This window comes from Cibotium barometz, chromosome 49, assembly GCF_041138505.1.
Source record: "Cibotium barometz isolate CiBa-2024 chromosome 49, ASM4113850v1, whole genome shotgun sequence".
Taxonomy (NCBI): Eukaryota; Viridiplantae; Streptophyta; class Polypodiopsida; order Cyatheales; family Cibotiaceae; genus Cibotium; species Cibotium barometz.
This window is the reverse complement of record NC_141094.1, coordinates 28,568,475-28,638,079: the sequence shown is the minus strand read 5'-3', so window position 1 is coordinate 28,638,079 and position 69,605 is coordinate 28,568,475. Positions and strand designations below refer to the sequence as shown.

At 41.3% G+C, this 69,605-nt stretch overlaps 1 protein-coding gene and 2 long non-coding RNA genes across 6 annotated transcripts; 2 read left to right on the top strand and 1 right to left on the bottom strand.

Annotated features, from left to right (window-relative positions):
* Positions 1-12,295: 12,295 nt before the first annotated feature.
* On the top strand, positions 12,296-39,323 carry LOC147610464 (uncharacterized). Of its 4 annotated transcripts, none has more exons than XR_015264055.1 (5): positions 12,296-12,725; positions 12,957-13,107; positions 13,204-13,323; positions 13,493-13,558; positions 38,488-39,323. It is a non-coding gene; the product is annotated as an uncharacterized LOC147610464 (long non-coding RNA). The 4 variants fall into 4 exon arrangements; XR_015264056.1 differs by having other exon boundaries at positions 13,485-13,558; XR_015264054.1 differs by having other exon boundaries at positions 13,204-13,558.
* Positions 31,740-32,330, top strand: LOC147610465 (uncharacterized). Its single transcript, XM_086786401.1, is given in 1 exon segment — positions 31,740-32,330. A coding segment is annotated over 1 exon segment (591 nt).
* Positions 39,324-42,067: 2,744 nt separating the features above from the next.
* Positions 42,068-43,171, bottom strand: LOC147610463 (uncharacterized). The gene is made up of 3 exons (XR_015264083.1): positions 43,005-43,171; positions 42,624-42,697; positions 42,068-42,498 (listed from the first exon to the last, which is right to left on the bottom strand). It is a non-coding gene; the product is annotated as an uncharacterized LOC147610463 (long non-coding RNA).
* Between the last annotated feature and the right edge of the window lie 26,434 nt (positions 43,172-69,605).

Below are 69,605 nucleotides of genomic sequence, written 5' to 3'. Positions count from 1 at the left end.
CCACCTCAAAATGTAAAAAAATAAAAAATATTTTTTTTTTGCTTTTTGGGACCCACCTAAATACGAGAATGTTTTGCTAATGTGGAAGGGAGATATGGTGGGAGTTAATGAGAAAGGAAATTTCAAACTGACAAGAAAGATTTAATTTGTAGAGTGAAGAAAAAAATTCAAAAAGTAAGAGAGAAAGTATGAGAAAAGCCCAAAAGTAAGAGAGAGAGTATGAGAATATTCCCTTTAAAAAGTGAAACTAGGGGGGTATGGCTGATGTGGCAAGGCAAAAATTAGGGGTCATCATAGCCTTTGTCTCTCTTAAGCCCAGCTTTTTAAGCTCTAATCCCTTAAAATTAGGAATCCTAGGAGGCCCTTTTTGGGTCCAAAAAATTCCTAATGGAGGAGGACTCTCTAAGTCGTGGTGGTTAGAGATCACCAAAGAGAGAGAGGAGAGCATCAACTGTAGTGAAGTGGACTCCTGCAGATCTATTTTTCTGATTACAGTTCACAGGCTAGAGAACCTGTAGTTTGTAAAGATTTCAAAGAAGAGGATAAAAACAGTGTGAGAGATATGATTTGGATTAGAGAAGAGGAAGAGTGGGTGAAAGCATGATAAGGTGGTACACTTTCTACCAGTTGCTACCACACTTGAAGACAACCAATATTAGTGGATTTAATATCATCATAAGATGTATTTAGCAATTTATCTTGTGCCTTTTAGACATAATAGATGTGAAAAAATATTAAATAACCATGTTTTAATTCTCCAACTCTACAGAACAGTTTTTCACGATGACTTATAAACCATCATCCAGGACAGGTTTTCAATCCACCTTATCATGCTTTCACTTGAGTAGTAGTAGTCCAGAGGATTGGCTAGGAGGTGAGTTCCCTAGTGTCTCTGTGTTTCTCTTCTGTTAGAGACTTGGTTTGGATCAGAATTGCTTGACTGTGCTGCTTGTCACTCACAAGAAGCTGGTTGGTAGAGGATGAAGATGATGCTGTAGAAAGTTGTCGCCACAGTCTATCAGAGAAGGACCCCATAAGTTTTCTATGTTTTCATTTATTATCTTTGAGCCCAAAGTCTTAGGTATGTTAAGACTGTGTATTTTTGTTTGAATGAAGAGTATAGTGTGTAGAGCATGAGTTTTGTGTGGTTTGATGAATTTTAGTGCCATGGTGCTTTAATTGTGTTATCCAGATTGAGATGATGGAGGAGAATACCTATGAAGGCAAGCATGTAATATGCTATGACAGAATTCTGAGTCAGTGTCAATTGAGAGGCAAGAGTTAGAAAAGCATCAGATCTTATCAGCTATGTGTGTAGAGAGTGAGTATTAGTCTATCTAGGTTGAGTGGGACACTTTTGGAGTTTAGTTTGACAGTCAGGGCTATGTGTCAGCAGTCAGGTTAGAAGGGCTAGTGAGAGTAGGGTTTCAAGGTGAGTTGATGTTAGAGGACATTCTGGGATCCAAGCGGACAAGTTTTTGCCTAGAGTACGTCATCAGCTTTCAGAGGCAAACTCAAGCAATTTTGTGTCAGCAGAGCTAAGAGTTATTTTGATTAGCTGAATGTCAACACTGAGGTTAGGAGAGGCTTTTAGGAGAAAGGTTTGAGGTTTTGGAGGTCTGTGCTGACGTAGGAGGACAACTGGAAGAGGCATTTGGACCAAATAGGGAGGTTGGGAGGGTGTTAAAGTGTCCCTTTGAGACAGTCGATGGACTGAGGACAGTTGTAGGTCTTATTGGAGGCCTTGGAGCTAGGATTTTAGTGTCTCCTAGTTTTGATTCCACTGTGTCTTCCTCTTGTGTGCTTGCTAGTGGTGTAGTAGAGGCCATCCCCCAACCACCACACAATGGTTTAAGAGCTACGTTTCTCATTTTTATTTATTTATTTGCAATGGCCAATTTCCTTACAAAAACCACTATGCAAGAGTAAATATTTACGCTTTAAGAGGAAATTGCAAGTGAGCGTAAACTACTGTGTAAGTTAGAGCGACATATAAAGCGTAAACTACTGTGTAAGTTAGAGCGACATATAAAGCGTTCTAAGCACAAGCATGACTCTTCCGACTCTGACAAGGAGGAAAGTGATCATGTTAAGCACATTGTCGAAGCTACTTTGCGTGCCTAGAGTTTCGAAAAGATTCACAGATTAGCCAAAAGGTGTTCACTTTCCAGAACTATGATTGTAAGAAAGATGCACGAGTACTTATTGCATGGCTCAGTCAACTAGATGACTATTTTTCAGGTGAAAATTTCTTAGAAAAAGAAAAGATTAAATGTACTTGTAACCATTAAATTCTCATAAAAGGACGCGATTAAATGTAATGGTAACCATTTAATTGAAATTTCTACTTTGTGGTGGAATGTGATCTTGGGGAGTTCACTCATAAATATGTAAGCGTAGCACATGGGTTCAACAAAAGGAGTTTTTAAAATCCCTTTTTTACACATTTTTTACATATAGAAGGGTACTATTTAAAGGGGGTATTTATAGATTGAATAGAAAAAGGGTGTGTTTTATTTATGAAAAATTTATCAATAAGGGGTTTTTCAATTAGGCCTTGAATACACGTGATATAGAGAGTTTACATATAGTGAACCCCCCGAGAATGTGATCAAACATGGTAAACATCACCCTAGGACATGGAAAGTTCCAGAAACTTTTAAAGAAACATTTTCTTCCTTCTCAATACAAGGCTAAAGATCTTTAAGAAAGAGAAACATTTACTATATGCAAGGTCAAGAAAGAGAATGTCCAAGCTTACATTGACAAATTCTAGGATATTCTATTGCAGCTTCAAGTGATTGAGAAGGTCAAAGAAAGAGAGCAAAGAAGAAAATTCATTTTGGTCTCAAGCCTACTATTAGGGCCAATGTTAATATGTTTCATCCTCATTGTCTTAGTTTTGCTATGGATCTTGCTCTAAATTATGCAAAGCTCCTTATTGAGTTAACATGCTTAAGCAAAAAGAGATTCAGAGACAAGTAGAAGAATTGTTAAAAAAGGACTAATTAGACTCAACAATTCTCCATTTGGTGCTCTAATTATTCTCGCTAATGGGACATATCAAAAAATCTTTTTGTGCCTTTCCTGAGATCCTCTATTCTTTTTCAAAAAACCCGTAATTGAGGGCAATTGCAAACTCATGAAAGAGAAAATGCTATGAGAATATATTTTAAGCTCTCTTAAGAATATTATTCTACTCTCTTAGATAATTCGAGCATGATGCTTGGATTATCTTTGTGCCATGCCAAATCATGTTAATATCATAGATGATGCCATTATAAGAGCAAATTTGGCTAATGTGGATCAACCGAGAAGCCAAAAATGTCAAAAATTTATGAAGAAGCAGTAAAAGGTTGTAATTGTGTGATGAAATTCATACAAATTAATATTCAGACTAAAATTCATAAATTAGTAATTGAGTCTTCAGATGGAAGTACCGTAATTGCATGGAATCCTTGACTTGCTTGAGACCTAGACATGATGGTATTTACCTTATAATTCCAAGGACCGTGACTACTCGTATATACCGAGGGTATAACTGCAGCTCTTTACTAACAGTATATACAAGTAAATCTAAGACCTTGAAATTATAAGCATAAATGCTATCCAGATGATGAATTCGAATGTGGTTGATATGATTTTTAAATTCTGGTTAAGAACTGATGAGTTGATTTGGATTCTGATTGAAAAATGATGATTTCTGAATTTTGGTTGAAATGTAATAAGCTGAGCAAAACCACAGTGAGGATGAATGGAGTGAGTCCTTGTGATGACGTTCGTAAACTGGAATGACGTTAATGACTTCAGCAAATCACTATGAGATTAGTGGATTGTGCTGACATATTGACCCAGTGGATCAAGTTAAGGGATGCTAAATTAAAAATCTGTATAATTGAAAATTCCTATGGAGGACTGTTCAAATAGAAATTTTGGTCTAATGGACCATTATTGTGATAAGGATTTGAATGATATGATCTAAGTGAATTGTTATCTGATGATGAGTTCTATAAAGGGATCTTTATCCCAGGATTCTGTTGGGTTCACCAGACTATAAGGAATCCCAGAATCAGTTGGATCTTAAAGGAAAGAGTTCTCCTCTATTTTTGTGAGATGAGGACATCTTGCGTTTTTTAAGTGGGGTAGGATGTAAGATTCCTCCCTCCGGCTTTTAAGGTGTGCAGGTGTATTCAAAATTGAGATATTTTTGGATATAAAAATCCTCATAGTGTCTAAAATGGTTCCCCTAAAACAGAAATTCAAAAAGAACTTTCCAATGTGCAATTGGAATTAATTGAAAATAGGTAAAAAGGACCTTAGCCTAAGGGTCCAGATTTTCAGAAATTTTTGAATTATTCTCCAATTAAGGTTCCTATGGACCAATAAGATTAATCCAAATATAAGGAGGAGATAAATTGAAGAATAAAAGAAAATCCCTCAAAAATGAGTAAATGCTCACATAAGATGAGTTGTTGACTAAGGAGACAAGGTTTATTAGTTAAAAAAGAAGAGATATTTAGAGGAAATGATGCATTTTTGACACCTCAGTGTGGGGATCTCCCCTCATGAAAGAGGCACCTATTTTACGTGTGTGGAGGAGTTTAAAACTCATAAATAATGAGATACTTTCATCTCTCCTCTCTCCTATTTCAACTAGATCCAAAAAGTAAGCTAAACCTACCCAAAAATGGTCAAAAATTGACCAAATTGATCTGAAAAATTCTAGAATTAGTTTGCTTGGTTAGAGGCTCATTTTTTCCTATAAATAGAAGCCTCCCCCTCTCACACACACACCCATACACACTTTTCCTATTCCAATGACTAAAATATTTCTCTCTCTCTCTCTCTCTCTCTCTCTCTCTCTCTCTCTCTCTCTCTCTCTCACACACACACACACACACACACACTGTTTCAAATTAATAAATCATTTTAAAAAACAATCAACATTTAAAAAAAAATCTCTCAACTAACACAAAATTAAGACATGCAAATAATTCTCTCTTTCTCTCTCTTAAACACAAACCCACACACTTGCTTTTCAAATTAATAAAACATTTTAAAAACCAACACACACATACACATACACACCCACACCCACACACGTTATTCAAATCAAAAAAACATTTCCAAAAACTTTCGACATTAAAAAAAAATCTCTCAACTAACACACAAACTTAAGACACATACATAATTCTCTCTCTTTCTCTCTCACACATACACCAACACACACACACACACACACAAACACACACACACTTGCTATTCAAATTAATAAAACATTTAAAAAACTTTCAACATTTAAAAAAAATTCTCTCAAACACACACGACACACACACACATTCACACACACACACACACACACATACACACACACACACACACACACACACACACACACATACACACACACACAAAGTGAAATCAATCTCTCTCTCTCCCTCTCACTCACTCACACACACACCCACACACCCATACCCACACCCACAAAGTGAAATCGGTCTCTCTCTCTCTCTCTCTCTCTCTCTCTCTCTCTCTCTCTCTCTCTCTCTCTCTCACACACACACACACACACACACACACACACACACACACACAGAAACTGGGAGAAAGAATATTAAAGTTTCTTCAAAAGGAAAATAAAAGGTTGCACTCTCTCTCTCTCTCTCTCTCTCTCTCTCTCTCTCTCTCTCTCTCTCTGACTCACACGCTAGCCATTCACATTACTAAAACAATTCAAAATACTAAAACCACTACTAATACTAAAACCACACACACACTCAAATTAATAAAACATTTTAAAAAACTTTCAACATTTTTAAAAAACACGTGCAACCAACATACACACACACACGCACACCCACACACATTATTCAAATTATTAAAATATTTAAAAAACTTTCAGCTTCAATAAAAGAACTCTCTCAAACACACACGACACACACACACTTTTTTTTTTGTAATATCCAGTGCAGTATATTTATATGCTCTTAAATTTACAAGATGGGAAGTCTCCGAAGCGGAGAGTATCCCAAATGTCAGAAACATAAAGAGAAAAGCTCTAAACAAGAAGCATCCATATCACCCTCATGGTGGCAGGCATCATATAAGGATTGCCGCAATGAGGCTCTGAAGGATTCATATGACTGGTGATTCTACCGACCCAAGTATGCCAAATTATGCTCACTCTAGATTGTCCAAAGAGCCCAATATCTCACCCAAGAGAGAAATAGTGAGTATTGGGACAAGGACCGCATATATCCAGAAATGTTTCCCAAAATTGTGACTAGGGAAACAGAGCCGAAGAAAATGTGAAATTCTCCTGAGGAGGATCCTGGAACAAGGGCAGTGCCAGAGCAGATGAAGAACAGTCTCTGAGGGTGCCTGACATCTTAGACATGTGGAAGGTGCAATGTGACGTTTAGCAAGTATGACCCCCACTGACAATGTACCTGTCAAACATCTCCAAAGAAAAAGTCTTTGTTTCAATGGCATTTTACACTTCCACAACATCCGGAGATTCTTTCTCCACCATGAGAGGGGCTTCCTTATATGCCACAGAGAATTAGCATGTTGATGAATCCATGGGGCAGGCTGAAGAAGCCTGTAGGCTTTGATGGAGGTTAAGGCAGGAAGGGGAATAGGATGAATGCATGTAGCAAATGGTTGCAATTGCCAATCCAGAAGCCTGTCTGTGTCAGCCACCACGGGTGGAATAAGTAAAAAGGGATGCAATAAATCAGCAATTTTCTTCCATATCAACCTATGATGCATTCCCAATGCATAGGAAGCAGTGGCCCGGGGAAAGGATAAGACATATCCCCCATCATCTACCACATCATGTACGTACCTAATTCCCAATTTCATAAGATTGTATGCCCGAACAGGTTCCTGTAAAGCCAGTGGAGTGTCAAAGATGGCACTCCAATGAATACTTTCTTTCCTCATCGAGTTTATCTCCAAGCAATTATCAGGAGCCCATTTGACCTTAGAGAGAACTTGTTTCCAGTCAAGTATGAGGGCAGTAGAGAAAGGACAACCAGGTATCCTCCCTAGAAATCTCCCAATCACAACCTCCCAATGATTCGTAATCCAATGACCATAAGCAGAAGTCCTCATGTTGACACACATGGATGCTAACATACAAGTCCATGGCTGCTGTTGTTTGACGGAAAAAAGTATGCAACATTGTAGCCTTTCTTGCAAGTACATGATATTTTATATTGAGGACATTAAGTCCACCATGCATCCTTGGGGAGCACACCATTTCCATCTTCATCAGTCTTAATGCTTTCACAGCAGTTTTTGTCTTCCATAATATCTCCATAGCTTGAGACATAAAAGCTGAAATATCCCTGGAGGACCAATGCAGCAAGGGCAAATAGAACTGGACATAAGACATCACATGGATTGTACTATTCTGAGCCTAACATGAAGAGGCCAAGTAGAAATCTTCCAGTATTCCAGTTTATGTTGAAGTCTTTGGAAAATCCATTTTAACTGCTGCTTTCTGGTGATATGCCATCCTATGGGATATCCCAAACGCCTGACAATATCTCTGGAATGCACCACCTGACCTGGCCAAAGAATAGAATGCCAGTCACATTGTTTCAGGGGGAGTAATTTAGATTTTTCAAAAATTGACATGCAATCCCACTGCCAACCCATATAAAGAAAGAGTGGCCATAAGCATGCGAAGTTCTTGAGGAGAATTCTGTGGCATGAAGAAGGAATCATCAGCATATGCTTGTGCCAAAAAAGATGTAGCCCCTGGGATTTTGAGACCAGTCATCTGTCCTGTGTTTGTAAGATGATCAAGATACATCAAAAGAGGATGGGTCGCAATGGCATAGAAGAGAGCACGGAGAGGGCAGCCCTGTCTAACTGATCGACCCAATATCCATGACCGAGACAGATGGCACCCAAGAATGCATTGAGCAGTAGAGCCAGAATAAAGCCAGTAAACTGCATTTGCCATCTTGGGACCAAACCCCAACTTTGTCATGATCTGAGAGATGAAATCCCATTGAACATTGTCAAATGCCTTGGCAATATCCACCTGCAATATAAGCACATCTTGATGCGAATACTTAGCATATTCAATTGCAGTCAAGGCATTGGATATATTGTCATGGATTTGTCTTCGTGGCACAAAACCATACTGATGAGGATGAAGTCCTGCATGCAATATCCTGTGAAGCCTATGTACAATCATTTTGGCAATAAGTTTATAAAGTACAGGCATCAAAGTAATAGGCCTCCAATCTGATATATGATCACACAGATGTTTTTTGGGGACAAGCTTGACTATACCATGCTTCCAAGAGTGCGGCAACTGATTTTCTTCCCAGGCGACATTGATCATTTGCAAAAGGACCTCTTTCAAAGCATCCCAAAAAGAAATATAAAATTCCACTGTGAGGCCATCCCAGCCAAGGGACTTGTATTTGCTGAGGTGGAATAATGCATTATCAAGTTCTGTGTCAGTAAAAGGCCTTTCCAAGGTAAGAGCATCATCCATTTCAACTATTCCAGAAAAATATCGAAGAAATTCAGTCCTGGCATCAGTCACTTGATTAGATGGGGATCCAGGAGCAGAAAACAATTTCTGGAAATAATTGTGGCATTCGTCTTGGAGATCAGAGAAAGAGTGAGTCCAAGAGCCATCCAGTTTCCTAACCCTTAGACATGAATTTTTATTTCGAGTAGGATTTTGAAGAGCAGCCCTTATCCATGAGGAGCTTCATTCTTGCCCTAATTTGCCATTTGTGCAATTTCCTCTGATCGTTAACAGCAAGTTTAAATTGTGCATGTGAAAGGGAATCCTTTTCTGAATCAGAGAGTGGCCTCGACAGAGAAAATTCAGTCAAAAGTTGTGCTGTCCTTTTTGCCCATTTAACCTCATTCCTCCATTTTGTCATATGCCATTTGCCATACTCCCTAATGACATTCTGAATACGAGAGACAAAGCTGTCCCAAGCATAATTCATGTCCTCCTGGGCATGAACTGGCAAAGGATGAATGGCCAATTTGATCATTTGCTGAAAATTGTGATGTTGAAAATAAGCCCGATTAACATGCAATAGTCTACTGGAGAGAAATGGCAAATCATCCAGAGGCATGCCAAGCTGCAAATTCATCCATAATGGAGCATGATCTGACAAGCCCAATGAGAAATCTATAAGGAGATGAGGGCTAAAATCTACAAATTGTTGTGGATAAAACAGATACCATCTGTCAAGCCTTGCCCAATACGTAGTAAGTGCATTATGATGAAAAGTATATCCAGGGACTGACCCTTGGAGAAGTATCCATAAATCTTCAGCCTGCACAGAAAGAAGCATGTCATCCCATTTGTGCCTTTCCAATGATAGCATATGAGATCGTGAAGTGGTATTATCTCTAGGCAGAGGGGAATTATTAAAATCCCCACAGATGAATGCATTGGATCTCCATGGATATCTGCATAAAGAATCCCACAAAGAAGCCCTCATGGCAGAGGTCTGGGGGGCATAGACTGATGCAAACTCAAAAATATCACCATTAACATTGCATTGTATTACTATCCATCTGCCACTATTGTCATTGAAGGCCAACTGAGGCTGCAATTCATGTCTAACCAGTATGCATACACCTGAATAGGTAGCAGTACCAGCATAATATATATCATAACCGTGCAAAAACCATGTTGTCCAGTCATGGAGTGTTGATTATGCTCTTGCAAACAAACAATATCTGGCTGCATTTTATGTACATAAATCCAGAAAAGCCTCCACTTTGAGACATTGCAGAGGCTCTGTACATTGTATGTAAAGCACTTAAGTGTTTGGAGCATGAAAAGGTATGTACAGCAGAGTGTGAGGATAAGAACCATACATCAAAGAGGCTAGGCCTCTGCCTGCATAGGCTGCATGCCTTCATTGCCCATGAAAGACATAGCATTTTCCTCTTCTTCTGAATCACATATGGGGATGCCCTTCTTCAGTACGCCCACCCAATTTTGAAGGATAGGACCAGAGGCTGAAGTAGAAGTTTGTCCTGGTGAGGGAGAAGAAGCATCCCATTGACGAGATTGAAGGGGGCGTTGCTTCAATACAACCACCTTCTTGGGTTGTTTAAAACCGTCCTGATCAATCCCCACAGTTTCCTTCATCTTCTCTTTCCCTTTATCTTTTCCTTTTCCTGGAAGTGCGGGCATCTGATTGACTGATTTTGCATTCTTTGCTCCATTTGTATTTGCTATCTTGACTTGCAAATTCTCATTCTTTTCCTGTGTCTGGGGTGGCAAGGCATTTAGGGGGGGCTGATGCAGAACCATTGGGCATTCAGAGGCTAGATGCCCAAACTTGTGACATGCAAAACAAGCACCTGCAAACACACCCCACTTCAATTCAAAATACTTTTTGCCCAATTGCACTCCCTCAACTTCCACCGCAATAGGAGGAGGAGTAGGTATGTCAGTGTCCTAGAGAATGCAGAACCTGTTATTACGGTTTCCCATGGGGCGTGGTGGACAAATGACCTGTCCCAAGGAAGCAGCCAGGCCACGCAACTCTTCACGCATATAGTCTGGGAAGTTTGCAACCTCAACCCATACAGGGCAGTGCCGTATAAGACTTTGATAGTCCTTGCTTGGGGACCAGGGCATAGCATGTACCATTTGCCTTCCATAAAATAGGGGAGAGAACTCAAGAAGCCTCTGCTTGCATGAAGCATCTGATAAATGCACCTCATAAAAGCCTCTGGAAGCAAAATACACTCCCTCTACAAAGCATTCTCCAAGGATGGACTTAATCCACTGGCGACATCGCTGGCCGCCCCGCAGGGATTCTTCTTGGAAAGAATATTATAACCGCAGTTTGAGACTTTGTGAGAGGGTTTACCAAGGACGGCAACTTCAATTTGTAGGTGACCTCTGGAATCGGTTTGCCCCATTCCTGTTGTGACTGCTGAAAGTCATCCTTAAGGGTATCAAACACATACTGCGCTTCCAACATAAATGCATCATCTTGTAAAGCCGGCTCTGATAGGCGGCGCTTAGCATCTGCAGATCTTTCTTTTCGGGCATTTGTACAAACATCTAAGGCTGAAGCCATTGATAGTACCACGGAAAGGGAAAGGCTGTGAAAAGGAAAAGGCTGATATATTGACAGAAGGTGGCTGTGAGGTTACGAAGGCAAGAAGGAAAGTGGAATAGAACAGTAATGCAGAAAAAGTGCAAGAAAGCGGCAGAGAAAAACTGCAAAAAGGACACTATAGAGTTATGGGAGAAGTATGGCAGGGAAAGACTGAATCGTGCAGCCAGGGGCACGAGGCAGGATAGTCCCGGTGATAAAAACCAGGCGCGTGCACACACACTCACACACACACACATACACAGTCGCACCTGGAAGAAAGGAGGACACAACGCAAGAGGGCTGACAGTAGGCGCTTGAAATAGGAGAGACGTCAAGAGGCTGGATAGGCGAACAGAGACTGCAGGCAACCGGCGGCACACGGCTGGCGCTGCAGAGGCAGCAAAGGGCAGAAGGCGGCGCTGCACGGGCAGCTCTCAGACAGTCGCGATCTCTCTCGACACACACACACACACACACACACACACTCTTGCGCTCTCTCTCTCTCTCTCTCACTCACACACACACACACACACATTCACACACACCCACACCCACAAACACACACACACACACTATTCAAATAAAAAAAACAAACTCTCTCAACCAACACACACACACACACACACATGCACACATGCACACACACGCTATTCAATTTATTAAAACATTAAAAAAACTTTCAACTTCAATAAAAGAACTCTCTCTCACACACACCTTTCAACTTCAATAAAAGAACTCTCTCTCACACACATACACACACACACACAAAGTGAAATCGATATCTCTCTCTCTCTCTCTCTCTCTCCCTCTCTCTCTCTCACACACACACCCCCCCCTCACAAAGTGATATCTCTCTATCTCTCTCTCTCTCTCTCTCTCACTCACTCACACACACACACACACCTAAACAAAAGAGAAATAATATTAAAGTGTCTTTAAAAGACAATAAAAGGTTGCTCTCTCTCTCTCTCTCTCTCTCTCTCTCTCTCTCTCACACACACACACTTAAACAAAGAGAAAGAACAATTCAAAATAATAAAACCATTACTAATACTAAAACATGACACATTGGCAACCTTAGTCAACCACCACACCAAAGGGGAGCAGGGTGAACAACCAATAGAGGAGTTCTGCACGTCGACTGAGAGAAGTCGAGTGTGAACCACCAACAGGGGCCACGCTTCCAATAACTTGCACAGCCAACAAAAAAACATGACTTAAAAACAGAGAGAGAGAGAGATGCTCACCACCAGGGAGCAGAGGAGAGCTTGCGTGCGACGACGGCTGGACACTGCGTGGGTAGGAGGGGAGCTCGCTCGAAGGACCAAAATGTAAACGAAGGTGTGGCCGCTGCATGGGATTCAAACTCCCTCTCGCATTAACGAAGGCAGCGACCTGCAACCTGGGACTTGCAACCTCTGCAACTTGTGGCCTTGCAAGAGGGGCGGCCAAGCAGAGCCCTGCGCCCCTGCAAGAGAGGCGACCCATCATACAGTAGGGGCGGCACTGCAGTGTGGACGTGGTGGCCCAGTAATACAAGAGAAAGCCTGCACATGCAGTGTAGACGTGGACATGGAGGCAAGGAAAAAAAGGCGACACATGGAGGGTGAGGTAAGGGCTGTAAGATATAATAGAGAGTAGAGATAGAGATGTTTAATTATTTTTCTGATATTGTTTACGGCCAAAAACAGGTATTGCATGTTCATGTTATGGCATCCCTGCTTTTTCATGTTCAGCTTGCCTTGTCTCTATATTTAGGTTTTGTGGCTTGTCATTTTTCTTCTGTTGTGATGGTGCAAGTGAGGATCGTTCTGAATTAACATCGTGTTGTTCACTTGCAAGGCACCCTTTGCATCAAAATCCCATCAATTTCCATTGTGATTCTTCTCCTCTGAGCGAGTCATTTCCATGCGAAGGAGAGGAGAGAGAACCTCCCTAGGGTTCTGTTAGCATAGAGAACTTGAAAGCATCAAATGCAAGGGACAGTCCTCAGGTGATTTTCCCCACAATTTCTGTACGTTTTCTTCTTTCTCTTTGTGCTTTGTATTTTCTGTTAATCAACTAATATATATATACATATGTATTTTAGGCAATATTTTGCAATAACTTCTCTTTGGTCAAGCACGGATTACAATGGGAGTCGGGAACGCTAACATGGATGTTAATTTTTGGGAATCAATATATTCATTGAAGTCCTAGAAAATCACAGGTATCATCATGTTTAATTCTAGGAACTCGATCAGTAAGGAAGTCAACTAGCATTTGTTCAGTGGTGGGGGTAATACTCCAACTGCATGTGGCCGCTCTTTATCAGATCCCATATAAAGTGATAACAGAGATCTATGTGTTTTGGCTTTTCATGGTGGTTAGGGTTTCAGCCAAAAATGATGTATGACTGGTTGTGGGAGTAGAGATGCAACGACACTGGCCTGGCAATACTTCAAGTAAGTGGTGGATCCACATGCCTCCTTTAGCAGCTATAGAGGCCCGCCATATGTTCTACTTTTGTTGAGTAGAGAGCCACTGAATGTTTCTTCTTGCTTTACCAAGATACTATACCATCGTATAGAGTGTAAATGTATCCACTAGTGGATTCGCGGGTATCCATGTCATTGCCCCAATCTACATCCGACCAATCATGCAAGATTGGCTGAACTTTATCAGAGCGTTGGAAGCTGATGGTGAAGTTCTTCGAGTCTTGAGAACATTCCAATGAGGAGCTCCAGGATCCTGCATGAACCTTCGTAAAACAAAGATCGGGCCTACTACAAGCTACCAAGTAACGTATACTGCCTAATGCATTACATTATGGAACCCCTTGCATGTAACGTTTTTCTCCTTAGTTGATGGAGCCACTGCAGATGTTAGGTTGGAACTAGGAGCCAACTCCTTCCATGTGGGTGGTGGAAGGAAGAAGATCTGCAAGGGAAATTGGTAATCATAAGGACATGTGGCCTGGTAGAGTGTGCGTGCCGAAATAAGGTCGTAGTACTGTGAGTGTTGTGGGATGCACGGGCGGACATGCCTGTCTCCAGTTAGAACTAGATATATTATTAGAATACATAAAGGTGTGTGTTCTAAGGTGGAGTCTGATGTAGAAAGTCAGCAACGTGGAAGATTTTGTGCATGTAGGGGAGGGTCAGAGAGGTGCCCAAAATGAGACTGCTGATGTGGCAGGGTTTTTGGGCCTCCATATTGAAGAGCATGAGAGCGGATGGAGCACAACCGGGACCCGGTCATGTGCCTGGATGGAGGGCATGGTGACTCCATGATGGCTGTTGTGCAGATTGGTTGAGAGCCTGCTGTGGTGTGGCAGGGGGTGAAGTTGGGGCCTGTTGGCCTTGAGGCGGAGGATTTTGAGGGAGACATAAGACTGGAAAAACCGGAGCGGGAGGAGGTACAGTGGGTAGTGGTGCTACCTCTCATGCAAGAGTTAGAGGAGCGACTGAATTAGCCACATCATGGTAAGGGATCCGCTTTGGCCAGCAGCAGATGAAGCTCATGAAAGATACGCTTTTCGGCTGAAATGGAACCTACATCTGTTGGGTTTATAAAGGGCGTATGCTTTGATTCTGAATCAGTTGCCATAGCCAACAAACCAGGGTAAAAAATAAGACACCAGTAGAATAGTATAAGTATAGGTTGGTTAGCGAATATTTTTATATATGAACCTAAAACTTTAGAGACTTGGCAGAATCTTTGAAATTTTCTATCTTATATGGTAGTATATAGTGTACTTTTGGCGAATTTGTAGTATATAGTATATATTATATAGTGTACTTTTGGCGAATTTGTCTCGAGAACCCACTAAAAACTAGAAACTTTTGGACGATTTTTCTTAAAAAAGTTTCTATGGTGAAATAGCCCGATAATATCAACTACTCTAAAATAGCCTTGGGCTAAAAATAGCCCCTAATTTTTTCCTTACAACAAACACATTTTGAGTAGCTCTTAGATCCAGTTTGCTTTGGTGTTTGTCACGAGGGATTATGCATAGGTTGGGAAGCCAAAAATCTGCTAATGTGATAGGTGGAGAGACTGTCCATGCCATACTAATGAATAGAGTTGTTATACCCAAAGTGGTGGTGAAGAGCTTGTTCTATAGGTAGCGGGCGGTGGCAACAGAGTCTTCCTAGTAGAAGTGGTAGCATGGAGTGTGCCGAATTCCATTAGAGAGTGATTTTTGTGCTCGGGGGCTACGCTGACACTATATTTGTCACATGCACGCTAATCTTTGGCATGCATGAATCCCTGATTAAGTCAGCATTTAGCATCAGTATCAGCCTCATCATCATGACCATCATCAGAGTCATAATCAGTAGTAGCATCAGTTCATCAGCAGCACATCATCATCATCACCATCATTAGTATCAACATCATCATCTTCAGCAGCATAACCAGCAGCATGGGAACCTGTCGGCAGCAGCAGCAGCAGCAGCCAGCATGGGGACCTGTGCAGCCTGTCGACAGCAGCCTTGTGAAGGCCAGAAGAAAAGGGGACAAAAAGCGCAGCATTTGAGTCAAGCAAACATCCTGAATTTTTATCCAGTAGCTGGCCGACAGCAGCTCTGCTGGCCGACCAGCTTCCTAGCACATTTATATAGCACAAGTCATAATTCAAGTCAGTTCATTCATTCATTATCATTCTCAATCATCAGTAGAAGCTATGTAGGGCCAGAGGTCAACCCCTTTGGTTCTAACCAAGGGCATGACCATGTACATACATTAAGTCACCTTTTTTGTACCATATAAAATACAAGAAAACATGACCCCTACTCTCTCCATTCTTCTCTCTCCTCTTGTCTTAATCATGTTTAAATCAACATCTTGTTCTTAATTAGGCTTAGGGTTGTGGATTAGTACATCAAAGGCTTCTGCGCATGCAACATTGGTATCAAAGCATTCAGGCTCAACCCACTAAGCATAGTCCCAAGGAAGGTGCACAGATCCAGCAGAAGAATGCAAGAGGATAGTAGATGGAGTGGTTTGCAAGAGGTGAAGCTAGAGGAAGCATTCCCTGAGGGTATGTACGTAGAACCAGTACATCATTAAGCTCTCAGATTAGTTCCGAAGGCCTAGCAACAGGCATGATCACTTCCGGCAGGTGGCCCGCCGCTGTGTTAAGGGTAAGGGAAAAGTAGGCATGGAGACAACAGTGGAATAGATGCTCAGTTCTTCAACAAGACTTGGAAGTGGAAGTGTAGAAGATGTTCAGACAAAAAAAGTCAAACTTAAAGCAGAAGGTCAGTAGGATGACGGAGTGTCCACCCCGTCATCAAGTTTACCAGGAGGGGATGTCATGTACACGCCCGTGCCATGACTAATCTTCAGCATGAACAACATTAATCCCTAATTAAGTCAACATTTAGCATCAGTATTAGCCTCATCATCATGACCATCATCATAATCATAATCAGTAGTAACAATTACTTCCTCCTGTAAATCCCCATTTAAGAATGCAGTTTTGATATCCAATTGATGCACTTTCCATCCTTTATGGGCAGCCAATGCAATCACAGATCTTATTGTGGTCATTCTCGAAGTAGGAGCAAAAGTCTCTTCATAATCTATTCCCTTTTTCTGGGAGTAGCCTTTAGCCACAAGTCTTGCTTTGTACCTGTCAATAGTACCATCAGACTTTCTTTTGACTTTGTACACCCACTTTGTTCCAATTACATGCTTGCCTTTAGGCAATTCCACAAGATCCCATGTATTATTCTTCATGATAGAAGAAATTTCAGCTTGCATAGCTTGCAACCAATGCTCATTCTCATGTGCTTCTTCATAAGAAGAAGGCTCTTCTGAATCAAAGAGACCACCCATTGCGAATGTAGACTCCCCACGATGTACATTCAAAGCATGGCTGGAACTAGCCCTTGTTCTACCTGTGAGAGGAGCTGCAAGTTTGCTTTCTTGCAAAGTTTTCAGCAACCATCTTGGCACTGACTTGGCTGTGTCTATGGCTGTTTGCTCTTCCCTGACAAGATCTTCCACTTCTTCCATAGAAGGGGGCTGAATGGCTGGCTGGTCCACATGTTCTACATGTGGATTTTCTTGTGTAGGGGCTGGCTGATCTGAATCCCCCTTAATTGCAATGGGTAAAAGTCCATCAAACACGTCCTGTATGCCTGTATCATTGCTTTTATACAGGCTGTACATGGGCTGTTCTGAATTTTCAGCAAATACCACATCTCTACTTACAAAAATCCTTCGTGTAGTTGGATTATAAAGACGGTATCCTTTGCTTTCATTGCTGTAGCCCACAAAAATGCATTTAATTGCTTTGTCATCTAGCTTTGTTCGGAGTTGTTCTGGCACATGTGCATATGCCAAACACCCAAATGTACGCATATAATCCACTGTTGGCTTTCGGCTATACCAAGCCTCAAATGGTGTTATGGTTTTCAAAGCTTTTGTTGGACACCTGTTCAACACATGAGTTGCACACATTATAGCTTCCATTCAAAATTTGTGAGGTAACTTTTGTGCTTTCACCATGCATCTTGCCATCTCCATGAGAGATCTATTTTTCCTTTCAGCTACACCATTCTGCTGCGGTGTAGAAGGCACAGTACATTGGTGTTTGATGCCCTTTTGAAGCATATAATCATTGAATGCATTTGACATGTATTCTCCACCTCTATCTGAGCGGAGTGTTTGGACTTTACATCCACACATATTTTCAGCCATTGCTACAAAGTGTCGAAAGCATGTAAACACATCTGCTTTCGCTTTCAAAGGGTAAGCCCAAGCAAACCTGGAGTAGTTATCAATGAATGTGACAAAGTAAAGATGCCCCCATATGGATGGTGTCCGCATTGGACCACATACATCACTATGTATGAGCTGTAATTTACTTTCAGCTCTAACAGCTCCATCTTTGGGGAATGGTTTCCGTTGCATCTTTCCCAAAATACACCCCTCACATACATGTCTTGGTGGAGACTCAAGAGGCGGCATATTATCAACCATATGATGCTTCTGCAAAAGCATCAAACTCTGAAAATTTACATGCCCAAAATGAGCATGCCATAGCTCTGCATCATGCATAGCAGGAGTGTGGGCAGCCACTGTATTTGCATCATAAGTGCGCTTGTCATAGCTGTCCAGCTTATACAAGCCTTTGTATCGTGTTCCAGAAGTGACTATTTCATAACCCTTTGATGGGTCTTTTACCAAACACTTCCCGTCTTCAAATTCAACCTTTAAACCTTGGTCGTTTATGGCTGAGACGACGGAGAGCAGATTTTTCTTTATCCCTGGAACATACAATACATTTTTCATACATATATTGGCACCATTGGCTGCAATAAGTATGACATTACCAATTCCCTTTACTGGATATGTGGTATGATTTGCACATGATACAGTGCGGCCATTTGAAGCATAAACCAAGTGCTGAAATACATCTTTGCATGAAATGATGTGGCTCGAAGCACCACTATCAAAATACCATGATGCATTCTATCTGTCAGATGCAATGCAAGACATATTCGTGTCTGAAGCACTTGGTGTGTCACTAGTGCATGTGACCAAAAAAGTGTACTCTTCCTGGATTACATTAGCTGATTGTTGTGCTTTGTCATCAGAAGAGTCTGCTACTGCATTGCCTGCTTCTTTCCTTTTCTCTTTTGCAATCCGCTTCCTACATTCACTGATGTAGTGTCCAGGCTTATGGCAGTAGTGACATTTTCCCTTCTTTTTGGGCTTGTTTGCATCCCCTTTGTCAGACTTTTCACCACTAGAAGAGGGCTGTCCATGACCAGCCTTGCTAGACTGTTGTCCCCCATGTCCAAAGCTCTTTGCTTTACCCTTATCCTTGGCTGTAAATGCCTTTTCTCCACCACGGTTGCTCGATAAGTTTGCTCTTGTTTGCTCTTCCTGCAAGAGTAAACCCACGAGCTCTTCAAAAGTGACGGGATCACCACCTCCTCTCATTGAGAGGTTGAGAGAGGTGTGAAAGCCTAAGTAGGAAGGCGGTAAAGAATGAAGAGTGTTGGTGACCATGTGTCTGTCTGGGATAACCTCATCAATTGTTCCTGCAAATCTTTCACTTTGGTGAGATGATCTGCCATGGAGTCACCCTCAAAGAGGCTCAATTTGTTGATTTTGACCTCAATTTTGAAAACCCCCAAATTGCAGGCAAAGCAAAATGCCCAATTTTTTTAAATTTGTCCTGAAATTGGTAAATTCCCTAAATTGCACCTGTAATTTTCCTGTGAATTTGACTTGCACAGAAGTGTCTGCTAAATCTGCATATGACCTGCACTGTAATGGCTGCAAAATATTGTATTTGTATTTGACCCAAAATGTGTACAGAGAAATACCTTCCTGCTGCAAGGGCAGCAGGCTTGGAGCAGACAGTCGAATAGAGGGAGCCAGCAGGCTAGCCAAGTCGTTTCAGCTGAAGAATCAACGTTGAGGAACACAAGGAGCTGCAGGCTGGTGCGTGTAGTTGGCAGCCAGGAAGAACCAGGTGCGTGTAGCTGCAGGTGTCGAGGAGCGTGGGCGTTGAGCAGTCAAACAGGCAAAGCTGGAGCGCATTGAGATGCAGACGGGCAGGCAGGCAGCGTGGCGTAGGAGGGAGGCCGTGAGCACATGCACGCGTACGTCAACGGGCCGGTAGTCAAACAGGCAAAGCTGGAGCGCATTGAGATGCAGACGGGCAGGCAGCGTGGCGTAGGAGGGAGGCCGTGAGCACATGCACGCGTACGTCAACGGGCCGGTAGTGAGGCGCAAACTTTGGCGCTTGAGTGCAGGGTGGACTGTCGGGCAGGCAGAGTCGGGCACTCAGAGCAAGGCGAGCACGGCTCTGGGCGCAGTCAAGCCGGAAAGGGTGGGAGCCGGCATGGGAAGGTGCTGAAGTCGCTGGCGGCGAACATAGGCGACGAGCCAGGCGTGGGCTAGCACGCGCGGAGGTCGGAGCAGACGGTGCGAGTACTGACGCCGCGTGGACGGAACAGCGACGGGGGCCGGGTGCGGAGCAGGACGGACGGCATGTGGACGGAACACAATGGAGTAGCGCTGGCGGAACGGAACGGTGCTAACCGTCGGACGGCCCTGGGCAGCCGGCCAGGGGCGCTGACGGAAAAACGGCGGCTATAGATGGCGGCGCCGCCCGCGAGCTGGGCGGTGGGTGCCGCCCGATTCTGGTGGCCGGACGGTGGAGCATTTGGACGGACGTCGACGGAAAAACGCAGGCGACGGACGGAATGTCAGATTTCGATGGAATTTCGACGATGGAATTCCACAGCCAGCAGCAGTTTTCTCTGGGGCAGAAATCCACAAGCAGCTCCCTGCTCTGATACTAAAGGTTGGGTGTTGGACTCACATACTCACACACACAAATCTGCACATTAGGGTTAGGTGCAGGGTAGAGAAGCTCACACACAGAAATGAGAGAGAGAGAGAGAGAGAGCCAAAAGTGTGGTATCCACAAAATGCAAGTCAACCCTTGCATGTGTGCCACATCCATATAATATAGAAGTACAAAATATATTATGTGTCCTTTCACACTTGATGTCCAAGGGGAAAAACCACATGGGAAAAAGTGCCCTTGGTTAAGCCCTGTTCACACATAGCACTACCATAAGTGAGCATATGCCTACAATGAAATCATTTGAAACATATTCACCCCCATTGTTTGTACAAAGTACTTTGATCTTCATGTTCAACAGGTGTAGTGAGAGTAATCATCTACGATGGTGATGAAATACCTGCTTTGGGCCACATAGGTTTGACTGGACCAAGTGGGTGAGTTGTCATTGTTGAGGATCATGGGAAGCGTGCATGGTGTCACCAACCTAGACATTTCCCAGTATGAAAGGGGTCTGGTGGACTGTAGGACGTCTAAATATTCGGAAAGAACAAGCTTTGGGAATGGGAGATTATCCTGGAATACAAAGGATCACACTCCTAAAATTTAGGAGAGTTGCTATTTTTGGCCTAACTTCGATGGAAATTTTGTTCGTGTCATTATGTCTGGAATCGAGCATATACCAAGCGTTGCCAAAGTACCTTTGACAAATGGTTTACCAGTTGGGATATTTTTAGAGATGAAGATTATGGGAGAACCCATCTCTTAGATAGGGGCATGTGGCAAGAAAGTGGATCCAAGTGTGGCAAGAAAGTGGATCCAAGTGAGACAAGTGGCCTCACACTTGTCATTATAGCCTTGTCTTGCCATTTAGCTCATGGGCATTGGGAGGCCCAAATCTATAAATTGGAGCCCTCTCTCTTTGTTTGAAGGAGGCTCTCTTGCTACACACTAGCCTCTACCATCGTTGCAGGCTGCCCTAAATCAATGACTACTCTCGTTCTCTCTCTCTCAAGAGAATACCGGCTTTTGGAGACTGTTTTGGAGGCTTCCATCTCGAAGAAATACTGAAGGCAAGGGTATTCAATAATTTTATTATAATATCTAGCCATTGTACTTGTTGTACCAACCCTTGTACTTGTATCTATTGTACCAACCATTGTACTGGCTATACCAGCCATTGTACTTGTGGTGTCAGCCCTTGTACTTGCTATACCTATTGTACCAGTCACTATACTTGCTGTACCAACCATTGTACCTGTTGTACCGGCCCTTGTACTTGTTGTACCAACCATTGTACTTATTGTATCAACCATTGTACTTATTGTACCAGCTAAATGGAGAGTTGTACTTGTTGTACCAGCTCTATTGCAAGAAGACCCGCGGTTTTTGGAGAAGAATCAGTACCCACACGGAGGTATATGGATTATATTGTTTGCTCGACATTTCTACAGCTTGTGTACCGCCTGAATTTTATGGTTGCCTTGTGTTGGGCTGTGTTATGATTTGTATATGACTAATCCGGCATCTCCCATGGGGAGAGTAAGGCCCTCAAAGCTTGTACTTGATATTATTCTCCTTGGGTAATAAAATACTCCAGGGCGGGGGGGGGGTCGGCCCATCCCGGCCTCTATGCGGTGTCACACGTGCAAGTTCCACTTTCAGCATTTGTGGATGTTTTGTCCAGTTTTTATGTTTTATGCAAAGTGATGATGGATATGTGTTAAGGCTGTGGCTCCCTTTATTAGGATGGATTATGTTTTTGGCTTCCATTATTTGGGATGCATTGGACTTATGGAGCTCATGGTTATCTCATGAATCAAGGATTTCTATTGGTGGGCTGAAATGCCTATAAAACTATTGGTGGCCGAAATGCCTATGGAGCACCAGGATATCTATGCTTGTGTGACTGATTCTTATCTTCTGTTACGCACTTGAGCCCTCCTCTTGTCCAAGGTGTCTGGTCAAAGCACCAACATGGAGTGCAAATGGTAGAGTGGACATGACGCTTGGTTGTCAGGGGACTTGTGTCTATGCCAAGGGTCATGTGGACTGACATCTTGTTGGCATGGAACCTAGTGGAGAGTAGCATGCGTTTGACGTCACCGGGGATTGGGGAACGAGCCTTGGAGTTGGATTCGACTTGGGTCATTTTGGATTTTTGAGACCGTCTCGTCTTGCCCACTTGATGGGACATGCATATATCTTAGATATATGGCTTGAAAAAGTTGGTGGAGAAGCTAGGAAGGATGTCGACATGGGTTTAGATAAAACCCAAGATATTGTATCCTTTTTTAAATTTTACCTTCATCTAGTAGTCTAGAAAGTAGCTTTAATCTTTGGTTTTGGATAACCAATTGGTGTGACCAGTCAGTAACGAATAATCTTTTTGGCTATTTTCCTTGTGCATGTCTATGCAGGATTAATGTTATCACAAGGGCTTCAAGCCAAATCCTAAAGTATTATTCAATATGTCATGCATTGTTCTATTGGAAGAATGCTCCATCCAAATGAATTTTTAATATCAAGGATTCTCTATATAGCCAAGTGGAGCTGTTTCATGCAGTGTATTTGTTTTGACTCAGTTATCTTTCTCATACCTTGGCTATATCTGCAGTATTTGTTATACTATTTCCCTTGCGAAGTAGCTTGGGCGTATGGTTGTGAGACTGGATATTGACCTGAGAGTTCCACTCAAGCAAGGTTTGCGTGAGATTGGGTAATACTCCGAGAGGCTCCACAACCAATGTTATCCTTCACTGATGTGATCAGTGAGTATTGATATGATCAGTAACTTTGACATGTGTCTTGATCCCAGCTCTTTCTCTGCAGAGTGTGATAGATGTCCACCGAGTGATAGATGTGCACATGGGAGTTAACTGGTATATAGTCGCTGTTTATGGCTGGATGGTCTTCATTAAACATTTGAGGACTCTAGTATGACTAGATCCAGGCTCATCCTTTTGGATGAGAACAACCTTGCTTTCCCACAAGGGAGCTATCATAGTTGCGGTCAATTGTTTAAAAAGGTCGGGAAGATGTCACCTGCCTAGACATTTCCCTAGTATGAAAGGGGTCTCGTGGACTCCATGACGCCCATATATTCGGAAAGAACAAGCTTTGGGAATGGGGGATTATCCTGGAATTCAAAGGATCACACCTAAAATTTAGGAGACTTGCTATTTTTTTTTTCCAGAAAGAGACTTAATTTAAGTATGAGAAAAACATACAACAATCACAGCTAAAAGCCGGAAAAGAATAGAATCACCCCAATATGTAAGGTGATTTCAACTACCGAGGAGCATCATGATGACATGTAAGACCTGTGGTACAAGAGGAAAAGAAGATGCCATGGTCCCACTCCTGCATAAATATCACGGACTTTGCCTGCGCAGAACAAGAGGGCCCCTGAATGCGAGCCCAAGTAGCCATAAGAGTATGGATGATATCACTCCATATAGTACTAATGCATTGAGACCCAAAAATCTGGACACCCTTGATAGCCTCCGTGCATCTAGCTCTCCAGATCTGCCATGCTGTAATACTGGCAACAATCTCCCAACTGGTGTCAATCCTCTATTTGGGGGGGTGTATAATCAGAGTGAGGAACATCCTGCAATAAACCATGCTGGGCAATACCTCTTCGAATGAAAATACCAGAATCTGTACCACTGCCCTTATAAAAAAGCTGCGGACCGGATCGGGAGAGCCAAGCAATTGACCCCAAGTCACATGCATGGCTCGGCCACTCAATTTGCCCATAAGTTGGGCTACAGAACCCCAAATCTGTTGTGCAATGCTGCATCCCCATAAACAATGTTGTACAGTCTCAGAATTTGCCGCACACCTAGGACAGGAAGGTGCTACACCGAAAACCGATCTCCACTGATTGGTGGGGAGACCACCATGTAAGAATAACCAAAAGAAATGAGAGATCTGGCTCCTTCTGTATGAGTGCCAAAGTCTATGCCAATATCTGCACTGTATCACTGGAGAAATATCATAGCTCTCCCAATGAGGCCTGAGAGTAGGGATCCTATGCATCTGTCGAGTGAGGAGAAGCCTGGCATTCCGAACAGTGAAACTGAAAAAAGGAAGGCTTTTCAAAGGATTGAAGGCATCAATCCACTCCCTGTCACGTGCACACCAGTCAGGTGTACAGTGACATGGCATCATTTTAGCATCATAGACATCATCAGGCATTTTATGGGCATTTTACATCAGCCGACCAGTATTTATACTATTTTATGGTATTAAATATCCAGTCGTGGACATTCAGCATCTGGCCGACTGCAGCAACACTGGCCGACCAGCATCAGTACCCGCCTATAAATGGAAGCGCATCCTCATCTGGATCATCATGCGTTTTCAGCCTATCATCTCAGCATTCAGCATTCAAGGCTCATCATAGCAGCATTCAGCCCAGTGTGCTCCAACGCATCTCCTCCAGGAAGCTTTGGGAGCAGCATATCCAGCCAACGCATCAAGCATTCAGCAACGCATCCTCATCAGCATTCATCTTCAGCAAACGCAGCAACATTCAGCTCAGTTCAGCCCATCAGTTCTGTGTTTCATCATCAGGTCAGCATAGCATCTGTTCCAGAGCATCCCTTTAGCGTTTCCTTCCCAGGAGACAAGGGAAAGATAGTGGACAGCAGTTCATTCAGCATATTCAGCATATAGGCAGCATATTCAGTAGTATAGATCCATTTGGATCTCATTTTAACCGCATTCATTCATCTAATATAGCTGCATTGCATTGACACATATCTGTCTATCTTTTGAACATCATTAAGTGCAGTTTAGTCAGACTAAGGTTGTGATTACTACGGTCTTAACCTCTCACATGTCACATTGGTATCAGAGCGTTACAGGGTAACCAGCCTTAGAGCATGTTCAGTTCATCAGTCATCATTTTTATTGCTTCCGCACAGTTAAACCCAGTTCTCAAAATTTTGCAAGCCACCCTTAGGGATTTTCATTAAGTATGCATCAGTAACCCATCCATCTGCATTCTTGCACAGCATATAGGGTTGCACATGGCTTGCATAACAGATATCTTAGCAGTCATCCTAGCAGTTAGTCTTGCATACATGTTGCCCATGAACTCTCAGGGAAGAATTACATCCATCATCAAAGGAGGACATAAGTTTTGGACTTCAACTGGCAGCAGCAGGGGGTTTCTCTTCCACAGAAGACGGAAGTTTGCTCCAACATCGCCTCAGGAGGTTCAGAGCTTCAGGTACGACGGAGATGGTAGGTGAAAGGTTTCCAGAGGCAGGTCAAGGGTGACAGGTATTTGCCATTCAGTTCCTGCAGTACATGGAGTCTTGGCTCAAAGGATTTCACTCCTACGGACGGCCTCAGTCCCGGCAGCAGAAGACAGAAGGGGGCAGTGGTTCGGAGGAGAAGGATCATCAGAGGAGTCGAAGGTTGCCAGGTTTATCGCCCAGCAACAGTTTAGCAGCGGGGAATGTCACGTGCACACCAGTCTCAGGTGTACAGTGACATGGCATCATTTTAGCATCATAGACATCATCAGGCATTTTATGGGCATTTTACATCAGCCGACCAGTATTTATACTATTTTATGGTATTAAATATCCAGTCGTGGACATTCAGCATCTAGCCGATTGCAGCAACACTGGCCGACCAGCATCAGTACCCGCCTATAAATGGAAGCGCATCCTCATCTGGATCATCATGCGTTTTCAGCCTATCATCTCAGCATTCAGCATTCAAGGCTCATCATAGCAGCATTCAGCCCAGTGTGCTCCAACGCATCTCCTCCAGGAAGCTTTGGGAGCAGCATATCCAGCCAACGCATCAAGCATTCAGCAACGCATCCTCATCAGCATTCATCTTCAGCAAACGCAGCAACATTCAGCTCAGTTCAGCCCATCAGTTCTGCGTTTCATCATCAGGTCAGCATAGCATCTGCTCCAGAGCATCCCTTCAGCGTTTCCTTCCCAGGAGACAAGGGAAAGATAGTGGACAGCAGTTCATTCAGCATATTCAGCATATAGGCAGCATATTCAGTAGTATAGATCCATTTGGATCTCATTGTAACCGCATTCATTCATCTAATATAGCTGCATTGCATTGACACATATCTGTCTATCTCTTGAACATCATTAAGTGCAGTTTAGTCAGACTAAGGTTGTGATTACTACGGTCTTAACCTCTCACATGTCACACTCCCACTACTTTAGATCCCACTGAAGATATCTGATAGGACTGCCACCATATAACCACAAACGCCAAGAGCCATGAGGTCACTATCTGAGGAGAAGGGTCAATGAACCAATGCTTTCCCGAACGACCAACAATCCTCACTGGACTAAGCCTAGTATCTGGGATGATCTCCTCCATACTACATCTCCTCAATCTCCTTCCAGGCATGATAGAGTAAATGATGCAATCTGTAGCCTCCTGGCCCGGGAGAGCAATGACCTGCAGAGGTATGCCTATCCTCGAAAAAACTCCTAGCCAATTGAGGTGATAGTCTCCGTGAAAGGTCCCAGAAAGCCACTCATGCAGAATAGCTGCATCAATTTGATCAATACGAATGCGAGAGCCCCTAAGATGCTTAATGGATGCAGCTCTCCGATCCTCCGGAAGACTCTTAAAGGTCTTCCAAGCAAGAACTGTGTATGCACATCTCTCCCATCCTAACCAGTGCATATAACAAGATGCACCAAGTGGCCGACCAGCCTCATCCCTAATGAGCTCGTTCCAATTAATAGGTTGTCGGTCAGCCTCATCCAAAGACCTAGGAAGCCTTTGTCGCAAAAAAGATCTCATGCTTCTCCATGCTCTGATAATAGCTGCAATAAGAGGGGAAGATGGTGCCCTGATATTAGCCTCTGTGAACAAAAAACGTGTGCTAGGCATTCAGTCTCTCTCGACCTTGGGTGTACATCCGGAAATCTGAGACAAGAAAAAATCGAAAAAATCCTTCCAAGGCTCAGTGAATGGTAGGAAACCTCTGACCACAAGTTTGCAAAGCAACGCCCTGCACTAAACATCTGGATCGATAATATTCAAGCCCCCCTCTCGTTTGGGCTGAATAACTGTGAGCCAAGGTACCCTGGCACGAGTGTCTGAGGTGCCATCCAAACCCGACCAGAGAAAATTGCGGATCAATCTCCGCATTGGCCAATGCATGCATGAGAGAAGCACCAACAAGAGGCAATAAACCAAGCTGAGGCAAGCAATACTTGATTAGCCACCAAAGCTTTGGAAGCTAAATCTAATCTCGTGGAGCTCCAATGGAGGAGCTTCTTCCGGATACTCATAAGTACCGGAGCAAACTGTTGTGCAGGAGAAGTATCAATCCCAACTTGGCATCCCAAATATCTAGTAGTGCATCCTCTGCGGATCCAAGTAAAACCAAGCTCTGCACCCCAAGTAACTCTCGGTGAATAAACCAACAGATTTGTGCCAATTAATGAGTGCCCCTGTTGCCAAACAGAACTCCTCTAGTGCTACCCGAAAGGAACATAAGCATATATGTGAAGCCTCCAAAAACATGGCTGTGTCATCAGCTAACTCGGAGCCAACCAATTCCTCTTGACTAGAAGAGACAACCTCAATCCCGAAATACTAGCAGTGGAGCAGAGAAAGATGCTCATGGCCTTTGCAACTATGATATATAATAATGGGGCTAAGGGGCAGCCCTGCCGTACTGAGCGAGGAATCTGAAACCGCTCTCCTCTATCACCACAAGCGAGCATCACGATACATGCATGAAACTCCATCTCTAAGAGAAGCCCATATGGCTAAGAGTATCCTCAAGGAAGTCCCAATCCACTCTATCACAGGCCTTCTCAAAATCCAAGAGAAGAATGGCTAAGGGCTGATTGCTCGCTTTAGCCCATTCGATGGCCTCCCAAAACGGACGACCAGGATGGAACCCTGGCCGACTCGTCCCGGACTGGGCTCACATGGGACCAGTTTACCATCCTAGGTCCTGCACCTTCTGTACAAATAGGTCTACGTGGCATCCAAGTGCGGGATGCACGTGACAATCAGCCCTTGTACTTGATGTACGTGCCATTGTACCTATTGTACCAGTCCTTGTACCTACTGCACCAAGCACTATACCTATTGTACTAGTCCTTGTACTTGCTGTACCAGCTATTGTACCTATTATACCAACCATTGTACCTATTGTACCGGCTGAATGGAGAGTTGTACTTGCTGTACCAACTCTATTGCACGAAGACCTGTGGTTTTTGGGGAAGAATCAGTACCCACATGGACGTATATGGATTATATTGTTGGCTCGGCATTTCTACTGCTTGTTTTCGGGGTGAATTTTATGGTTGCCTCGTGTTGGGCTGTGTTATGATTTGTATATGGATAATCCGGCTTTTGCCATGGGGAGAAAGGTCCTCAAAGCTTGTACATGATATTATTCTCCTTGGGTAATAAAATACTCCAAGCGCCGGGGGGGGGGGGGGGGGGGGGGGGTCGGCCCATTCCGGCCTCTATGCGGTGTTACATGTGCAAGCTCCACTTTTAGCATTTGTGGATGTTTTGTCTAGTTTTTATGTTTTATGCAAAGTGATGATGGATATGTGTTAAGGTTGTGGCCGATTTCAGTGTTAAATTGAATTAATAGCTCAAATGTTTTGCGAAGCCCCAGGCCCTCACGCTCGTTTTATAGATGGTAGGATGCACCCCACATAGGTCAGTGGGGACCAGTTTGAAATGTAAGCCATTGGCGAGATTGAGGCGTTACATCTCCTTCAGAGCATGCTGGCTGGGATAATTGAGGTGATAGTGCCACCTTAGAGTTTCCAGTTTACTTGTGGTAGGTGATGTGACAGTAAGGGCCTGAACACCAGGACCCGTGTGATACCCAAAGGATAAAGCCGTCCTTGTTGGAGACATTTGGTGTAGATCATTCTACCTATGGGAAGCCTTGATTTGATGATGCAGCGTTCATGAAAGAACTCAATGCTTGCTCCATTTGTAGTGAGTTAAAACCTTCTGCATGGCGGTGGGACACTGTCGTCCCCAAGATAGACAGCAAGTGGTTTGGGTAGTGGGGTGTAATTAACCAACCAATCATAATTGAAGGGCATGTGGTTAGTGGCCCGTGTCAAAATACCACTGATCAGAAACTGGATCATGTGGAACCATGAAGGTGGCAAACAAGTGGATTGGAGTGGAATCCTGTTCAGTTGGGGAAACTACTATGGAGGCAAAGTTGATCTGTGGTGGTGCAGTTCGGGAACCTCCAGCTTGATCACGCCGCTTGGTACGGTAATCACGTTCAATGTGACCCGTGCACTTGGAAAAGCGGGAGGTCACATTCCCATTGTATGGTAGAGATGACTTGGTGATGGGTTGAGAATTGGGCCGTGCAGCATTGGACCGGGTTAATGGGGCTCTTTGTTGGGGGCGGGATGTGTTGAGGGTGCTCCTCCCCAAAGAAGACTTGAATACTATCACCATTGATATTGGCTTAGAGCTATTACCATTGGTGGTACAAAGAACCTCTTCTTGGAGGATCTTTGCTACGAGGGTTTGAAGCTGGAGATCAGCTACTGATGGTTGAGTAGGGAGAGTAGCCAGGAGAAACATGGATTGTAGTTGGGTGGGGATGGCAAGACCGGCCGCAATGGTCTATCCAGTAGAGACTTTCACTCATCCACAAATTGAGTAGCCAAGTGCCCTTTATGCCTGGACAGATTTATGAGACGCTTGACCAAGGCAACTTGGTAGACAAGATCTAGATCTGTGTGCTCAAAAGTTGAGCTCAGGAAATCCCATATGGCCTGTGAGGTGCCAAAGGTTTACACCATCTGGACGTAGCGATCACCTAGATGTAGGTGATGTCCATCCTAGCAGGCACATCCCTTTGTTGCCACTGTTCTTGGGCAATGAGGTCAGCATTTCCTGGATCAGCTTCAACAATGGCCCAGAGTCCTGCACGATGAGGGAGAAGTTCCATCTGTACTCGCCAAACTAGGAAGTTTGGGCGTATAAGCTTATCTATTTGATAGCTCCCCTCAGCAGGCTGAGGGGGAGGTTGATTTACCCCAGGTCCACCAGAGCCCCCACAGGTGTGCCTTGAGTGCCAGAGCCAGCTTGAGAAGTGGTAGCCATTGCTGGGATTATAAAACTGTGTTGCTAAAAGGGGAAAAAAAAGTAGAAACATGCTGAAGGTGGTGTTGTGAGAGAACACGGTAGATCAGCCTAGAGTTCTAAGAGTGATTGTCCCGATTGTGACTTAGTTCATTATACATAGTCTCCTCATGGTTACAGATACTGAAGTGACATGATTACAGAGGACCCCTACACTCGGATGGTCACGACTATTCGCTCTAGAGACATGCCTCTTCATCAAGAGCTACACTCCTTCGACGACTGGTCACACCCCTTCGCTCTAGGGTTGCAACTCTTCACCCGATGGTTGCAGCTATTCGTCCAAAGGATGTGTCTCTTCGCCTAGAGTCATGACTATTGGTCATGGGATGTGTCTTTTCATTCGTGTCTCTTGAACTCCTATATAAGGAGCCTGTTGTATCACAGTTTCAATCAATCAATCAAACATCTGTGTTCAAGTCTACTTTCAGTTTCAGTCTTAAATACACAGATAGTGGATGAAATACTAAGTAATAACAGTAATCCTCATAGTGGTATCAGAGCAAAATTTTTTCCCGGGCCTACGGTTGTGAGCCTCTCACCCTCTCCGCTCTACTCCCCTACCCGGTGTTGTATGGAAGCAGAAGAAAGATGGAACCTACACCTACGAGTATGAGGTAACCTAAACCTTCTTTCTCAATTCACATATAGAAGACAGATGCACAGATGTGTGTGTGGCGTACCCGGTGAGTGCGCAGAGATTTCCTGCTGGTAGTCCTTCGTGTGCCTCTTCATCGGGTTGTGCCCTTTTGTGCATGGGTTCGCATCCCTTCACACGAACGGTGGCACCAAGAGATGGCACCTCTTCGCATGGCACCCCTTCGCTATTCCCCATGGCTGCGCACCTCTTGGCCGCCAGTGCATAAGCGCTACGACCCACAATTCAGCCAGCGCAGCCCTTCGTGGGTTTACTAAACGGCGATCTTACCAGCCGGCCAGCCCATTAATTAACTTGGGCGGCCCTTTTTATTAACCCACGTGCCCTTTCGATAAGTCAAAAAAAAAAAAAAAGCGAATATGGGGCCAGCGCAACGAATTAGTCCGCCGGCCAGCCCATTCGCTCCTCCCTCACGCTGCTCGAGGAAAGGTCCTGCCACGCCAGGGACTTCTCTCCACTCTGGCACACATTCATCTTCTCAACCAGGCGTCCAATGGAACCCAAATGCAATCAGCCAGAGCCTTACATCTCGTACATAGACGAGGTCCCGGAAGCCATATTGCCCGAAAATCCTCGCCCAGCCCCGGAAATAATTACTATACCCGATACACCCACACCGGAGCCCGCCCCATTACCCGAACCTGTTGCAGAACCTGTTCCGGCTCTAGTTCATGTACCAGGTCCCCTGGACTTTTTATTATACGCCAGTCACCGCCACGCCACTCAGTTCTAGGCGTGGGTGATCTGGCATATTTAGTTGACGTGTCCAGCACACCATCTTGCTCATTACGAGTTTATTTTGGGACGGTACCCACATCTTGCATATTTCCTGGACGAGTGCCGTGTGGATGCAGTAAACCGGATCATCTCGCTTCAGCCCTTGGTTCGAGTATACAGCGAGCTCATTGTGCCAGATTACACTCCCTTAACCCCTGCAGAGACACCTCCTCTCGACGAGGTGGAAGACTACGAGCCGTCGGAGTTAGGCTCCAATTTCTTAACCGAATTGGGAGACGATTCACTGTCACTCTCTCCTCCAGCAGTACCACATATTTCACCAGCTTCTCCGCGCTACCCACTCTAGCAGCTCCAACATGCCATCTATCTCCGAGGAGGGGGGCCAGCAACAAGACGAGCAAATGCAGGCCATTACATCATTACGCGAGCAGATGGAGACACTTCAGCAGACTTTTTCGACAAGTCTCTCTACCATCAGCAGACGACTCGACCAGTTGCAGCGGCCCCATCCAGCGCGCACACCAGCCAGTGATCCACAACCATCTTCTTCAGAGACTTCGGTAGCAGAAAATGAAGATGAACCAGATCCAACTGCCGAGGTAAACAATGCAGAACTCCAACTTCTTTATAAAATATTTAATGCTGCACAAAAAAAGAAACTCGATGTCAAACTGCCTGCCCCTTATAATGGTCGCCGCGACAAGCGCGTGCTTGACCAATGGATATTCAAAATGGAGGTATATTTGACCAATACCGATTTGGTCGAAAGCAAGAAGGTGGCTTTAGCCAGTTCACTACTCAAGGATACAGCACTTCTATGGTGGCAACGACGTGTTGCAGATGGTAAGCACACTCCTACTTGGGATAAATTCCGGCGCCCTCCGCAAGGTCTTTGAACCTGCCAGTGCGGACTACCATGCCCGGTCTGCTCTCCGCTGCCTGAGGCAAACAGGATTCTCAGCCGCATATATCACAGAGTTCCAATGTTTAACTCTGGAAATTGAGAGCCTCAGCCCCGCTGACAAGCTACACAGCTTCATCGATGGGCTTGAACCCAACTTACAGGAAGATGTGCAGAAGTTTAATCCTCTCACCATAGATGCTGCCATTGCCTACGTAGAGCACCTTGGAGATCTACGACGACAACCCAGGACATCCTTCTTTGGCAATCGGTCCTCAAACAGTGCTCGTTTCTCCCAGCACAATCACAGAGGAAATTTATCTCAACCTGAGTCTCAATCTGGTCAGCAATCTTCTCGGCAACAGCCCTTTCGGCCTAGATTTTCAGGTCAGGCAGCAGCTTCACAAACATGATCCTCTTCCAACAACAACAATCGGAATCGAGGACGCGACTGGCAAGGTCGCCGACCCAACAATCGCCGCAATTTTCGCCGCGAAACCTCAGCAGGTCAGCAAGCCTCTACATCGGCACCTTCAACCTCTCAAGCCAACCCTCCAGGTCTTTGCACAATTTGCAATGGACCACACAGGTGGTATGAGTGCCCAAAGCGTAATTCTCGCCAGAATTCCAACATGGAATGTTTCCCAGAAGGTGAACATGGACATCATCATCCTTCTGCGCCAGAAAAAGGCAAGCAGGTGGTTCATGCAGTGCGAGTTTCTAAAGTTGTCAGTGCTTTAATGCTGAATGCCCACAACCATACTTCAGTGCCTGTTAACCTTTCCAATCAAGTTTTGAGCTTATTGGGATTTATTGGCCAGCATCCTATCAATGTTCTTGTTGATAGTGGATACTCAACTAATTTCGTGGGAACTACTCTCGTCAGCAAGTTACGATTACCTACTCAGCAGAGTGCGGAAGTTTTCCAAGTGGAACTTGCAGATGGTTCTTTCTTGCATTGCAGTAAACGGATTCAGCAGTTGCATTTTCAGATTCAGGACTATCAGGATCAGCTGAATTTCTCTATTATGCCTTTGTCACACTATGACATGATCCTTGGACAGTCTTGGTTATATGAGTATGATCCTTTGATCAGCTTTCGAGATCATTCCATTCGACTTTATCATAATCATCGAGAAATGGAATTACGAGGTCTGTTTAATTCTAAGCCGATTACTATGGTTTCTGCTATGCAAGTCAAACGCTTAGTGCGTAAACGCGACAGCACTTCTGCCTTAGTTATGTTGCGAGAAGCAGAAGACAATGTAGTTGACCAATCGGAATCCTTGCCATCAGATATTTCTTATTTACAGCAGCCCTTCTTTCAACCTTATATGGATTTATTTCCTGACGAGCTGCCAACGACATTGCCTCCTCGACGTTCTGTAGATCATACGATTGATCTAATTCCTGGACAACCACCGCCAGTTTGAGCTCCTTATCGAGTTTCTTATTCAGAGTCTCAAGAAATTCAGAGACAATTGGCAGAGTTGTTGGATAAAGGTCATATACGTCCAAGCAAAAGTCCTTTTGGTGCTCCAGTTTTATTGGTCAAGAAGAAGGATGGATCTATGCGACTTTGCATTGATTATCGTGCCCTTAATAAGCAGACAATCAAGAATAAGTTTCCCTTGCCTCGCATCGATGAGCTCTTTGATCAGTTGCTTGGTGCGAAGGTATTTTCGAAGATTGATCTGAAGTCAGGCTATCATCAAATCAGGATTCGAATTGGAGATGAGTATAAGACAGCTTTCAGAACAAGAATAAGCAGACAATCAAGAATAAGTTTCCCTTGCCTCGCATCGATGAGCTCTTTGATCAGTTGCTTGGTGCGAAGGTATTTTCGAAGATTGATCTGAAGTCAGGCTATCATCAAATCAGGATTCGAATTGGAGATGAGTATAAGACAGCTTTCAGAACAAAGTATGGACATTATGAATTTTTGGTCATTTCTTTTGGGTTAACCAATGCCCCAGCTACTTTCAGATGAATGACATCTTTGGTCCTTACTTCGATAAGTTTGTTATCGTTTATCTGGATGACATTTTGGTCTTCAGTAAGACTCTAGCAGATCACAAGCAGCATTTGCAGATTGTCTTCGACGTCCTCCGTACGAATGTCTTGTACATCAACAAGAAGAAGAGTCAATTTTTCAAAGATCATGTGGAATATCTTGGACACATCATCTCTGGACATGGTATTGCAGTTGATCCTAAGAAGATAAAGGTCATTGTTGATTGGCCTTTGCCACTTACAATTTGAGATGTGCGATCTTTCTTGGGATTAGCAAATTTTTACCACACCAAGGTTCACAAGTTCTCAGATATTGCTGCTCTACAAAGTTAGATAAATTGCAATGGTCACTTGAAGCTGAAAAGTCCTTTAATGATCTTAAGCATGCGTTGACAACTACGCATGTTTTGGCTATTGCGGATCCAACTCAGCCGTTTGACGTCATGACAGATGCTTCGGATAGAGCATCTGGAGGCGTTCTTATGCAGAATGATTGTGTTATTGCTTTTGAAAGTCATAAATTTTCGGCTATTCAAATGCGATATCCCGTTTATGACAAGGAATTTTTGGCGATTGTTCATGCTTATAGAACGTGGAAGCATTATCTTCTTGGTGCAGATTCAGTGGTTAAGACAGATCATCAATCTTTGACTTACATCTTTACTCAGCTAGTGATGAATCCTCGTCAAGGACGATGGGTTGAATTTTTGGCGAATTTTCACATGGCGATACTCTATGTTCCTGGATTACAGAATGTGGTAGCAGATGCTTTGAGCCGCATGCCTCGAGCTACGAACTTTGCTATCTCAAATGTGCAGATGGAGATTCCTGCATGTTTTAAGCATGAGTATTTGACAGATAGAGACTTTGGAGATGTCTTTCGAGCTCTCAAATCTCTTCATCCTACTGTTGCAGAAATGAATATGTTTGCCGCATATACAATTGCAGATGATTTACTTTATTACTTAGATCGCATTTGTGTTCCTCACAATGCATCTTTGCGGAAACTCCTTATTCAAGAGCATCATGAAGTACCCTTTGCAGCTCATCCTGGAATTAACAAGACATATCGTCTGTTACCAGCAACATACTTTTGGCCTCAGATGCAACAGGATGTTATTAAGTTTGTTAAAGCTTGTCACTCTTGTCAAATTATGAAAGCTTCACGACAACTTCCTCAAGGATTGCTTCAGCCTTTGCCAGTTCCTCAAGAAAGATGGGAAAGCATAAGCATGGATTTCATCACTACTTTGCCGCGTTCGCAGAAAGGCAATGCTCAAATTTTAGTAGTGGTTGATCGGTTTTCCAAAATGGCACATTTTATTCCTTGCAAGAAGACAGTTTCTGCTCCAGATCTTGCAGCGTTGTTCGTACAGCATATTTTCAGAATTCATGGATTGCCAAGATCTATTGTTTCTGACAGAGATCCGAAGTTTATTGGACATTTTTGGACTTCCTTATTCAAATCTCTTGGTACGAATCTCTTGTTCAGTTCTGATTATCATCCTCAGACAGACGGACAGACAGAAAGAGTAAATCAAATTTTGGAAGAAATGCTTAGACATTATATTCAGACAAGATTAGCTTCTTGGGAAGAATATTTGTCTCTTGTGGAGTTTGCTTACAATAATTCTCCGCATTCAGTCACTGGAATGACTCCTTTTCAAGCAGCATATGGTCACACTCCGCTTGTGCCTACAAACTTTGTTCTTCAACACAAGGTGGCATTAGCAGATCAGTTGATTCAAGAAATGCAAGATATTCTTGTGCAAGTTCGAGACAGACTGGTTCATGTTCAGCAGAAGTATCAGAAGTAGGCGAATAAGCACAGAAGGCATACTGAGTTTCAAGAAGGTGACTTGGTTTTGCTTTATGTTGCACCGCATCGATATAAGACAGTAAAGTCAGTCTTTTCGAAGTTGCGACCGCGTTTCTATGGTCCATTTAAAGTTATAAAGAAGATTTCAGCTGTCAGTTATAAGTTGGATCTTCCACCATCTTGGGGAAAAATTCATCCGACATTTCACATCTCTTGGCTCAAGGAATACATACAAGGAGATTCATCTATTTCGGAGTTATCTTCTTATGTTCCTGAGATTGAAGATGATCACATTATTCTTGTTCCTGAGAAGATTCTTGACGTTCGTCAGAAAGAAACAAGATGGAAGATTACTACAGAATTTCTTGTTAAGTGGTTGGACTTGGATGAGTCAGATTCTACTTGGCAGACAGATGAAGAAATGCAACAATATCCTCAACTCCTCCAAGAATTCTTTGGCAGACGATCGACTCTCATTTAATCACATGGGTTTTATTTTAAATGGGAGGGAATGTCACGATTGTGACTTAGTTCATTATACACAGTCTCCTCATGGTTACAGATACTGAAGTGACATGATTACAGAGGACCCCTACACTCGGATGGTCACGACTATTTGTTCTAAAGACATGCCTCTTCATCAAGAGCCACACTCCTTCGACGACTGGTCACACCCCTTCGCTCTAGGGTTGCAACTCTTCACCCAATGGTTGCAGCTATTCGTCCAAAGGATGTGTCTCTTCGCCTAGAGTCATGACTATTGGTCATGGGATGTGTCTTTTCATTCGTGTCTCTTGAACTCCTATATAAGGAGCCTGTTGTATCACAGTTTCAATCAATCAATCAAACATCTGTGTTCAAGTCTACTTTCAGTTTCAGTCTTAAATACACAGATAGTGGATGAAATACTAAGTAATAACAGTAATCCTCACAGTGATACCATGTGAAACTTTAGAGTTACAGAGACTGTAGAGATTATGAATACCAAGAACTTGTAATGACAAACTGTGGGCTGAAACCATTGCTAACACAATGGACTTGGTTTGTATTGCTAACCTAGGTTAAGTTAAATCTAACTCTAGCAGGGGAAACTCATCATCACCAACATTTCAAGATGCTGGTGAGGATTCCATTAATGTTCTTGTAGGGAAACTCTCAACTAAAACATGGCATTGGACATTTGCAAGCTTCATGGTGGGATGGTCATGTACAAGGGACTGATGCAAATTAAAATGCATAGCTTTCAAGGTATGCTCGGATATTGTATAAAAGACTTTGCATAAATTGCACCCCAAAGGAGAAGTGGAAGCAAAATTCTATATGCACATTTTGAACAGGGGTCCTTAAGAGCAGAGTATTGCTCATGTATGTCAATGTGTCGGAGCACTATATATCCATATGGATAGTTATATGTTGAAGTGCATGTAATTCTAGAATTAGCCCAATATAACAAAATTCTATGTAAAGCAATAACAAGCATCTAAAGGTGGATCCTAGACCATTGATCTCGTTATACTTCTTTGTTAACCTAAGTTTATCAAACCTTCTCTATATACTTAACATTTTTAAAGAATTTTCATTAAATGGAGTGAACATGGCACATTAAAGGCTTTTCCCGCCAATAGGCTATTTGTTATGTTTATTTTGGAATAGTTGTCTTGCATATTGAGAAAAGTTGTTAGTGTTCCGGTATTGATTATTGACTAAGGTTGAAAAATATAGGAAATCCAACTAACATTAAGACATAATGAATTCTATTTTTTGATAAAGAAATAGGTGGTCAAGACAAGAAAACCATTCCACAACTTTCAATACAAAGGGACTTTCATAGTAGTGAGAATCCAAAAAAAAAAACACAAGAAATTGTAGTGGGCAAAAGAGGTCCGACACACATGAAGGTATGTTCATTACCAACAAAATGCTAAGTGTAGTTAGTATCTTACACTAATATGTTTATTGCCAACAAAATGCTAAGTGTAGTTAGTATCTTACACTCATATGCAATAGAATATAAAAAGAAAGAAGAGGAGTGATGATGGTATCTGCTTTCTATTTTCATTTTTTGTAGGTGTATACGTACAACTTGTTAGCTATTTGGATACATAACTTCTACCTACCAACTAATTACCCTACATGTTCTACACCTTATCAATATATTATTAAGAACGATGCATATTTTGAATAAATACTCTCTCTCTCTCTCTCTCTCTCTCTCTCACACACACACACACACACACACACACACACACACACACACACACACACATTTAATCATATAGATTTAAAAAATATATTTTGAATAAATACTTACACATTTAATCATATAGATTTAAAAAATATATTTAATAGAACAGAACAAACCCTACTTTTTATGGCATTGAAGTTGTTCCATGTACAAAAGAAGAATTGCACATGCAAGTTTGATTTACAATCTCCTATGATGCTATTTCTATAAATCTTAGCATTCTACTCCCCAAACTATGTTAAATTTGCTCCTTTGTATACCCTACCCTTTATTACAAATATACTCATTTCTTTGGTAAACTTGTTGCACATGCAAATTTGATGGATTAATACATCCCCTTTATCACTGTTATAAACATACTCCTTTCTACACCCTACATTTTATTACAAATATGCTCATTTTTATGATATTGAAGTTGTTCTATATGCAAAGGAAAAATGCACATGCAAGTTTGAATTACAATCTCCTATGATCCTATTTCTATATGTCTTAGCATTCTACTCCCCAAACTCTTTTAAATTTACCCCTTTTTCTACACCCTACTCTTTTTCATAGTTTTACTTCTTTCATAAAGGTGTTGCACACAAATTCTATATATTAATAAATCCTAATGATTATCATTTATCCTCATTGTTATAAACATACTCCTTTCTTTATTACAAAAATGGTTTCATATGCAAAGGAAACATGTACATGCAAGTTTGATTTACAATCTCCTATGATCTAGTGTTATATATATCTTAACATTCTACGCCCTAACCTCTTTAAAGTCTTTTAAAAATTTCCCTTTCTACACCATGCCCTTACAAATATACGATGAAGGTGTTGCACATGCAAATAAAAAACACACATGCAAGTCACAATCCCCTATGATCCTATTTCTATATATCTGAGCATTCTACTCCCCAAACTCCCCAAACCTCTTGAAATTTATCCCTTTTTACACCCTACTTTACCATTTATTACAAATATACTCCTTTATATGGTAAAGTTGTTGCACATGCAAATTCTATGTATTAATAAAGCCTTATAATTACCCTTTATCCTTACTATTATAAACATGCTCCTTTCTACACCCTACCCTTTATTACAAATATACTTCTTTCTAGAGCCTACCATTTATTACAAATATACTTATTTTTATGGTATTGAAGTTATTGCAAATGCAAAGGAAAAACATACATACAAGTTGATTTATAATCTCCTATCATCCTATTTCTTTATATCTTAGCATTTTGTACTCCCAAAATTCTTTTAAATTCACACCATTCTACACCCTATCCTTTACAAAAAATATACTCCTTTCTATGGTGTTGCATGTGCAAATGAAAAACACACATGAAAGTTTGATTCACAATCCCCTATGATCCTATTTCTATACATCTTAGCATTCTACTCCCCAAACTCCCAGAACCTTGTTAATTTTTCCCCTTTCTACACCCTACCCTTTATTTCAAATATATACTCCTTTCTATGGTAAGTTTCTACACCCTATCATTTATTACAAATATACTCCTTTTTATGGTATTGAAGTTGTTACATATGCAAAGGAAAAACACACATGCAAGTTACATATGCAAAGGAAAGCACACATGCAAGTTTGATTTACAATCTCCATTTCTAAATATCTTAGCATTATACTAGCCAAACTTTCCAAACTCTCTTAAAATTTTCCCTTTCTAGATCCTATCCTTTAATATAAATTTACTCCTTTCTATGGTAGAGTTCATGCACATGAAAATGAAAAACACACATGCAAGTTTGATTCACAATTCCTTGCGATCATATTTCTATATACTCTCCAAACACTTTTAAATTTTCTTCAAACTTCTCACAATGCTCTATCTTTCAAACTCAAACTCTTTTAATTTTTCTCCAAACTCCTTAAAATAACCTAGCATGCAAATATTGATTGTGACATCATTCAAAAAATCAACCACCCATTTCTTGACACATTAGCATGTTGCTACATGAACCAATAATTAAAGAACAAAGTCATGCCACACATTGCAAGGTGGTAATTCTCTACTTTCTTATAAGTTCTATGTATGTTTTTCTTCTTAAGTTACATACGTTGTTCTACTTAAGTTATACAAATAGTATTTATATTTTGCTTAAGTTATACATATAATATTTTTGTTTTGCCTCTTAACACTTCCTTTGTTTTTCTACAATATCCACTATAGAATATATGAGAAAACTAATTGTTGTTTACTTTGAATTGTGAAGTGTATGAATCAATAAATTAATTTAATAAATTGCTAAGACGGTTCTTTTCAACATATAAGTATTTTTTCATGTAGGTATACAAATGCATGTAAAATAACATGTTGATGCATTCTTACTTTTATATATGCATGTTTTCTTGTATATATGCATACGCAAGTACATTATGTACACACATTTTTTAGTATGAATTCAAATTTGTGCACATATATGATGCGTACACAAATTAAAACAATACATGTACACACGTTTTATAGTATGAATCAAGTTAAAACATTAACATGCACACACTTTTTAGTATGAATTCCAACTTGTGATGCTTTCCTAAAATATCTAATTATTGAAACTTTATATCATCTATTTTCAATCCTTCTTGCCACATACTATTGAGTTTCAAGTGACTTTAATATATTTTTTAAAATCCTAGAGTTATAATACTTGCTTCATATAAACAGAAGTAGTTGAAACATCACTCTTACATCCTTATTAGCAATTATGGTACATTTTTGCAATTTATTATCATACATCCTTTTTTTTAAAAGACTATATAATTATAGAAAGTACTAAGGATTTAGAACATGTTCAATTTCTTATAGTGAGAAATTGGTAACCATCCACAAATATTAAGTAAAGAAGTGGGCCTTAGCAAAAATAGTAGCCAAAATTAAGAGATTATGAATCAAGTCTCTAAAATATTAGAAATGGACCTTCTAAACTAGGATATTTAAAAGTTAGGACTAGATATTTCACTATTCATTAAGTTTTGACCATTATACTCCTAAGGATATTCTTTGTAAAGAGAAAACAATTGTACAAAGTGATAATGGTCATAAGTGTACAAAGTATGTTTTTTGTAAAGATACATAAGCATATATTTATATTTTACAAAAATATGTGGGTAAAAGTGTTGCAATAAAACTATGCATATATTTATATTTTACAAAAAGATGTGGGTAAAGGTGTTACAATAAAACTATGCATATATTTATATTTTACAAAAAGATACATATGCATCTTTTTGTAAAGATACATATGCACATATTTATATTTACAAAAAGATGTGGGTAAAAGTGTTACAACAAAGCTATAGAGCATTCAAATTTAAAGGTCTTGTAGAGTGTAAAACTATAGATGCAAATACATATGCACTTGTATATGTATAAACACTAGAGAAGAAGCTAGCATGAATTGGCACAAATGTAATCTGGGTGAGAAATTGCTTCTTTTAGATCTCTAGAAAGGACACTCCTTCCAACTTCTTCATTTTTTTCATGTCGAACCACTTCACTAGGTTCATTCAAACCTTGCACCTGCACATACTAAAATTTTGTTATTGATACTACGAAGCTTGGCCTATTGTCACATTATTTAATTGCTATTAGATTAGTGTTTATGAAGTTATTCTCTTTTACAAGAAAACTCTAGACATAAGAACCTTGTCAATAGGTGGTTTCACCCATTTAAGTGTAGCTGTGAGACTAGATTTTTGAAATGAATCATCCATAGCACCTGCATGCATTAAAATAATCAATTAAGCTCATAAAATTAAGTAACTTAAATGAAAAAATTTGAAGCAAGAGAGGTTCTGAAAAAACATAAAATTAAGTGACAACTTTAAAGCAAGAGAGGTTTTTGATGTATAAGTCAACAATTGTTTCAAGGCAAGCATGTGGTTTTCTTGAATTTAAAGTAAGAGAATTGATAAAAATATAAAATTTCCTTTTGTATCAAATTCAAGATAGATGAGAATCTAAATCTTCTTTGAATAGGGTATGCTTTACTTCAAGGAATGATTAACAAAGGCTAAATGACATACCTAATGGGAGAAAATGACGAGTTGCAAAACAAGAGTTTGCAGCAAGCAAAAGAAGAAGAAAGAGATTGGAGTATAAACGATTCATGTTAAAGGAGAAAGAGGAAGGAAAATTAAGAGGTTCTAAGGAAATAAAGAGAAGATATTACGTATTTCAAGAGAACTACAAGGAGAAGATTTGTTGTGACCCAATGTAAAAGGGAGAGATATCTACCTTAAATAAGTGTGCTTGAAGAGGAGGTGGACAACTTGGCTAGGTGACTCAAAGGCAAGATCCAAAATACAAGGAGAGGTTGTGGTAGCTAGTGTTGCCAGTGAGATAAAGGGCTATGATGTGATTGCCACCCCACATTTGATATGATGCCATCCCCACACAATATGAGGCTAGCTATGACCACTCAAGCAATATGTAACTTCATTATCATTTCATAATTTTTAAATCTTTCTTTTTTTCTTTACAAAGATAAAAATCTTAGTTATTAAAAAATAAAACATTGGTTTAAATGTAAAAGAAATGATATTAAACCATGCACAAGAATCATGCATGTAGGTTTTCAAATCATTAGATGAGTACAAAGAAGAGTGTCATTCAAAACCCCTTGATTGAATTCATAATTTTTCTCCTTTTGTGTGTAGAATTACTTTAGCTTTTCAATATAATGTTTTTAGAGTGGAAAACTCATCATGTTATTTTTTTGAAACATACAACATTGTTATTTTGAAAATATCATTCTCAAAAGATGGAGCACTTGAACTAATGATAAGTTTACAAATGTGGAGATGGTTATGATTGTGCAAAATTTTTGATGATTTTTTTATCATGCACACTTTAATAATTAATAGAATACATCAGTTTTAGTATCAAGATAGTTCCTTTTTTAGTATTATATATGGAGGATGAGATCTTGTTGATAGAGGCTTGTGTGTGCACGCAACCCACCACAATATTGAAATCTACTATATTTTATGTTTTTAATATCAAAATATTTTTCTTCAACCATATTTTGTTTATAATATAGTTAAAAACACTTTTGTCTAGTATATATGGACTAGTAATAAGGACTTTCATTAAAGTTTTTTATATGTGGATAAATTTATTCATGGGAGTTATATATTCCTTTACATAGTTAATTATGGACTAGTAAATAAGGACTTTCATTATCTATAGGTCGCATGCAAAAAACAAAATTTTCTTTGTGGACAAATTTATTCACAAACGTTATATGGTCCTTTACATAGTTAATTAGGCAAATTTAATATATATTTCTTCCATATACCTACCATTTTTTGTAAATTTGGATTCTATTCTACCTAATTTTAACTAAATCTATTTTCAAAAATAAAATAAAGATCATTAGCATGGACTTCAATAGTGTGTATATTGATGATGTAACAAATGCGTGTATGTGCCTGCCACACACACACACACACACACACACACACACACACACACACACACACACACACACACACACACACACACACACACACACACACGTGCTTGGGCATGCGCTTACAATTGCATACACAAGTAGGTGCATGATCACACATTTTTTTGTCATAGTTCCTCAACAACACTTGAAATAATTTGTGCTAATGTATGCAAGAATACTTTAATACTTATAATTTTTATGATTATTTACTGAGAAAGATCCCTAAAAGGAAAAATAAAATGATCTTGGTTTGTAAAACTAGATCTATATACCTATTTTAATTTGGAGAGAAAGATGCTTTGAAATGATCTAATAATAATTATTTCTTCTTTTTTTGGTATCGACAAATTATTTACACCCAAAGGAGTTGGGTGTAAATTATTTACACCCAAAGGAATCTTTTTTTGGTATCGACAAATTATTTACACCCAAAGGAGTTGGAGTTTTTTCCCAAGATTCCATGATGAAGCTTGTCTTTTGATGTCTATACCCACCTTGAATTACAAAATAAAAATTGTTATTTCTTTATTATTTTATGATACTGAAATCACAAAATACCTAGTTAACTTGTCAAAATTTTAGTAGCGTGTGGAGATAAAGTTAGTGCTGCACATCATCATAAGATTTTTTTGTTTTTTTATCTAGGACATGATGTTACAAGGTTGTAAAATGGTATTTACATATGTGCATGACATTTTCATTAAACATTCTTCTAACTCTGTATATTTTTAAGCATTAAGGTTTGAAAACTAGCACCAAGTTCTATTCAATATCCTTTCACATATGATAGATAACCACAAGCTTACTTTTTGAATAGTTCAACTTTTAGCCACACGATTTTCATCACACATTAAAACAAAGAAAATGTGAAAAGCACCTTTTTATATCACATTATACCATTTCACATCAAGCCATGATGAATTTGACACAAACTTTTCTTTGAAAGGACATCTTGGGTAAAATTTAAACACAATGAGCACGCTAAAAGTATTAAAACATAATTTGGAAGCTATGATACAAATATATTGATTCAAAATAGTTATTTTGTGAAAGATATACAAGAGTATATAGGTTTTTGATGTACTTGGTACAACAAGAACGTTAACAATGTGTCTAAAAATATCAATTGATGATATGACACAAAATGTAATGATGTCTTACTCATTAAAGTGAAGGATTAAGTCATGTGGAAAAAGCTCATGGCTTATTAAAATTTTAATATAAATCTTTAAATATTAAAAAGGTATAAAATGCACCAAGTAAAATTAAATAAGTCTATGGGATGCAATGCAACACTCAAGGTTTTTAGGGATCTCATAAGATGAACTACAACGTAAAACCATTCCTCTCAAATAATTAATGGAAAAGACATACAAAAGAAACTTACAATAAAACTAGAAATTTCTCAAATTTGTTTAAAGACAGAAGGAGTACTTCTTTGAATAACAAAAAAGAATATGCTCTGTAACTTAGTAATATGTAAATATATGATAAATGACCTGTGTATTTGAAATGATGTGAGATTTGTAAATGCTTTCGAGTCTAAACTTTTGATGAAAATTCAATGTTCATCTATGTTTCTTTATATTTTTTCCATTTATATTTTTTAATTCAATGTAGTATTTTTTAAACATTGGTAGGAAACCTTTATTCACTTTACAAAATGCTTTGTTAATGGAAGTGTTTTCTATTTTAGAGCACATCTTTCTACACACACATATTTTCAATACAATCTAAGTTGCGAAATCCAATGAACAATCCCTACCAACAACAAGCAACATTTAGCCACTCTTGCATTTGAAAGCAATTCAAAATTATAACTAAGAGAATAATTATAAAGAAGATAAATACAAATAATTAAAATTTAGTGTTAGAAAGCTAAACTAAACTACAAGTGTAGACGTCATTCCACATACAAACCATGAATAAGACATCCTAGTCTTATTCTTCTAAACTAAATGTACTCTACAATTATGTCGATACAATATTAAATGATACAACATCCTAGTCTTTGAGTCCATATGATTTACTACTTTACATTGAGTGGGAAAGTATACCATATGCAGGGCTTCACATCCATTTACTAAGGGGCATTAAAGCTAGTTGATTGGCTTATCTAAGCGTTGTGTGAATTGAAAGGAGAGGAAAAATTGGTTATCGCTCACAACTCTCCTCAAAAGTAAACATTTGTTAGTCCCACTAGACCCACACCACTCACTTCCAAACTAGTAGACCACACTTCCTCAGTCCCACTAGACACACACCATAAAATGATACTCACTTCCAAACTCATATACCACACTCAGATGCACTCATCTTGTTTGCCCCTTTTTAAGCCAATCTGAGGCCCATGTGAATAAACCCTTATACTATTAGATGCATATCTTTTAAGATCTCTTAAAGCATAAAAACACGCTTTCTAAGCACGAGCACCTTTGAAAACCATATGTATACACCACATAAACACATTTGCAGACCTCTCTATATCTATGCCTAGGTCTGAGCTTTAAGTATACCCCATATATCTACAATTTGAAACATAAAAGATGATAAATGTTTTGAAGTAAGCTTATGTGATCAACCTCTAGTCTTAATAAGGTTTTGAGTCATTATACACACGAGAAGATGAGGCAATAAGAATAGAGCATGGCATCTCTCTCTCTTTAGGTCGCCCACCCTTGAGCTCTCCATACAGACTATAGTTTTCCTTTTTAAATGGCTAGATTTGCTTTTCGCCTAATGCTTCATAGGCCTCATGATAATTGTATGTACATTGATCTATTCCTCTGTAAGCACCAAAGGTGCATAAAATGGTAGCCCCTCTCATGAGCTAGTCTTTCAAGCATGCACACCAACAAAGAGGACCTTACATCATTCCGTTTCCACTGTGTATCCACCTGTATATTTACACTAGTTGCCTAGGAGCTGGTTGTTGTTCATATGCTTACAAATTGAATCTAGTCTTCACCATTTAGATGCTAACACCTTGCCATATACATATCATGTGAACCCACCAACATGCGCACATGTACAATCTAATGCATTCAACAACCCCATCACAGGTTGGCATCACCAAGCCTTGTCCACACAAAATCTCCTAATACCACTTATGTACACTTGTAAAAAACCTTATAAGCATAGAAAATAAATCCTTCATCTTAGCCCCCCTCTAGGCAAGGAGGGTTAAAGCTCCTTGTTATCCACTAGTATAGGTAAACACCTAGAATATCAACACAAACCTACATAACCATCGTTGCTGATAAACCTACAAGTCAATTCTATGTCATGCCTTGTAAACACCCAGAATATCAACACCAACCTACATAACCATCCTTACTACCAAACACCTGAAAGTCAACATAGTAACTAAACCTCATCCTTGAAACCTTTAGAAGATCATCATGTCCCTGTGACACTCTCTCGCCTCATTATTGAGACCTCCAAAAATCTATAAAGTCCCAGTCATGCCCACAAGAAAAACCAAGCCGCCTCACAAAGACCAACCATAACATAAGAGTCATTGTCAATGATCTATCCTATAAGCATTCCCCAAGCTTCATTGTTGAAACCATCAGAACATAGGCACCCTTACAACACATCCTCAAGACACCATGTCCACATGATGGCATCTCTTTCATCTCACTCAATCACCAAATGTTTCCAAATATCACCCATATAAGGCATGTACATGATTGACTTTCTCACCATCAACACTTTCCACATTCAATCCAAACAAACAAAGTAATAAAAAGAACTTTAGCAATGAAATTTGGGTAATAACAGTGTACATGATCTTCATTTTCTATAGCTTGTGTTCTTTCATCTTGATCTTCAAAAAGAACTCTAAAATGGGTAAATAACACATCTGCACACTGTACATGATCTTCAAAAAGAACTCTAAAATGGGTAAATAACACATCTGCACACTGTACATGATCTTCATTTTCTACATCTTGTGTTCTTCTGTCTGCATCTTCAATGTCTCCTCTTTCCTCTTGATAAGGTAAATTGCATCTTTAAAGCTCTTTGGGTACCCTCGAAGCACATCTCTTCATTGAAATCTTCAAGGAACATACAAACATAATGGCTTTCAGCACAAAACAAGCACAAAACAAATAATTAAACCCATGGCACCTCAAATCATTGTTTGAGCAAAGGGATTGATGCCCTACTACATCTCTACAAAAAATGGATATGTGGGAAAAAAAGGTAGGGCTTCACATCCATTTACAAAGGGGTGATGAACCTAGTTGATTGGCTTATCTAAGTTTTGTTGTATGAATTGAAAGGAGATGAAAAATTGGTTTCTCAATCTGTAAGATTCCTCCCTTCAGCTTTTGAGGTGTAAAGGTATAAGAACCTTCCCTTTTAATCTTATAATTATTCGCCTCTCTGAAATAAAAGAAAGATTCTATTTTACCCTATTTTGGCCTGGAGAGAGAAAATGTCTAGAGGGAGGTAATTCAAAATTGAGATATTTTTGGATATAAAAATCCTCCTAGTGTCTAAAATGGTTTCCCTTGAAACAGAAATTCAAAAAGAACTTTCAATTGTATAATTGGAATTAATTAAAAATAGGTATAAAGGACCTTAGCCTAAGGGTCCAGATTTTCAGAAGTTTTTGGATTATAGTCCGATTAAGGTTCCTATGGGCCAATATGATCAATCCAAGTGTGGGGAGGAGATAAATTCAATTTATAAAAAAAAACCCAAAAATGAGTAAATGCTCACTTAAGATGAAGAGTTGACTGAGTACAAGGTTTATTAGTAAAAAACTATGAATATTTCTATGGTAAGGAGAAGGGGGATCTTCAAGGGACGTCTATTTCACATGTGTGGAAGAGTTTTAAACTAAAAAATAATAAGATTTTTATCTCTCCTCTCTTCTATTTCAAAACTAGATCCAAAAAGTAAGCTGAACTGGCCCAAAAATGGTCAAAAATTGACTAAACTGATCTGGAAAATTCTAGAATCAGTTTGCTTGGTTAGAGGCTCACTTTTTCCTATAAATATGAGCCTACCCTCTTTGTAAAAGAGCTTAATGGTGTTTATGCATTGTTACTCTACTTCTATCTCCTAAACCATCTACATTGAATTTTTTTAATGATTCAATTGTTTTTGGCCTAATCCTCTCCAAAGAGAATTGGTGGCCACTCTTGCTTCAAACAACAGTAGAACCCTCAATCCCTCAAGCCAAAGGAGAGCTTACAAGCTAGGAGGGAAAGTAAAAAGTTAAACATAAAAAAAGAAAAAAAAATAAAATTCGGTTTTCAAACTTCCATGTGCTAGAGCACAAGGTACATCTAACATGAAAGAATAGTTTATGACATGAAATCTAACATTTCTCTAGTTATAGGCTCTATTATTTTATTTGTTGAGATATCGAGCTCATCTACAAGTGAGGCGGTGGACACTGATGACCCGCCTGGGGAGGAATAGGTCCCACACTTACACCACTGGCATGGTTGGTGAGATCATGGGTGATATGCAGCCAGTGGGATGACAGGCTGTGTGACAGCCATTCTAGAGACTAGCAGCCAGTGGGATGACAGGCTGTGTGACAGCCATTCTAGAGACTAGCATTGTTATAGCGCCAGCTCATTTAGTTGGCTTCACACTATAGAGAACCCTAGTATGTATTTGGTTGAGTACCTTTTCATTGTGTGTACTCTTATCTTTGTATATGGTGTGTTGAGTGTTGTGTGAAGTAGAAGAAGATTTTCAGCCTCTCACCTTGTGTGTTCTCTTTTAGGGTTTTGTGAGTGTGTGTGTGCTTGCAAGAGCTCAAGCTCTCTTCTCCCCTACATCTTTTCATGGTATCAGAGCATGGTTCATGTAAGGACTGAGCTGCTGCAAGCAAGAGAAGCATAGGAAGTGGTACAAGGGTAAGAGCTTCATCTACTCTTCCCTATTTGTGTTGGCGATACACCCTTGTCTCGGGAGCTCTACGGGAGGCACCGGCAAACGATCTCTGATTGAGGAGCTTTCTTCACAAGAGTAAAGCTATAGGGCAACTACATAGTCCTATAGGAAGCATTTTTTGGACCGAAAATGTGTTTTGGGCACGTTAGGACCTCTGGTTTTCAAAAAGGAGGCGATTTCAAGCACGGTGGTGGGTAAGTCATCGATTCTCTGCACAACTTTGTTTTAAGAACTGCAGGAAGACAGATTGGTTGTGCAGGCATTATGTGTGCTGCAACAAGGAGGTCAATAGTTGCCATTGGGTGTATGTATGCACATTGAGGTCATTGGTTGACATTTGAGTGTAGTACAGTACCGCTATAAAAAATACAGCAGTTTATGCAGGACAAACCAGAGTGCTGTTTCTAGTAAATGTGTGTGTCTGGCAAGATGTTAAATGATGGCATAAACCAGATTGTTGCTGAGAAGCTTGATAAGAATAACTTCCATGCTTGGAGGTTCAGGTTGACAAATTTCCTAATGGGAAAGGGTTACTGGGACTACATAGAAGGTGAGCATGACGAGACACCGGAGATACCGAAGATCAATCCGATTGCTACTACAGATGTGAAAGAGTTCAAGGATTGGAACCAAGGAGCCAGAAAAGTTATGTATTGGCTCTCTATCACTATACATGACACCATGATTGGGCACATACAGGATGCCAAGTCTCCCAAGGAGGCATGGGACACCTTGGTAAAACTCCATGAAACGAATACCAAGGCACGAAAGATACAGTTGAAGAATGAACTTCATACCGTGGAGAAAAAGAGTATTTCTGTGAATGACTATGCATTGAAGATCAAGGGTATTGTGGAATCCCTTGCATCTATTGGCGTTTCAGTAGATGATGATGATAAGGTGGAAGTCTATTTGCGTGGTCTCAAGCCACAATACAAGGCATTCAAGACGTCTATTCAGACTTCGAAAACATTCCCAATTTCACAGATTTGGTGTCTATGTTGATTATAGAAGAGAAGAGCTTGGGTGAAGACCAACAATCTTCACAAAACAAAAACAGTTCAGAGCAACAGGCCTTCTACACAAGTTCAAGAAGAGGACGAGGTAGAGGAGACCGTGGACGCGACCAAGGAGGTGGCCGAGCAGGTAATCAGAATTATGGCCAACAACAACAAAAACAACAACAACAATCCCAAAATTCACAACAACAACAACACGCAGGTGGAAGAGGCTAATTCAGAGGCAGGGGGAGTCAAAGAGGTCATGGAAATTGGCAAAGGCAGTATAATGATACATGTGGATGCTTTTATTATGGTAAGCCTGGACATGTGCAGGCATATTATTATAAGAAGCAGGCTGACATGCAAAATGGGAAATTACAGCAAAACAACTATGCATCCTTGAGTAGAAACAATGAGGATAATGAAAGGTTGTTTGTTATGCAGCATGTCGTTAATGCCATGTTTGAAAATGTTGAAGCAGCACATAAAGATGATGTATGGTACATTGATTCAGGTGCTTCGAAACCACATGACAAGTCATGGGGAGTGGTTCAAGGAGATGAAAAACCTTGAAAGATCGGGTTTTGTGGAAACAGGGGACGACACTGCTCATCCAATTGCCCATGTTGGAGATGTGCCATTGTCTATGCAGGATGGCAAAGTGAAGTACCTTACAGATGTACTTCATGTTCCGAACATAACAAAGAATCTGGTTTCAGTTGGCCAGATGATTGAGCAGGGTTTGCAGGTTCGTTTTAATCCTGATGGTTGTTATGTTGAAGACTTTAAAGACAAGTGCAAGTTGGTTGCAAAAGGCAACAGAGTGGGCAAAATGTTTACATTGAATGTAAACATGTCTGAAGTGAGTGCTGCGATATTTGCAAATGGTTCAGGAATTGTTGCAAACATAGACATTTGGCATAAAAGAATTGGACATGTGAATGTGTAGAGAATGAAGTCTATGCAGACTAAAGGAATTGTGACAGGGTTACCAAAGTTTGAAGTTGAAGGTATGCAGAAAATATGTTAAGCATGCCAATTTGGAAAGCAAACAAAGCATGTATTTTCACGTGACAGAAATGTGAGCAGAAATGCACTAGATGTTGTGCATTCAGATGTATGGGGTCCTAACGAAGACCATGTCTATGGGAGTCTACAGGTATTATGTGACATTTATTGATGGTGGACCACACAAGGAAAGTGTGGGTATACTTCATAAAGGAGAAGAGTGAGGTGTTCACTCATTTTCGGAATTTCAGAGTTATGGTTGAAAAGCAAACAGGGAAATATGTAAAGTGCCTAAGGTCAGATGGAGGGGGAGACCAATGAGTTCTCTGAATTTTTGAAGAAGAATGGTATTCAGAGATGACAGCTTACATGCAGATACACTCCACAGCAAAATGGAGTTACTGAGCAAAAAAACAGGCACATTGCTGAGATTGCACAAGCATTGATGGGAGAGAAGAATATGCCGCATAGCTATTGAGCTGAGGCTATTTCTACAGCATTTTACATTATGAATAGGACTCCAACTGTAGCCATACACGATGTAACTCCAGAGGAGAGGTTTACTGGCAAAAATCCTGATTTGTCTCATCTGAAAGTCTTTGGATGCATTGCATATGTGCATGTGCCAAATGAGCTAAGAAGAAGAACTAAGCTAGATCCAAAAGCTGAAAAATGTGTGTTTATTGGATATTCCCTTGAGCAAAAGGGATACAGGTGTTATAACCCTGCTACACGTGAGTTGAGGGTAAGCAGGGATGTTGTTTTTTATGAGATGAGCAGCTGGTATGCTGCTGAAAAAGAAGCTGTTGGGACTGATGTGAGTGGAAATGTGGTTCCACAGAATGCAAGTCAGCAATCACAGTCTTTGAGTGGACCAGGAGAGTCCTCATCTAGTGGTTCAGTTGATAGACAATGTGATTAGTACATCACATAAATGCAAAGAGAAAGTGGTTGAGCCCCTTAGTATGCCTGACATTTCTGCAGGGCATTCTCATGTTGATGGAGAGTCTGGTGGCTCAGAGATTAGCCTTGGTGAGGATCTTGAGATACCAGCTATAAGAACACCTGGTGTAAAGAAGGCTATGGAAGCCATGAATGCAAAGCTACGAAGATCTGGGAGAGTGAAGAATCTTGTGCAGAGCTTTACCTATATGATGGTTATGTGGCACATCACTATGCATACATGGCAAAAGTTGTGCAGGTGTTGTAGAGCCCACATGCATTGCTGAGGCTGTTGGAAATGTGTTTTGGGAGAAAGCTATGGATGAGGAGATGGATGCACTATATGGAAATGAGACTTGGGATTTAGTGAAATTGCCTGAAGGTAAGAAAGCCATTGGATGCAAGTGGGTGTACAAAGTAAAACATAACAGTGATGGAAGCATAAGCAGGTACAAGGCTAGATTGGTAGGATATGCATAGACATATGGCATTGATTATGAGGAAACTTTCAACCCAGTTGCCAAGATAGCAACATTGAGAGTTGTGATAGCAGTGGCTGTGTCAAAGCAATGGTCTTTACATCAGATGGATGTAAAGAATGCATTCTTGCATGGGGATTTGTAGGAAGAGGTGTATATGTTGCAGCCACCTGGTTATGAGGATGTGAGTCACCCCGAGCATGTTTGCAGGTTGAAGAAAGCCTTGTATGGCTTAAAACAAGCACCAAGAGCATGGTCTAACAAGATTTTTGAATATCTTGTCACTATTAGCTTTCATGTAGCCAATGCAGATTTCTCGCTGCTGTATGTGAGACACAGTGATAGAGGGGTTGTGCTTGTTGTCATCTATGTAGATGACTTGATCATTGCGGGGGATCATGATGCAGAGATCTTTGATGTAAAGATCTTGCTTAGACAAAAGTTTGAGATGAAGGATCTCAGGGAGCTCAGATATTTCTTGGGCATTGAGTGATTAGGTCACCACATGGTATTGGATTACTACAGAAGAGACAGTATGGCTTGGACATGTCGTCCAAGTATGGTATGACAGGCTCTAAGCCTATCTCAGTGCCATTGGATCAGAATAGCAAGTTGAGTGTAGATTAAGGAGAGATTTTGGAGGATCCTACTATGTATAGTTGCATAGTAGGAAGCTTGATCTACATGATGATCACCATGTCAGATTTGAGCTATGCTATTGGGTTGGTGAGTTAGTTTATGCAGGTTCCTCGAAAGCTGCATTTGGATGCATTGAGATGCATATTGAGGTATGTGAGGTCTACTTTGCATTGTGGACTATTTTATGAAACTGGGATAGAGATATGTGTACATGGGTACACAGATGCTGATTGGGCTGGTAGTAACTTAGATAGAAGATCTACTAGTAGCTTCATGTTTTCTTTGGGGAGTGCTATAAGGACTTGGAGCAGCAAGAAGCAGCCTACGGTTGCTCTATCCAGTACTACAGAGGCCGAGTACAGAGGTGCTGCTATGGCAGCATGTGAGAGGTAGCTTGGTTGAGAAAGCTACTTGCAGATTTGGGTCTATCAATGGATAGACAAGTTATCATTTTCTGTGACAACATTAGCAGTATACAGTTAGCCACCAAGAACCTAGTTTTTCATGCTCGCATGAAGCATATAGAGGTCCACTATCATTTTGTTAGAGAGAAGGTTTTGGCAGGAGACGTTGACCTTGTTTATGTCAGCACACAAGATCAAGTCACTGACATTTTCACCAAAGCATTGGTGGATACAGAGAAGCTCCGCAAATGCAGGGCTTCGCTTGGTGTTGTGAGGTGAAAAAAAGAAGAAAGAACCTGCCTCTATAGCCCTTCCACCTCGCAAACTTGGAAAAACTACCACGAACGGGGCACCACCAGCCACCGGCTGGAACACTCTCTCACCATTCGCCACCCGCCCACACCATAAGACAGCTCAGAACCACAATGAACAGATGATATTTCAGCTAAAAAACATATACAGCATCAACCATGTACAACTCAGCAAAAACACCAAAGACCAGGACTCTAGCCAGGATTTACTACCAAGGGAAATACCCCCTTGCGTCTGACAACCGAGCCTCTGTCTCCCGGTCTCTGTAATCTCCAGAGGGCACCCACACCAGCAACCCTTCTTCACTTCCTCTATAGCCCCTGTCTGCTGCTATCTGCCAATTGTCATAGGCGAGCTCCACTGTCTCCAGCCCACACATCAGCACCTCTTCTGCATCCAACACACACAAAAACCCAAGGCTCCCTCTTTGGTCAGCATCCACGCACTGCCTGCAATCACCGCCCACACAAGACCAGCTACTCTCACCAGAAGGCGCCCACACCAGCTAACCTTCACTTAACAGCTCCCACTCTCTGTATGTCGTGACCAGCAGCTTCACCAACCACCAGAGCCTTGCACAATCCTCAACACCACGAACCACTGCTCACCGCAGCATCCTCAGATATCTAGCCCAAGCCACATCACTCAATCCCTTCCTAACAGCAGCCCTCCCTTGCTGCTTCAATCACCAGCCCATACTAGACCATCTCCCAAGAGACCTGCAGCCTCTTTCTCTTGTTCACCCGCCACTCTATAACCAACACACAAGCGCCCCCAGCTTTCAGTTACCAGGCGGCTATTTCCTTCTCTTTGATCACCTCCAATCCCTCACAATTCCCAGCAAAAATAGCCGGCTCTGCCCCAAGCGGCTTTCTTTACACCTTCCACAGTTGCTTCTCAGACTCACCCGCCAGCTTTTCCTCTACACATCAGAGCCACCCCAGCAGCCCACGTCCAGCCTTTGCCTCCACAGACGGTGCCCATAATTTTCAAATAAATGCAAGAGTTGCCCGCCGTCTTCATCAGCATCATTACTATCAAGCCCATCAATTTCCAGTCGGTGCCCTCCATTTAGTATCCTTCTACACACCATACCGTTGCCATAAAACTCCCAGATCACCAGCATCTGCTCTGAAAAAACACGTGCTTAAACCAGCTCACGACAAAACCACTCCGGCCTGTACACTTGCCAGGGCATTCAGGGCAAAGTTTATTCACACACCACACGCACCATATGTACACTGACCAAAAAACCCTCTCAGATTTTAGACTGACATACTTTGCCCAACCCCTAGCCGGCTGAATCTTTTATGATCAGCAGAAAGCATATGACCACGTTTCCCTCCATCAATCCTCTGAGCATCATACAGTGTAACCAACACATCTCTGTTCCAGGTGATGGAAGAAGCTCTGTCATCCTCCACAGGTATAATTTTCCATCCCTTACTCCACAACACAAGACCAGAGCTTCTGGAAACAAAGCTCCTGACATACACACCATCCTGCCTCATCTCAAACCCAAATCTCTGATACGATCAGCACCAATATCGGAGAACCAGTGTAGCAGCTCCTGCTGAGGGTAAAAATTGATGAAAGCCTCATCAAAAAAGACCTGTTGTACCATAACACTTTCCTGTCCATCAGCATGAGAAGCCTCACCATCAAAACCAGCCACCACAGGCAAAACAAACTCCTCTTCAACCGGCACCATTGCCAAAGCATTCACCTTAGTTCCTGTATGCTCATTTTCATTAAGGCCACCAAGAAATTCATCTATTACAGCATCCATAGTCTCATCTATAGCAGCAGCATCATTCAAAGTCTTCTGGTGTTTCTCTTCCTTCATAGCCTCAATTCTGGTCATGGCTTTTTTAACATTTATGCACATCTGGTCATCCAGCTCCAACTCAGGCTCATCATCTTGTAGACTGTCTATTTCCCACTCATCCCACACAGGTTCATTATCCAAAGGCTTAAAAGCAAGCTCTTTCACATCACATGCATACCTTTGTTCATGATTCACTTGTACCTCCTCGCATTCTTCATGTATGGCTTCTTCCTGTTCACAGCAACCTCATCACCAAGCACTTCCTCATCAATAACCACAGCATCCATCTCTGCATCCTCATCACTAGATGAAGTATCCTCTGTTCCCTCACTAGTAGTGGTGCTACTAGTCATATCATCACTCGAATCAGCTTCACTCTCCTCTTCATCACGAACAGGCTTTTGGTTTTCCATATTAAACTGCTTCTTATCACCTCTCCTATCATATAGAGTAATAACCCCTTTTCTCCAATCCTACACAGCCTTCACTGCTCTCAGCCATGGTCTTTCCAGAATAATGGGGAATGCACCCATTCCTGCAGGCATAACATGACAATCCACAAGCACCTTTACATCAAAAGCTTCCAATTCTAATTCCTTAACCATACCTAAGCATTTGACTTTCTGATGATTTGCCAGCCGAATACGAAATCCAGACGCTTCAGTAAAATCAAGACCAAGCCTCTCCACAGCTGCTAATGTGATCACACAAATCTGTGCTCCACCATCTATGTATGCCTCTCCCAGATTCTTCCCTTTATACCACACATTCACCACAGGACATATATCAGGTAACTCCTGAACAGATAGAACATTCACTATCCCTTTGGCAGGCTCCTTCTCTTTCGGGTTCACAAGTCTCTTCCACTGACGCTTCAAATTGGGAGCTAACTCTATCAATTGCCCAAAAGTAATGTTAGCCTTCCTTTCAGCCATATCCTCCTGCAAACTGTAGCTATCCTGCCTTTCAGTTACCTGAAACTTCCTACGAGACCTCCTCTTGTGCTTGACCTTCACATCTTCTCCTTCCTTCACTTTACCTTTCTTCTTTGCTAGGCCCTGCAGCATCTTTGCTTTCTCTTTCTTGTGGCATCCGTTTTCCCAAGGGCATCACATCAGCTTCTGCTTCCTTCGTCTTCTCAAGGGTGACTACATCTATCACCTTAGTTTTTCCCTTCTCCTCAGCTGTGATTCCACTGTGACCTGCTTGATCCCTGATATCAATACCATAATCATTTGACCTGTCAGGTAGCTGTGAAGGTAATGGGTACATGTCACCACCCATACATTGAGGCTTATCACAATCTGTGCTTAGATGACCAAGTTCACCACAGTTCCAGCATGTAGGAACGAAATGACGGCCCCTACCGCGACCACGTCCATACCCTGCTTGTCCCCATCTCCCCCTTCAGGATTATTGCCACGGCCTCTACCACGTCCACCACCTATACTTCCCATTAAATTTAGGCTCAAATTCTTCATAAGATCAACCATCTGTTTCATATCCTGCCGCAATCCCTCATCAGAACCTGCAGGGACCATAGGTACTCCCTGACTAGCTTGAGGCACCATCTGCATAGCTTGGGCTTCAGTGGGCTTCATCCTCTCGATCACTGCATTCATGGGTGTAGCCTCCACTCTACGAATCTCCGGTTGTGCTACAACTGGAATCATCCCCAGTTGATTCATCCGCTGCAGTTTCCAATCTTTTGACTTAGCAATTTCTACCGCATCCTCATAAGACCTGGGCTTTTTCAATTCCACTTTGCAGTGAATACTCCTCTTAAGCCCGGCTACAAACTAATTCTTCTTCATCATGTCAAGCGGCACCTGATCTTCTCCCAAAGCCCTGCATAGAGTTTCCCATAGCAAAGAAAATTTCTTCATATAATCATCTATTGATTCAAACTCACCTTGTGTCAGAGCTTGCACCTCATGCCAAACCTTGTCGGGGTCTTCTACCTTCTTGAACCTGTTGCTAAGTGCTGTCTTTAATCCACCCTCAGTCATCTCAATGCGTGGAACAACATCCCTTAATGACTCCTCATAAGCCCTGTACCAGGTCCTTGCATCTCCCTTCAAACAGATGCTCAGCAGCCGCAACACCTGTACCGACTCATTAATATGGTTGCTTATACATGCAACCTCCATCCTTTCCAAGAAATCTGCCACATCCATACACCCTCGTAAGAGAAATCCCTGAGCAATCCTCAGTGGGGGCACCAGAAGGATGTGAGGTGAAAAAAAGAAGAAAGAACCTGCCTCTATAGCCCTTCCACCTCGCAAACTTGGAAAAACTACCACGAACGGGGCACCACCAGCCACCGGGGCTGGAACACTCTCTCACCATTCGCCACCCACCCACACCATAAGACAGCTCAGAACCACAATGAACAGATGATATTTCAGCTAAAAAACATATACAGCATCAACCATGTACAACTCAGCAAAAACACCAAAGACCAGGACTCTGGCCAGGATTTACTGCCAAGGGAAATACCCCCTTGCGTCTGACAACCGAGCCTCTGTCTCCCGGTCTCTGCAATCTCCAGAGGGCGCCCACACCTGCAACTCTTCTTCACTTCCTCTGTAGCCCAGCTACTCTCTGTCTGCTGTTGCTATCTGCCAATGTCGTAGGCGAGCTCCACTGTCTCCAGCCCACACATCAGCATCTCTTCTGCATCCAACACACAAAAACCCAAGGTTCCCTCTCTGGTCAGCATCCACGCACTGCCTGCAATCACCGCCCACACAAGACTAGCTACTCTCACCAGAAGGCGCCCACACCAGCTAACCTTCACTCAGCAGCTCTCCCACTCTCTGTATGTCGTGACCAGCAGCTTCACCAACCACCAGAGCCTTGCACAATCCTCAACACCACGAACCACTGCTCACCCCCGCAGCATCCTCAGATATCTAGCCCAAGCCACTAGCCCAAGCCACATCACTCAATCCCTTCCTAACAGCAGCCCTCCCTTGCTGCTTCAATCACCAGCCCATACTAGACCATCTCCCAAGAGACCTGCAGTCTCTTTCTCTTGTTCACCCGCCACTCTATAACCAACACACAAGCGCCCCCAGCTTTCAGTTACCAGGCGGCTATTTCCTTCTCTTCGATCACCTCCAATCCCTCACAATTCCCAGCAAACAGCCGGCTCTGCCCCAAGCGGCTTTCTTTACACCTTCCACAGCTGCTTCTCAGACTCACCCGCCAGCTTTTCCTCTACACATCAGAGCCACCCCAGCAGCCCACGCCCAGCCTTTGCCTCCACAGACGGCGCCCATAATTTCCAAATAAATGCAAGAGTTGCCCGCCGTCTTCATCAGCATCATTACTATCAAGCCCATCAATTTCCAGTCGGTGCCCTCCATTTAGTATCCTTCTGCACACCATACCGTTGCCATAAAACTCCCAGATCACCAGCATCTGCTCTGAAAAAACACGTGCTTAAACCAGCTCACGACAAAACCACTCGACCTGTACACTTGCCAGGGCATTCATCAGGGCAAAGTTTATTCACACACCACACGCACCATATGTACACTGACCAAAAAACCCTCTCAGATTTTAGCCTGACAGTGTACATGAGATGGAGTTGAGCTCGAGGGGGGAGTGTTGAGATATCAAGCTCATCTAGTGAGGCAGTGGACACTGATGACCCACCTGGGGGGTGTCACGAGACCGCCGGCAAAAATAGTCCCGCGATGCCTTTGCTGCACGCGGCCTTCCACAGTCCATGCTCCATGAAACGGCTCCATCGGCCCGTCGAGGGCATTTTCCTTATGGGTCTCATCGATCACTTGCGGTCATGCCCGGCTCGGCTCCCTCGGGGATCTTGCCTTCCATCCATGATCTGTCGGCCCTCGACCGCGTCTTCGGCCTGTCTCATCGGCACAGCACGGCTCGCCGTCGGCCATTTTTCCCGATCACCATTTTTGGTCCCGATCATTGTCAAGGCGGGGAGGGCAACCCCCAGGCACTCGGCACCCACGGAACCTCACTGGTACCCGCCGAGAAGGCCTAACGTGCCTACCCGGTGCGTGAGTGCGTTCCTAGGGTGCCTACCATAGGGTGCCTACCATGGGTCCGTGCTTTGCCTCTCCTTGCACCTCCTCCCCATATAGATGCATTATATTCGGGGGGGCTAGCATACCCTCAAGGCACCAAGTCCATTCGGATAGAAATCCCACCTCACATAGGGATAGGCCCCACACTTACACCACTGACATGGTTGGTGAGATCATTGGCTGATATGCAGCCAGTGGGATGACAGGCTACGTGACAGCCATTCTAGAGACTGGCATAGTTATAGCGCCAGCTCATTTAGTTGGGTTCATACTATAGAGAACCCTAGTATGTATTTGGTTGAGTACCTTTTCATTGTATGTACTCTTATCTTTGTATATGGTGTGTTGTGTGAAGTAGAAGAAGATTTTCAGCCTCTCACTTTGTGTGTTCTCTCTTAGGGTTTTGTGAGTGTGTGTGTGCTTGAAAGAGCTCAAGCTCTCTTCTCCCTACATCTTTTCATTATTGTCCTAAGATATTTGGGCAAAGATATGACAAAAAGATCCATGTTACATGGATCTAGAATCCCAGCTCTCTCATTGGTCAGGCCAATCTTTTTTTATTCACTCCTTAAGGGGGAAAAATGGAGAGTCCATATTTCTCCCAATAAACTTTTAGCTGTTGGATTCATCTATCCTATAGAAAATTCTAAATGGTTTCCTCCTATTGTCATAACACCAAAGAAGAATGGAAAATGGAGAATACATGTGGACTTTAAACCTTTGAATGCAGCAACCAAGAGGAATCATTTCCTTCTCCCATTTCAAGTTAAAATACTTAACGGGGTTGTAGGTCATCAATTCTATACTATTTGTGATGGATACTCTGTCTACTTTTAGATTATAATAGATGAATAAGATTGGAAAAATACAACCTTTGCGACCCCTTGGGGATGCTTTGCATACATAGTAATCCCTTTTGGATTGACAAATTCCCTTTCTACCTTTCAGAGGTTTATGAACCACGTGTTTAAGCCTTTTTGGGAGCTTAATTAAGCGTTTTCATGGATGATTTCTGTATATATAATAGTAGGTCCACACATTTGGAGAAGGTGGAAATAGGTTTCAGAAGGCTGGATCAGTCGGAAGTCAATTGAATCCTAAAAATTGTCATGTTGGAGAGAGGAAATTTACTCTTTTAGGGCATGTTATGTCTAAGTAGGGGATATAACCAAACTCATGAAAAGTGAAAGCTCTGATTAATATGCGTTCTCCTAGAGATACTAAACAATTCATGAGTTTTATTCAAAAGGTTTATAAATATTATCTCTCAACTAATTTTTGAACATCAAATGGTGTATTCTGAAAGCTTTCATTTGAGAGATTATGAAGAAAATTAGTTCAAATAGTTCAAAGAGGTGTTAGCTATTATAAATCTTCTCTCTCAACTAGTTTGATTTAACTTTAGCAAATGGTGTATTCTAAAAGCTTTCATTTGAGAGATTATGAAGAAAATTAGGTCAAATAGGTCAAAGAGGTGTTAGCTATTATAAATCTTCTCTCTCAACTAGTTTAATTGAACTTCATCAAATGGTGTATTCAAAAAGCTTTCATTATAAATCTTCTCTCTCAACTAGTTTAATTGAACTTCATCAAATGGTGTATTCAAAAAGCTTTCATTTGAGAGATTATGAAGAAAATTAATTCAAATAGGTTAAAGAGGTGTTAGCTACTCTTTCTACCATCATACCACTTGATTGGAATTCCATATTCTACATAGGACCAAGAATAGGATTTTATTTAATAGGTGCAGTGCTATTGCAAAAGGACATTAAGGATACATGAGACCTGTCTACTTTGCAAGTAGAGTATTTCATACTATGAAAGATAGTATTTTGAAGTATATGATGTTATCTCTAATTTTTGCATCAGATAATTCAGATCTTATCTTCTCTCTAGAGAGTTTTTGGTTATTACATATGTCTCTACATTTCCTTATGTGGCACAACATATGAACACCTCATCTAGAGTAGCTAAATGGATCATAGAACTTCGAGAATTTTATTATACTTTCATGGTGAAATATAGTATAAGGGCTAGTACATTCTGACATACAAGTATCATAAAGAACCAAAAAGGAGAGGATTTTAAGCCAAAGAGGAAAGGTTCATGTTTGATTTACCTATACCATGTATTTTGATGGAGCCTATAGGAGGGAAACATTATAGAGTACTGGGGGGAATCATCATCCTTGATCCAGGTGGAAGAAATGTAGCTGAAGAAACATTTCATCATAGTACAAGGATAGGATCTAAGAATGAGGCAGAGTATGCTACTCTCAAGGTAGGATTATAGACATGTAAAGAACTTGGAATTCTAAAATTGAATGTCAAGGGGATGCTCTACTAATAGTCAAGAAATTCCTTGGTACTCGGGGAATCAAATCTGATTCCTTAAAAAGTTGGAATAGGGAAGTGAAGAAACTAATTCAACAATTCAAAAATGTGAATCTTAGGCATATACCCAAGTATTTCCATAAAGAAGCTCATACTCTTGCTCAAGGAGGATTTATGGATGATGTAATTTGCCAGAAAGTGACTTTAGAGATGTATGAAGGGGTTGAATCTTTATAGAATGTTATTTACTTCTTGCTACATGGTGAAGTTCCATTCCGAATGCCAAAGGGGTAGACAATTAAGCTTGCAAAGAAAGATATATCATTTTAGATTATTAGAGAGCAATTGTATCAAAAAGGGAAGGATCAGATTCTTAGAAGGGTTCCATTATCTAAAGAGATTTCACATATTATGCATGCATGTCATGATGACGATTTAGGTGGACATTTGGGATTTGATCTTACAGTCAAAAAGATCTCGCAAGCTGGATATGTATGACCAAGTCTACGCAGAGATGTGAAAGAGTGGTGCAAAGGATGTTTAGGATGCCAAAAAGCTGGAAATAGGAAACTAACATCAAAACCGAGTGGTGCAAAGGATGTTTAGGATGCCAAAAAGCTGGAAACTAACATCAAAACCGAGGGTACATATTCTGAATCAAGGATTGCCTACTAAATGGCGAGTGGATGCCATAGGACCTCTACCAAGGACATACAGTGGCAAGGTATATATTTTCGTGGTTATAGATTACATGTCAAGGTTGGCTAAAGCTATTGGAACTAAAAGAATCACTACTCAGGTAGTTTCCAACTTCACCTATGATAATACATGTGTTCGGTTTAAAACACCACTAGAAATCATTTTAGATCATGGGCAAGGCTTTAGAGGAGACTTACTTCTTCAGGAAATATTAGCCAAACTTCATATTCACCACCTTATTATTCCCAATGTAATGTTTTAGTGGAAAAGGTGAATGGAACCTTATGCAAAATCATCACAAAAATGGTTGGAAACAAGCTAAAGGATTGGGATAAATATCTGATTAGTGCACCATGGCTATAAACAACCACCTTTAAAGTTTCAATGGGTTTTACTCCCTTTGATCTAGTATATGGACAAGAAGCACTTCTTCCAATTCAAACGAAGATTCCAAGTTTAAGGGTGTTGGTAGCACAAGAGGGAGATGAACAAGAGCAATTCAAACAAAGGTTGGAGGACTTGGAAAGAATCATGTTGGATAGGGAACAAGCAATGGAATATTACACTCTATAAGCTATGCAACAAAAGAGGAAGTTTGATCAAGCACTTAAGGATAAGGATCTTGAAGAATGGATTCTTCTAATAAGATATTAGGTTGGATCAAAATACATGACACAAACTTTCAGCAAAAACGAGAGGGACCATTTGTCATAGTCAACAAATATTGGAATGGTTCTTATCAATTAAGAGACCTTGCTGGAAAGTGGCATAAAATTAAGGTAAATGGTTGGAGGCTAAGACCATTTTTCAATAGAATTCATTTAGAAGATCTGATTCCAAATAACAAAGATCAAAGAATTTTAGGAAACATAATGGTGGTTGAATCTCAAGCAAGTGGAATAGGTCCAATAAACATATCAAAATATGAAGGTGAAGTTGAATGTTCATATCCTCCATATGAGAAATGAGAGGAGTGGTTACATGAAGCTTTTCCCACTTTGTATACTTCAAAATTACCACTCCCTAGTTGTAAAGTTAAAAAATGAAGAATCAATGATTAGGGACATGAATGTCCCTAATCAAGAGGGTGAGATAAATGATGTGAAATCTGATCCCTCTATATGTGGCATAGTGTACATATTCCTTTTTTCAGGTAAACAGATGCCAAGGACATGGATGGACATGGAGTTTGCTGAATAACTCTAAGGGTCTTTTCCCATTGCCCCAGATTCCAAGGTATGTTGTACATATGAAGTTCTTGTTCAAGTTTCCACCATAGGTTTACCAAAGGCCAGAGCAAAAAGGAGAGTAAAACCATTTAGAAAATTACAACAAGAAATTTAGATTTTTGAAACAAGACAGTTTTCATGTTTACATCCAAACATGAATCAGATTTATCAAATGGAGATTAGTCTCATAGGAAACGCTCCTACAAAGTTTTATAAGGTTTGGATTTCATCTTGGTCATCAAAAGTCTAAATTAGGGTTTCAAGACATGGTAGTTAACAGTTTCAGAATTCAGTTCACTGAGAGGTTTTAACTAAATATAGGGTGTGGATCTTCATCCACGATTATCAACCTAAGATATACACAAGTTTTGGTTTAGGTCAAATGAGGGCTTTTGTGCATGAGCAATGCCCACGTGGAGGTTCACATCACTAAATATTTACCATGTGGCAAAGCACCTGCCACACCACCTCACTATCATTTTCTTGGTTTTATTATTTTTAAAAATTTTAAAAAAATATTAATAAATTTAAGAAAGTATTTTTTAAATAATTTTTTTAAATAAATGTATGTCTATTTTATTTATTTGAATATTAAAAAATAATTTTAAAATTTTAAAATTTATTATTATCTTTAAAAAATTATCTAAATTAGAAAAGTTCCAGATATTATCTTTAATCTAGTAGCTTCCAACCAATGAAATGCTTACTAGCTTAGTGTATATAGCCTACTTTTTTGAGTTACCCCCATTCTTGGAGCTTCACCAATTTTTGAGTTGTCTCCATTCCAAGCATATGCTAATCTTGTTTTAGCATTACTTTAATCTTAATTATATTTTAGTTTAAGCTTAATCCCATTGCCTATTACTTTTTCTACGTTTATGACTTTGTGAACCCATACTAAGAGGTGGATTGGGGAATCTCCCTATCCACCTCACGAATAAGGTGGATTGGGGGATCCCATTGCCTATTACTTTTTCTACTTTTATGACTGTGAACCCATACTAAGAGGTAGGCACAAAGAGATCCCCCCCAATCCACCTTATTCATGAGGAGCAAGCAAGGGTTCACATGGAGGATTGAAGGAGGAGAGATCATAAGCATAAATCAAGGACACATGGCAGGTTTGTTTAATGAGGCGTCATCCCCTCCCCCCACCCATTCTCCATCTCCCCCCATGACCCCACTCCAACTCCTTCTCCTCCTCATTCTCCCACAGTTCTTTCTTCACACTATTTTGAGCGCTTTTCCACTCTCCCTTTACATGCTACCCATGTAGTTTGCCACTTCATCCTTGGGTGCCACCCAACACAACACTCCTATCTTCACTTCTATCTTTGATTCCTCTCCACCTTTTGGCACACCCTCCAAGTTTGGCACTCCTCTCTTGGGTGTCGCCCATGAGCTCGTGAGACCACTACTCTATTAGGTGCCTCTCCATGTTTGGGTGTACCCTCCGAGCTTATGACTCCTTTCTTGGGCACCTCCCATGAGCTTGCCACTCCTTTCTCAAGCACCTCCCATGAGCTGTCTCTCCTCTACTTGGTGCCTCTCCACCCCCGGGTGTGGCCTTCAAGTTTACCTGCCTCTCTTGGGCAACACTTATGAGCTTTCCACTTCTCCATCTAGTGTAGCCCATGAGCTTGATGCCACTCCTCCTCAAAGTGGTGCCCATGTGCTTCCTGCCACTCATCACCTTCTCACTTCTCCTCAAAGTGGTGCCCATGCGCTTCCCACCACTCCTCACCTTCTCAGTTCCGCGATGTTGATGACATTGTCGACCATGTGCTTACCACTCCATCCTCCCATGTTGCTCATGAGGCATCTTCTAATGGGAAATCCCTTTCTAGGTCTAGTGCACAAAATCGTGCTAATGCTATCTTCATACAAGTACCTTGTCGACCTCGATGTGGCATCACAGTCTAGTATGCTAGACATGTTGCCTATGTCACTTGCCCATGGCACAATGTACTGCCATTTCCCTGATTTATATCCCACATTTGAGGAGGGCTAGCATGCTACAAATCCTAATACATTCCTATAGCACACTCAAGCATAAGATGCATTTGGATGGACTGGCTACTAAGTAGATGGGCGCTTACAGTGATTGTTTCCGATAGTATCATACTAGGTATGCATCGTGCCACTTCTCGCATACTTCAAATTCGTCATCGGGCACTTTAGGAAGTGTTTGTGAGAGAAGATGAAACTTGGAGAGTGGGATTGAGGGTGCTCAATGGGCAAGTGGTGGTGGTGCACCTAGATGCACTCATTTATTGGACCCTGAGATAAGGGTGAAAATAGAGAGATTTTAGGAGGAGCACTGTCATGCATCACCAAAGTACAAGAAGATATTGCAACCTGGGGTTCATCATGGGGAGTACATAGTGCACGGGTCTTCCTCTCTTGAGATGACATAGATAGAGTTTTAATTTAAGTTCAGGTCTTCACACCCTCACATCACCATATTTGAGGCTTGCAAGCCTTGGTTTGTGTGCTACTCCAGGCAGCGTGACACGTCTTTATACGTTGGATTTCAAATTTTATATGATGTCATTTGTGGCTTGTCTAGGCATCTGGGGGTGGTACCTTATAGCCCGAGGGATTTTATTCACATGTTATTATGCTCACTGCTGCCACATGCTAAGGATGCTAACTACCATGGGATGGCTTATGTCATGGGGACATGTACCTCATGTGGCAGCTTGGCCATGTCATGGGGACGAGGTGGTAACATTATGAGTATGTGACACATGGGGAGTCGAAGGAGATTACAGCTAGTGAAGCACCATTCGACACATGATGACGAGTTCATGAGCACATTTACATCTTCCGTCTATGACTATATACAACATGCTCAAGGTGCCCAGTGGCTGGATCAATAGTTATGTGCTTGCCTATAGTTTCCTATTAGTGTAGTCTCTGTGGTTAACTTCATAGAGAACTACACGTTTGCACCAGAGTAGGAGATCCAATCAAAGTACTACTTTTCTAAGTAGGTAACTCTTGAGACATTGCCTCATTCTCAATTGTTGGTCTTCAAGATATTTTATATAATTGCTGTGTATGAATTTGACATTTCCCATTCTTGTGTGCTTGTATGTGGCTACTATCATGTGGCCATCATGGTGCTATGCTAGTTATCGGCACATAGTGGGGTAGCAATGGATGGCAAAGCAATCATGCAAGAGGATAAATTCATCATTAGATAGTATCACATCATTAGATAGTATCACATCTACATTAGTGATTGTTGACTGCTCTCACAGCACCCACTTTGTGTAGCATTTCTTCCATTGTTCATGATGCCTTTTGGAGAGAGCATGGGGTAACATGGACAGAGCGGTGGATATGGTCAGATGGATGTGGGGCACAGTTCAAGAATGCTCATCAGTTTTATTGGTTGTGTTGTATTCTTAACATTACATGATAGCTTATCAAGTGATTTTTAGAGCTAAGCCTTCTTCTAGATATGGCATGTGAAGGGGGAGCATGATGGTGCCAATGTGTGTGTGAAATGTGCTCTCACATGTCCCTAGCTTCACCGAGATATTGAGCACTTTTCGAGATGCACGGTAGGTAGCAGATGGGGTAAATTGGTTTGATTGGAATTCAGCACAATGAATCACATGGTTAGAAGCTCCTCAGTCAATATAACAATTATCTTTTACCACTAATTAAAGATGTGTCATGAATGTAGAGAGAGACACCCACTATTTGGGGCTGATCTAAACTTGAGGTTGCATAGTTTGAACTTTAATTATTGGCTGGTCCATTTATGATTTGGGGTCTTCCATTTTCTGCTACCTTCTTCCATTTGGGGTCTTCCATTTTCTGCTACCTTCTTCCCACATTCTCTTTCCGAGTGGCCTAGAATGCCACAATAGTTGCATACTCCTACTCTTCTTTGTCCATAGCTTCTTTCTCTTGATCCTTCGTAGTTTCCTCTTCCTCTTTGATCAGTGTGGTTGCCATGAGTTTTTAGCTTCAATTCTTAGTGAGTTAGTGAGTTGTTAGGGTACTTTCCTCTTCTTCTTCCACTTTTGCCTCTGGAGTTATATTTTTCTCTTCTTTTGTAGGTGCTAATTCTCGTTTGCTTGAGTTGGGGTGTGTCTTCGAATGAACTTTCTTCTTTTGTAGGTGCTAATTCTCGTTTGCTTGAGTTGGGGTGTGTCTTCGAATGAACTTTCTTCTTCTTAAGTAGAAGGGATGTAAGGTCTTTAAGTGAAGGAAATTTTTACCTCATAGCAATAGAGGTAACAAAGTGCTTGTACTCCTTCTTGACTCCCTTGAGGATTACTTGTGTCATCT